Below are 71,225 nucleotides of genomic sequence, written 5' to 3'. Positions count from 1 at the left end.
CCCCAATCAGAAATGTGGCAAGCTCCATCTCAGAATCAATCCCCCCGCCCCCTTGATGGCCAGAAGCCATCTCATTTCCAGCCTCAGTTTACTCCTAGGCTGTTGTCCATGTGCCAACACTGTCCTTAGGTTGCAATAGCTCTTCTTCCTCCCCGGTGTTCATCCCCCCACCCTCGCTGTATTTAGAGAGAGCATTGAGACCCCTCTCAGGCTGCCTTTGGCCAGGCTAACTATGCCAAGCTTCAGAGCCAGGGGAATGGGGAAGATGCTGGCCAGTGGAGCTCAGAGCTGAGCCATGCAAGGCCACGCCCATCAAGAAGGAATCATGGAGCCCCTTACAGGGTTCTAAATTGGCTGCATTATCTCAGGCCAGGGACTCGGGGGTCACTGCGGGCAGCTCAATGGATGCCTCTGCAGCTGAGATCTAGAAAGCAAAGGAAATGTTAGGAGGCATCAGGACAGGGGTGGAGAATAATGGCAAAAGGAGGATAAGCCTATGAATCAGTGTCGTGGTATCATGGCCTCTTGTGGACACTGTGTGCAGCCCTGGTCACCCAGTCTCCAAAAGGAGCTTGCAGAGCTAGAAGGGTGGTTAGAGGAGGGTGATGAGAATGATCAAAGGCCTCGCAAATCTCTCACGTGACAGGAGATTGACAAGCATGGGCCTGTAACCTTAGCAAGGATATGAGTAAGAGGGGCCAGGACAACTGTCTGTAAAACTATAGGGCGTTCATGAGAAGAGAGATCAGGAGTTTGTGTTTTTCCCATCTCAGATTTAAAGGAGACATTCAGTGAAACTGAAAAGTGGCAACTTCAAAAAGCGATCTAAGGAAAATTGTATTTTCACACCAGACGGAGTTAGTCTGTGGAACTCACAGCCACTTGATGTTGCTGAGGTCAAGAGCTGAGCTGGGCGTCAAAAGGGCACTGGCTGTTTCTGTGGCTAACAAGAATATCCCGAATTGGAATTGTTAATGTTACAAAGAGCCTTGGAAGGGAGGTGCTTGGGGGCATACACCAAATTCTAACTGCTAGAGCTCTAGATGGGGCCTCATAAAGCAGATTAGCCTCCTGTGAGGCCTTTACACTTTCCTCTGACACAGCTGGTACCAGTCACTGTCCAAGACAGGCTACTGGAGCAGAGACAGAAGTGGACATTCAGAGAACTCCCTATAGTTTTGATTGGATTTTGATGGGCTCCAATCTGCTCCCTCACAGTCTCTTTGCTTCAACTTCATCCCACACCTGCCCTCCTTCCCCTTCTCTTCCCTGGCTCCTGATACTCCCTTTCCCTCCCTTCCCTTTTCATTTGGCTGAGTCCCCACCCACCCCATCTAAATAAACCATGGAGCTAACATGCCATTTGCTGCCATATTGTTCACCCTGCTGGTATGTTCTACACCTTCCCCCATTGGGTGTCTGTCAGGTCTATTTCCGTGGACCATGGACCGCCGTGCTTGTACAGCACCTAGCGCAATGGGGCCCCGATCCCCTTGGCACTAGCGTAAAAACCATGATTTAATAATAATAACAGGTGGCGCTCAGGTGTGATCCATTCTTTCTGGTGAATCTGAGCTTTAATCCAGGCCTGAGTCTCAGGGAAAATTTCCAGCTCTCCTGGAGGGGTCGGCACCTGGAGAGTTAATGAGGAATGCATGGCTAATGGGGGACCTGAGTTATGATGATGAGTGATGGACAGGAGCCAGCGAGTGAACGGTCCTGAGATGGAAATCTCCTCTGATACCCCAGCTAATAGATGCAGTTGTAGCGCAGAGTGACTTAGCAGCACTAAAGAGGGCATCCTTCAAGCTACATGGCACACTGGAGACATCACCTGCAGCGGCCCCGCCAGAGACGTGCCTGGGACTTGCTCTCCCCCATGACTCACAGCTATCAATATCATCCCCATGCTAATGCCGTGCGCTGACATCCTCCCTAGCCAAGAGCCACTGCAATGCAGCCACCTCTGGGCTGGGGGAGACACAGCAGAACAGCCCTGGGGAAGGGGAATCTAGTGGCTTTCTTTGAATCATCAGTGATCCCAATACAGAGCAGAGGGCTCCACACACGTGGCCCAGTGATGGGACAAAAGGTCCTTTGCTTTGGTTCAGTGATCGGGACATTAGCTTTGGTCTTAAGAGACCTTGGTTCTATTTCCACTTCTGCGGTGACCTTGGGCAAGTCACTAGCTCCGTGCCTCAGTTTCCCCTCCCACCTTTGACCTGCTCAGATTGCACGCTCTCATAGGGCAGGGAGTGTGTGGCTAGTTCTAGAGCTAGAAACCTCAGCCCCAAAAACTGTTCCTGCATTTCTTGCCTTTGTGTTCATCGGGGCCCATTGCTGTGACATTTGCATCAACCCCACAAGGTATTTCAGGACCATCCTGGATGCTGGGGTGGCCCCATAAAAATCCTGATAGCAGAACCCTAAGTATCTAGGCATCAGCGCCCTAGGGCATCCAGCCCTATTGTCCAGAAGTGGCAGGGGGCTGTATTCACTCCATCTTTTGCTGGCTGGAACTGCTCAGGTCATAGACTCTACACTGCCAGAACCAAAGAGAGATTCTCCTTTGGCTCAGGGACCTGGGCTTTTGTAGCAGGATGACCTGGGTTGGAGCCCACCATGAAGGTCCCAGATTCAGGAGGATCGGATGCCCCCCGCAAATGCGGGGAGCAAAGGCATAGGAAGGGGAGTGAAGGGAGGTACAGAGAATCAGCAGGGGACAGCTGACTCAAGGTGTGGAAGGAAGGTCCTGGAATTCCTTTCTGCTTCTGGACCCATTCCACCCCTCCAGGCCCACTCTCATCTCCCCACCCCCCATCATGCAGGAGTTTCCACTAGGGCAGAGCCCTGCAGGAGCACCAGACCACCCTGTGCCCCTGGTTCCATTACCCCTGCCCAGGTTTGGTTCAATGTACGAAGAGGAGACTGGGTCAGCCCTGCCATCTGACATCCCAGAACCCTGCACATCACTCCCTGCTATGCAAGGTCAACCAAGGAACACCTGCTCATCCTTTTATCTGTGACCTCAACCCAGATCTGGGCCCCTGTTGCGCCAGGTGCTGTAGAGACCAAGCAAGAGACTGCCCCTGCCCCAAGGGACTCAGTCTGAACAGACAAAAGCACGAGGGGAAACTGAGACACAGAGAGGGAACGTAACTTTCCCAAGGTCACCCAGTAAGTCAGTGGCAGACATGGGAAGAGGGACCAGGTGTCCTGATTCCCAAGTCCACTGGTCTATCTGCTAGACCTGCCTGGAACCAGTTTTGCCACAGACTCCACGGTAGCCAAGGCCTTGCCGCATACGGGTCCCACAATCCCACCTCTCTGCACCCCTGATTTCTGGATCAGTGTTTATTTAACGCTTGGGACCCTCTGCAGCCCTTGGCTCGCAGGGGGCTATGTGTCCCTAGTCAGCATGCCTGGAAGGGAGGGGGACCCTGGAGCAGACCCATCAATACCCCAGCCCGCTGCCACGGTGATTACTGTGCCATGGCAGCTCATTCCGTCGCCTGTCTACGGCTGTGATGCAGGGCCGGCCACTTGAGAGGGGATTTATGGCAGCAAAGGGAGCAGGGAGTAAATCCCCGACCCATTGAGGTAAATCATTGCGGGTGACGCGCCGGAATGAGGCAGCTGACGGGGGACGGGAGGGGCTGGTGTGTTGGGACCAGGTCACTGAAAGGTTTTACATGCTCATCCATCAATCCACAAGGGGGGGGGGCACAAATCTAGGGAGACGGGGAGCACTGGGAGTTGTGGGGAGGGGAATTGGGGGCGCATAAAGGGGTCTCCCTGTCTGGCTGTTGGGGTGGGGGGGAGATGCATAGGGGTGGGGATCTGGGCTGGTCCAAATGGGGTATGTCCATTTCACAGGAAAGTTCAACATTCCACCATGTGATTTCGGTCTGAAACAGAAAATATTTCGCAAATTTCCCATGAAACGGACACTCTGGGAAAACTCCATGGTGGGGGTGGGGGTGGAACATTTCGAAATCCTGCCAATATGATTCCCCCTCTGCTCGCTTTGAAGTTTTGTGCCCCGGCGCGAATGTGGGTCGAAACCGATAGGATTTCGTGAGAAATTGTGGTTTTGTCAAAACGACCTTTGCTGGCGCAAAGTCGTTCCCCTGAAAATTTCCAACCAGCTCCGGTGGGGGGAACTTTGGGCCCGATCCTGCAGTCCAGCCCTGCCTGCACCCAATGCTGCTCTGCAGAGATCGACCTGCGGCATTGGGCCATCCTGGGGACTAAAGATTGCACAGTCCCCTCCAACTCTGCTGAAGATTGGGCCTGGCGGGGAGAGCTATTATTATGAATTATTAATATATCCTAATAAAGGAATAATCAAGCAATTAAAGGCTGTGGAGTCCTAAATAACAGTGATGGTGAACAAAGCTATACAATAATATCACCAAACATGCCTGAAATAATCTAATCTAATTGCCTTCCTCCACAAAATGATTCTTGTTATTATATTACAGTAGGACTTTGAGGATGCAATGGAGATCAGGGGCCCCATTCTGCCAGGCACTGCACAGATACAGAGCAAGAGGCAGTCCCTACTCTGCAGAGCTCAGAGTCTGAAGAGACACAGGGGGGGAAACTGAGGCACTGAGTGGCAAAGCGATTTGACCAAGGCCACACAGTGGCAGTGCCGGACAAAGAATCCAGGTGTCCTAGCCCGCAGGCCAGGCATTCTTCCTCGCTAATCTGCTTGCACTGCAATAAAAATATCCCCTGAATGCTCCTCGGAAAAAAGAAAAACTTCAATTTAGTCTCTGACCAGCTGTAAATGTTGCTCCTGACCTGTCAGCACTCCTCGCCCCCACAGCCCACTCCCCTAACTGGCTGGGGACTAGCACTTGTTCCCAGGTTACCCTGCTGAGCCAGTCCCATGTGGGCCTCAGTGAAGGAAAACAGAGCCCCGTGCTGAACAGCTTGAGTGCCGGTGCTCTGTGCTGTGGCCAAAGTGAAACTGATCTGGCTGCACAGAGAAAGAGACAGGCCTCTTGCAAAGGAAAAACTAATCTAGTCCCGGGGCTTCTCTGTCCCAAAGGGTGATGGGCATCAGGGGGTAAAAAACAGCCCAGGGGAAACCAAGATCTTGCCCTGTGCCCCCACCCCCCTCAGCCAGTGCCTTTGGAGTAGAACATGCTCCCTGCCCCAGCTCTACTGGCTGCATGGATGCTGTGCTAACAGAGCATTAATATCCAGTGGTGTAAATCTGCCAACTGGGGTGTAAAATAACACAGCCCTGCAAGATGAGAGGCGACTGTTGGCGCTGCGGGGGGCTGAGCCATCCTCTCCCCCAATGTCTGGCAGTGTTAGTGGGGGTCTGAGTGGGACATTCCCCCCCACCTCCTCCACAATCTGCTCCCCAGCTCAAATCTTCCAATAATGACCCTCCTCTTCCTGGATTTCCCAGTGGCTTGTTCTGTAAGGAACTGAGTAGTTTGGGTGCACCGCTGCCCTCTGCTGGATGGAACCGGCTCTGTTCAGCTATGCACCCTAGGCCCTGCAGTGCAATGCGCTGATGAGGATTCACCCTTAGCTCAGGTGTTGGGAGGCCTGGGCTTTGGGAGAAGGAGGATCTAGCTTCTCTCCTTGCTGCTGAGAAGTTCTGAGTGGCTGCAAATTTGTTATAGTGTCACTAGGTCTCAGGGGCAATCACTGGTCTAGTGTACTCCACGGGGTGGAGTGGGGGGTGGAGAATGGGGTACAGAGAAGCCAGGTCCTTTCTGAATCAGAGATAGGCTGGGAGATTATGACAAAGCTGGTGCCATCCCCACTCACACACACAGTCAAGAGCCACCCCTGCTGGGCTTAAGCTCATTGGGAAACTGTATCTTTGCGTTAAGCACAGTTCAGCTCCTGCCCATCACCCAGCCTTGTGCCTTTAGCCAGAGATCGTTTTTCAAAGCCCGGGCTCCCTGAGCCAAGGGAGAACGGGTCGTGGAAGGTCATGCCTAATGTTAGAGTCCAAATGCCAGAGCCCAAGGTCAAGTCAGAGTCTGGGCCAGGGATCAGAGTCAAATGTAAGAGCCAAAGACAGAGTGTGAATGCCAGAGCCAAAGGTTGAGACAGAGTCAGAATCAGGAACCAGGGCTGAGGGTCAGAACCAGATTCTGTGGAGTCAGGGAAGGCGCCAGCAAGGCTGGTTCCAAGGCAGCCACTAGCACATGGCTGGATGCAGGGCAGGGTCAAGACTGGGGCAAGGTAGGAGCAGGGCTTGGATCAGGGTGAGCACAGAGAGAGAGAGAATCCCCAGGCATGTCCATTGAGCAGCCACTGATCCCCTGCAGCTGCTGGGCGGCAGAGCAATCCCCCTGGTCTGAGCCTGTCAGGCGGTTGTGCTGTGGCCCAGCTGCGCTCACTGGCTGCCTGACGACTGGGCAGGCGCAGCTGCAGGCCTTCATTCCTGACAGACCTCCCATCAGCACGTGGGCACTACAGGGCCTATGGCACACAGCTGAGCAGCGCCAGTTCCAAGCAGCAGAGGGCAACAGCCTACCCACCTTGGTGGATGTCTACACTGCAGCTGGGAGCAACAGCCCAGATAGGTAGACTTGTGCTAGTGCCACTCACACGAGTGCACTAAAAATAGCAGTGTGGCTAATGCAGCATGGGGCGGCGGCTCGGGCTGGCCACCGGAGCTTGGACCCGGGAGCTAGGCGGGCTTGGACTCAGGTGGCCAGCCCCAGCCGCAGCGTCCACACGGATACACCTGCCAGTGGCTGTGCAGAGGGGCCCTAACACCAGGGGGGAGTCGAATGAGCCCCAGCTCAACAACTCAGAGCATGTCTCCCTGGTATAAATGGAAGGGGCTGCTACCCTGGGGCAGAAAGGTGCACGCTTTCAGTATAAAAGCGGCTCATTTCAGGTTCGTTAACCTTGTTCCTAATTGACTTCGGCCTTGTCTCTAGGGGAACATTGCATATGAACCGAAACTGATCTCCATTAAACGGGAGCCACGTTTCCATGATGCAGACAAGACCTTGGCTGAAACCAGCCTGCTTTAAACCAAATTAAGAATGTCTATACTGCAGTCAGCATCAGTTTTAATTCACACCATAGGTCCTACGGGTGCAGCTTTGCCATGTAGACCAACCCTGGCCCACTGCTTCCAACACCAGCTCCCAGAATGGACCCGCTAAGAAACGCTGCCCCCCTTACGTTTACCCTAATGTGTATCTGTCCCTTTTCCTCCCTGTTTGCAGCTAAACCCATCCAGCTTCCTAACGAGACAGGTCTTTCTCTGCGCCAGGCAGGGCTTAAATTCAGCTGGCGTTGTCCGAAGAGGAGCACTGGTAAATATTTCCCCTTGACTCCAGCTTGATGCTGTTGGTTCTCAACTGGAGGTGTACGGCCCTCTGGGGGGCCATGAGCTGGCTTTAGGGGGTCCATGGGGTCCTGCAGCTGAAGCCCAGAGCCCTGAGCCCCAGTGCAACCCATGGGGCCGAAGCTTCGAATCCCAGTGCACCCTGCAGGGCTGAAGCCCCAAGACTCCCCACCCCACAGCTGAAGACTGGTGTCTCGAATGGGGAGGGACGTGGGAGGCCCCAAGAAATACTCTATGAGAATTTAAGCCCCAGCACCAGACTGTTAATTAGCACAACGATCCTTGCAGACATTTGTCTGCAGCTTATAAACGGGTGCTTTCGCCCTGCCCCCATCTCAGGGAGTCACTGAGAATCTCTGCCAACTTTGTCCCCAGTAAGACTTGACATAGCAGACCCTGGCTGGGCAGATGGACAGCTGCAGGGCACATAGACCTCGCATGTACCATGCTGCCAGATATCATGGTAACAATAATGATGCTCTGCCCATCTCTAGGGTCTGGCACTCAAGGATCTCAAAGCACCATCCAACCTAGGGACCCTGGATCCTGGTCTCACTGAAGGCAGGAGAGGCTTTGCCATGGCTTTCAGCTCTTGTAGGCTGGAATTGTGGACAAACAGTTTATTTGCCAAGAAATGCAGTTTGCAACGATTCATGAATCTGTGTCTAGTTCCCTGAACTGCTTCGACCAGACTGAAAAAGTCCAAGTGTTTCAATAATGTCGAAATGAAACGTTTCAGTTTGCAGGTGTTTTGACAAAAGCAAAAGAAAGGAGGAGATTGTGAAAGGTTCAGTCACAGAGACCTCCTTGGGACTGTCACCTGATGTGCTGAGACTACTTCTGAGCCCATTTTCTCTGCCAGTTTGGGCCTCCAGAACCCTGCCTTGTTGAACCAGACACACAAGCCTGCTGCAACACAGACCCAGGATCTGAACCACACACCTAACAGCTGCAGACTTAACTGAAAACAACGTAGCAAGTTCTCCTGTCTCCAGCACCCAGACATCCAGTTCCCAATGGGGTCCAAACCCCAAAAATATCTGTTTTACTTAGTATAAAGCGTATACAGGGCAAACTCATAAATTGTCCACCCTCTGTAACTCTGATAGAGAGATATGCACAGCTGTTTGCTCCCCCAGGGTATTAATCACTTACTCTGGATTAATTAATAAACAAAAGTGATTTTATTAAGTGTAAAAAGTAGGATTTAAGTGGTTCCAAGGAATAACAAACAGAACAAAGTAATTCACCAAGCAAAAGCATGCAAGTCTAAGCTTATTACATTTAAGAAACTGAATACAGGTAAATCTCACCCTCAGAGATGGTCCAATAAGCTTCTTTCACAGACTAGACTCCTTCTTAGTCTGGGCCCAATCCTTTCTCCTGGTACAGGCCTTGTTAGTTCCAGCTCAGGTGGTAACTCGGGGATGTCTCATGATTGCCACAGCCTTTGTTCTATTCCATCCCCTTTTATAGCTTTGGCACAAGGCGGGAATCCTTTGTCTCTCTCTGGGTTCCCACCCTTCCTTCTAAATGGAAAAGCACCAGGTTTCAAATAGATTCCAGTACCGGGTGACATGATCACATGTCACTGTAAGACCTCGTTCTCCATTTTTTCAGAGTTGGCCTGCAGGTACCCAGGAAGGTTTGCGAGTAAACAGAGCCATTTCCAACCAATTGCCCTGGTTAATGGGAGCCATCAAGATTCCAAGCCATTATTAACGGCCCACACTTTGCACAGTTACAATAGGACTTTAGAGTGATACTTCATATTTCTAGCTTCAGATACAAGAATGATACATTCATGCAAATAGGAGGAATCCCCTCAGTAGATTATAAACTTTGCAATGATACCTTACAAGAGACCTTTTGCATAAGGCATATTCCAGTTACATTATATTTATGCTCCTAAGCACGTTTCCAAAACCATATGGAGTGCAACATCACAGCAGCGATCCACCCCAGGGCCAGAGCTTGAGCTGCCTCCTTTATACGCTTCAGCTAGTGGTGAGGGCACTCAGCTGGGACCTAGGAAATCCCAGTTCAATTCCCCTCTCTGCCTGCTGCATAGGAGGGATTTGCATGTGGGACTCCCATCTTGCAGGAAACTGCCTGAACTATGGGATACGCCACAGTAGAAATCTCTCTTCTTGCAGCTGTTCTGCTTTTTATAGCTAATTGAAGAGTCAAGGAACCACAGACTTGAACTTGGGTCTCCCATAGCCCTAGCGGGTACCCAGATTACCAAGCTATAGAGGCTTTAATGACAAACCATTGTCATCATGAACGACTAGGAGTTTCCGCTATGAATGACAATGGACCAGCCCATATAACCCCAGTAGCTAGGGTCTGCCCCTGAGGAGTGGGCTGGGAGTGAAGTGGGTGTGGAAGGGGGTGAACGGTGGGGGTAAGTGGGTGTGTTTTGAAGCCACAATGGGACGCTTAGAGTTTGCAATACAAGATTCAGCGTATCAGATCTGGGTCCAATTTATCCAAACCCCACAATGTGGGATGGGATCTTCGCTGGTCATCTTTCAAGCCTGGTGTGTGATGTGTGTGCACAGATAGATTGGTGAGTATAGGGATAGAAAGCAGAAAGAACAAATGGATGATTTTAGAAAAGAATCCAATATGCCAGCTTTTCCAAAGTAATTAGCAAAGCACCAGATGATCTTCAAAGTTATGCCCTCCCCCCACCACTACCAAAAACCCAACAACAACGGTGGACTATAAAAGCTGTCACGTTCCCTCGCTGAGAAATTGCTGCTGGAATCGCTGAGGTGCACAAAACCCAGTGCCGGCAGAGGATCACACTTTGCTAGCTCACAATTTTCATCATCGTTGGATGTTCACTGGATTGTTATGCATTTAAATGTTATTTAATTGGATTGCAGAGTAGCTGCAGGCCAGAGCGCAAGCCGTAAAGTTGATAGCCACTAACTGGTAATCGAAATTCCCAAATAGCAGCGCATCCTGTTTGATTGGGGACATTTTTCTTCCCAGCAAGTGAATTTTTCTTTTCTTTAAGTCACAAGTTCTTAAGGGTTTTTTTCCCCCTCCTTTTAATGCTGTCTCCCTTGGTCTTAAACTCCCTCCACACACAAAGATGCAACACACATTCACACAAGGAAAAATACACAACTCTCAGATAGAATACACAACACACTCTCAGAGATGCACAACAGACATTCATACAGAAAACTACACAACTCACACTCACAGAATACACAACGTATGCTCAGAGATCCACACAACATGCACAAGCACAGAAACGCACAACACTCACAGACACACACACACACGCAGGCACTCCCACCTGCAGTGTAACTCACACAGCTGCATACACAGACCCAGCAAACCATCCTTCCACTCCCCACTGTGTCTCACTGGAGAGGGAGGCTGTTTGGGCAGATAAAGCCCTGGCCTACGAGGTGCTGGGATCCAGCCCAGAGTGACCCTTTCAAGACCTCAGACAGCTGACCTCATGCTCTGTCCCCGGGCTGCTGGATGGACTCACAGACACCAGCGGGTAGGAGACCTTTATAAACCCAGAGCCAGGGCACAGCCTGTTCCCCACCTCAGGAGTTAGGGGGAGTATAAAGTGAGCCTCCAGGGGCTGGCAGGGTCACTGCAATGGGGGAGGATACAGCTGATCCCCAAAGATGCCCTGCATGCTACAGGGACTTGGTCTCCAGGGCCTGCCAGATGGGGTCACCCAGCTACCCTGTACTGAAGTCAACCCAGGGGTAGGAGTCGACTTACACTCCCATTTGCTGATCAACTCATGCCCACCAATTGCCTCTCCTTGGGCTGATCCTGGAGGGCCCCCCTCCTCTGGCTTTAGCAGAGTGTCAGCGTGTTCTCTGCTTCAGAACCCTGTTCTGGACCAAAACAGCCCATGTCTGTCCAATTTTCAAGTATGCTGCACAGAGCGTCCCTTTGCTCAGCGCGCTGCAGCACCGGCATTGATGGGATCAGACCTGCCTAGGGTGGGAAGTCTGCCTGCCACAGGGGGAGCAGGTTTGGTAGGTGTGGGGCTAGCTGCGAATGGAACTTGTCCCTCATGTCAATGTGAGACCCAAGAGGGACACACCCCGAGAGATGATCTGAAATCTGCCTGGATCTATAGGAGAAAGATGGATGGATCCTGGTAAGCTAAGTCCTGCAACTGAGCTGCTTACTGTTTTCTCTGTAATGCTTTTGTTCTGATTAAATAGTACTTTGGGTTAGGAAGGCTGGTCGCTGGTTAACCCTGTCAGTGCCCCTGAGAGAACAGGACAGCAGATGCTTAAATGAAGTCAGACCCGCTGAGAGGATCACAGTGAATTGCAGCCTAAATTCCTGGTTTAGAAAGAGAGTCAATGGACTCTGCCCTGAGAAAGGTGGTCATTAGAGACCTGACACCTAAGTGGGTGCCTTCAGCAAGAGCATGAAGGGTCAGAGGAGCAGTTACCTCAGGAACTCGTGGGCATCTAGGCCAGCAGGTTGACATTTTTCCATTGAAACAAAATTTCAATGAAAAATGGCTTTTTTGAAAGAAAGAAAGAAAGAAAGAAAGAAAGAAAGAAAGAAAAAGAAAAGGAGGGACAACAGTTTTATGGGAAATTTTCATATTTTATGAAATTTTCTAAAAAAACAGAAATTAAAAAATATTTTTTTTTACTGAAAACACTAATTTTTACCAAACCTCCAAATTTTACCAAAAATCAACCTATTTTGACTGAAAACTGAAAAGGTCTTCCTGAAAATGGTGTGCAAGAACCAAATATATTTACCAAAAGCTGATTGGGTTTGTTTTTTTTAACCTAAAACAGTTCAGAATCCAAAAAAGGTTCCAGGTTTCATTTTTTCGAAGAAAAACTGAAAAACTTCCATGGGAATTTTCAGCTCAAACAAAATGTTCTGAACCCCCCCCCCCCATGACAATTAATGCTTTTTGCAACAGCTCTAGCATCTAGGACGTCTGATCAGCAGTTTGTGATATGGTTACATACATTCAAATAATAAACCTGATGGCACCAATCATTTGACTCAGACACTGTAATGTGGCATTTCTTCTAAATGGAATCCAAAAGGTTGGATTTGACTTGACCAATAAAGCCCTACATGATTTGGGGTGGGTCACTGCTGTGATGTTGCACTCCATATGTTTACGGAAATATGCTTAGGAGTGTAAATATAATGTAACTGGAATCCCCCTCTTTCCCTAAGCCATACTGCTGCAGGTAAGATCAGCACAAATCCTTCAAGTTTCTCCTTCGATAGAGGGGAATACTGGGATGGACTTTGGAACTCTCCCCCACTTGATCCTGGATTTTTTAACCTCCCAGGCATGTGTGTAGCCCATCGTCTTCCTCTAGCTGGTGAGGAGAGGGGGTGGAGGCTCCAGGCACCAGCGCTCCAAGTGTGTGCCTGGGGTGCCAAGCCGTGAGAGGCGCCCTGCCGGTCAGTGCGAGGGCGGCAGTCAGGCTGCCTTCGTCAGCGCTCCTATGGGAGGCCTGCCAGTCCCGCGGATTCAACGGCAATTCAGCGGCGGGTACGTCGAAGCCGCAGGACCAGGGACCTCCCGCTGGCAAGCCGCCGAAGGCAGCCTGCCTGCCATGCTTGGGGTGGCAAAAAAGCTAGAGCCGCCCCTTAGGAGAGGGGGCGGAGGCAATATTTTTGGCTTTATATTTATCTATTTTAAGGAGCCCAGAGCAAAGGATAAATTTGAATCCATAAATACATACAGACTCGGTGGCTTAGTGGCTGGGAATTTCCTACCCTGAAAGGGGATTGTCATTGAATGACTCTGAATCCCTGTTTAAAAAAAGACACCTACAGCAAGAGAGGGTGGATGAATTTGAAAAGACAAGTCACCTAACCTAGACAATTTCAATGGGCACTGATGCTGAGCCGTCCCAATTAGTTTGTGCTGAGAACTCCCATCAAAGGGGTCCTTGGTTGGCGTTAATAGGGTCAGCCCAACTTCCCCCAACCTGGCCTCCCTGCCTGAGCAGGGACGGGAGTGTAGAGCTTCACAGACAATCCCAGTTGTGAGCATTAATCACTTTACAACTCGCAGTGCATGGGGCAAAATTACCTTCTGCAAGAAAACAATTTCCCCTGACAAGCTGCAGCTTGCAATGAGCAGGCCCTGCTGTTACATTTCAGTGACCTGACACGGGGATCTAATTATTCTCCAAAATTGGGAGGTGATGCTTAAAAACAATAACTTGTCTAGTCCATACATTTGGAGGCTAAAATATCTCCACTCAGAGACCGGGAATGAGCACCCACTTCTCCATTCCAATAACAAGCCCGGCAGAGGTGTGAACTAGTTGTAGGAGTGGCGGAACGGTGGCAAAAGGGGACTGGCTGGTTTGCAGGGAGATTGGGCTAGGGAGCTGTTCACCCCAGGAGCATCAGAGCGGATCCACTGGAGGTTATTGGTGGTATCGTATGGCTCTTGAGTGGCCTGTGGGAAATAAGTTGGGTGGTTCTCAGCCCAGTTCCTAGGGGCATCGGGGTCCAGCCGCACAATCCACCCACCCCCCGCTGATCTCCCAGCAGTGGGGTGAGGAGTGGTGCTCTTCAAGGGCAATATGCTGTGGGCGATTTGTACATGCGGCAGATATTAGTCGTGTTACAGAAGCACCAAGCTCAGAGCCCACTGTGCTAGGGGCTGTACAAACTTAGTGAAGCCCAGTGCCTGCCCCAAATGACGGTTTAAACAGACACAGGGTGGGAAAGAGACCCAGAGAGGGTAAGGAATTTGCCCTAGGTCACTCAACAGCCCAGGGGCAGGAATATCACCCCCATTTCCCGAACGCCAGTCTAGGGCACCAGTCGTTGGACTGCACTCCAGAGGGAGAGGGAGCGAGAGGTGGGCTAAGAAACTTGGACTCCTCTCATAGAATGATAGACTATCAGGGTTGGAAGGGACCTCAGGAGGTATCTAGTCCAACCCCCTGCTCAAAGCAGGACCAACCCCAACTAAATCATCTCCTTAAAGCAGGGCTACCCAGAGGATTAAGAGGGCCTGGAGCAAAGCAGGAGAGCTGCAGCGTTTGTACTCACCCAGCAGCGGTCTGGGTCTTCGGCAGCACTGAAGTGCCCCCCGCCACCGACGTGCCACCAAAGACCCGGACTGCCGCCGGGCCAGGGATCACGGGGCCGCTGCGGGACCTGGTGCAAATTGCCCCACTTGCCCCCCCCCTTCTTTAAGGCAGGGCCTTAAAGAGAGCCCCTGAGTCCAGATCAGGGTCCCAGCAGGGGATGCTCTGTATGCATATGGGAGGGAAGCAAGCGTGCACCATCACTGCCTGGGCTGGTTTCACTGTGTGGCTAAAGGGATGGTGTCCCCTGGGCTGGCCCTCCCACGGGCCTCCCCCACTGCATTCTGATCACAGGAGAACTGCCGCCAGCTGACGCCGGCCAGAAAGCTAGTGCTTCTCAGCGCTGCAGCAGCTCCCAGGTTCGGAAGAGCCTCAGAGGCAGAGAAACAGGGTGGTGAGCGAGTTTCCCTCCAGGACCCGAAGCGAGGGCACTGCTCAGTAAGCGCCGTGCCAGCTCGAATCGGCAGACAGAAGCGCCGGCGCTAACGATCCAATCCAAGCTGCTCCCATTAATGAGTATGTAAATTTCATGTGGCGGAAAGAGACGTTTTGTTCCTCCGGCTCTGGGGAAAGCATCCTGCCTTGGTGGCATAACCATTAATGTGAAATCTGTCGCCTCGAGATGAACAGAAGGACGCGGAAGCGGGAAACAGTGCAGGCAGTTTGTGGTGGCGCGAGCGAGAGAAGTGGCAGCCAAGCCCCGAAGAAACTGGCCTCCAGCCGCGATCTCTGCAAACAGTCTTAGCATCCGGACAGGAGCGATCCCACCTGAAATGATCCACGGAGCAGAGGCTGCAAAACTGATGTAGCACGGGTGCTGTAGGTCAAATCTTAGCGTGCTGGGCTTACCCCATATTATTCACATGACAGCAGCCAACCAAGCAGGGTTGGTGAAAGGATGTTTCATGCTCTAGGCGAAACTTCCACCTTGCGCCCTCCCCCCCCGCGTCGCCATCCTGAGGCACCCCCCACCCAGAGGCACCTCCCGCCCTCCGCCCTGAGGCACCCCTCACCCTGCCCCAGCTCACCCCTGCTCCGTGCACGAGCACCCCGAGCACGCTGTGGCCGCTTCACTTCTCCCACCTCCCAGGCTTGCAGCGCCTAAGCTGACTGGCACCGCAAGTCTGGGAGGTGGGAGAAGTGAAGCGGCCACTGTGTGCTCGAGGAGGAGGCGGGGCAGGGGTGAGCTGGGGTGGGGAGTTCCCCTGCCTGCCGCCCTCCCTCTTACTTGCTGCAGGCGGCCCTCCCTGCACTCCCCTGCCCCAGCTCCCTCCGCCTAAATGCTGAAGATCCGGCCGCCGCGGTCGCCGCTGAAGAAAATGGCGCCCCCCAAACGCCGGCACCCTAGGCGACCGCCTAGGTTGCCTAAATGGTTGCACCGGCCCTGCAACCAAGCCTGCTCTCAGGCCCATTGTGCCACGTGCTGCAGTCAGAGCATCAGACAAGGCCTGTTCTGAAGAGCTTACAGTCTCCACAGACAAGGCAGAAAGCAACTTGCCCAAGGTCAACCCCCCAGGTTTGCAACAGAACCAAGATATGCTGATTCCCTTGTCCCAGGCTGGGTGCAGCTGGAATGGGAGGAAATTATTTTATCCTTTAGCAGATTAGGCCCAGAGCCTCAAAGGTCCTTAGGCACCTAACTACCGTTGATTTCAGGGGGAATTAGGCCCTTTAATATCTTTGATGATCTAGGCCAGTGGTCCCCAACGCAGTGCCCGTGGGCGCCATGGCATCCGCCGGGGCATCTATGTGCGCCCGCCTACCGACAAGGGAGCGCCCCACCACCGAGGAGCATGGCCGCTGAGGAGCATGGCCGCCAGACAAGCGGCCGCTGAAATGCTGCCGAGAAGCAGCCACGTCAAGAAGCGTCGCCGCCGAAATGCTGCTGCTTCTCAGCGGTGACGCTTCTTGGCATTGGCGCTTCTTAGCGGCATTTCGGTGGCTGCTTGTCCGGCGCCCGTGCTCCTCGGCGGCATTTCGGCGGCTGGTCGTCCGGCACCCACCACACTGCAAGGCTGGGAACCACTCATCTAGGCCTTAAAGCACTTACTAAACAATGCGTTGTTTTAGCTGCAAAAAAGAAATTGCCCTTTGGGCCACATTCCTTAATCTGGGACTCGGAACCTGCCTCCGTCAGGCTGTTATGCTCCTTGAACAGGCTTCTGCTGGATTTTCATTTCCAAGGCCCAAACCAAAACCTTACCTCAGACCGAGCCCAACCTTTGAGCAGCTGGTTCAAAATTCTGAATTTTGCAAAAGTTTGCCTGGCATTTACCATTGGCTCAGGCAACCCCCTGGAGCCGGGCGTCACCTCTGGAGTGAGAGATGCCTGAAACGAATTTGTGTGTTTCCGCTGCAGGGTGCTAACGGCTGCCATCAAGCAGGTCTTTGTTCTCTAGACTGTCCCAGACCTGATTAATGCCCATGGGTGTGCTAAACACCCTTCATTCTGGCTAATTAGCAGAAGGGGCCATTTTGGCTGTTGCTTTGCTGACCAGGAGGCCTTTTCAGGACATTCGGGTGCTAATTTGATGACATTCGTTGTGCTTATGCATGTACCAAGGGAGACCATGAGCAGGAAGGAAAGTGCCGAATTGCGATAGTGGCATGGTGCAAACTGGTGGACATATCACAAACGATTGTCCAATCTATGCTCATCCTGGAGGTGTCGCAGCCATTCACATGGCTACCCCCTTTGCTCTGAACTGGGTAAGAGACCTAAAGATCCGCCTGTAGTTGCACCATTGCTTTTACTGTTTTACTAATGCCATAGGAAAGAAGAAGATTGGCAGAAGCAGTTAAGCTCCATGTATATAGTGATAACTGGAAACAATAGAAGCCACTGCCCAAAGCATAGGGCTGCCTGGCAAGGCCTGATCAGAAGCTAAATGGTGTGGGCTGAGAGAGGTTCCCTGGATGCAAATGCAGTGGCTGAGGGGCTGTGTGGCCAGCTGTGTGGGAGAGAGGCAGGAAGCCGAGAAAGCCAACAGAAATGGAGAGAAGCTATCGTGAGCCTGGCCCTGACAGACAGCAGAAGGACAGAGCTCCTTGGAGCACTGGACTGCCTGGAGAGGCAGGCTTGGGGATTTCTGAGGAAGCCAACTGCCTGCTGCTGTTTGTTCCTGCTGCGTTTCAGACCCAAGACTCTGTGCACATTCTTTGTACATAAACAGAATTGCATCAAGAACAGACCTAACTCTTTCGTATCATCCATTTCTTCCCTTAATGTAAACAACCGTCCAGGCCCCGAATATTGGCTAAACCACTCAGGCCCAAGAGGCAATGTGCACCTCCAGATGCAGAAAGCAAGAGACACTCTTGCTGTACCTGATCTTTGATCTAGGGGTCTGCGTGTGTGTGTGTGTGTGTGTGTGTGGATCGTGTGTGCACATCTGCAGGACGTAGTGTAACACGTGAAAGTCCCACAAGAATAATCCTCCGCATTCCCTCTCACCTTATAGACTAACAGACGTTTTGGAGCATGAGCTTTCGTGGGTGAATACCCACTTCCTCAGATGCATGAGGAAGTGGGTATTCACCCACGAAAGCTCATGCTCCAAAACGTCTGTTAGTCTATAAGGTGCCACAGGATTCTTTGCTGCTTTTACAGATCCAGACTAACACGGCTACCCCTCTGATACTTGATTCCCTCTCAGTAATTCTCTGCATCCACCTCCAAGGGCTTTAAGCCACTCACCCTCGAGGCCAGAGCTAGGAACTGGAGGAGTAACCCCATTCTGCAGATGAGGCAGCTGTGGCAGAGACAGGGAAAGGCTCGGAGCTAGAGTTTCAAATAGTTGAGGCAGCTGACTGGCCTAGAGGGCAGGATGGTCTAATGGTTGGGGCCCCAAGTAGAGGAAAGCCCTGGGTTCGAGTCTCCTAGGATGCAAAGTTGCCCTGGAACTTTGAGTACAACTACACAGCCCCCCACCCCCAAAAAATGTGCAGTATTGAGTCTAAAAACAGCAGTTGTAGACACTTGGGCTGTGAGACCAGAGCTGCATTCCAGCCCAAGCAAGAATGTCTCCATGGCTATTTTTAGCCCTGCAGCACAGAGGTGGGCAAACTACGACCCACGGGACCATCCTGCCCAGCCCTTGAGCTCCTGGCCAGAGAGGCTAGTCCTCAGCTCGCCGTGCCACCAGAGCTCTGGGCGGCAGGGCTGCAAGCTCCTGCCAGGCAGCGTGGCTGTGGGAGCCGCCGGCCTGCCCCGGTGCTCTAGACTGCGCGGCGGTGTGGCTGGCTTCAGTCGGGCAGCGTGGCTGCCAGTCCTGATGCTCTGAGCAGCATGGTAAGGGGGCAGGTGGGGCAGGTGGGGGTGGGGGGTTGGATAAGGGGCAGGAGGTCCTGGGAGAGCAGTCAGGGGACAGGGAGCAGGGGGCGGTTGGATCAGTGAGGGAGTCCTGGGAGGCCTGTCAAGGGGTAGGAGTGTGGATAGGGGTCAAGGCAGTCAGGGGACAGGGAGCAGGGGGGATTGGATGGGTCGGGGGTTCTGTGGGGGTAGGAAATGGAAGGGGGCAGATAGGGGGCAGGGGCCAGGCTGTTTGGGGAGGCACAACCTTCCCTACCCAGCCCTCCATACAGTTTTGAAACCCCGATGGGGCCTCAAGCCAAAAAGTTTGCCCACCCCTGCTGTACTATGAGCCTGAGTCAGCTGACCCAGGCGCTGAGTCGCACTGCTGAAGGGGCTACTTTGTGGTGTAGACGTAACCTTTGGGTATCCCTACACTGCACGCTAAACCTGGCCTCTGACTCTGCCTGGAGCCCAAGTCCCCTGCCCATCCACCCCCAAATCACTCTGATTCAGCTCAGCAAGCACCCAGGAGTTAGGATCCTGCTGGGGTGGGGGGGGGGGAGGAGTCAGAGTCACAAACCGGATCCCACATGTCCGGCTTTACAGTGTAGACACACCCTTAGGCCCAGAGCCTGATGGGCATTTAGCCATCTAATTCCTACTGATATGATTGAATCAGCGGGCATTAGGCAGTTCACTATCTTTGAGTTTCTGGGCCTCAGATCCCGTCTGTAACTGGGACAAGCGTGTGGCCCTGCAGTACAGCAGTGCTATGAGCGGCAGCGGCTCCAGGCACCAGCGCTCCAAGGTCATGCCTGGGCAGCAAGCCGTGGGGGGCGGCCGGCCGGTCGCCGTGAGGGCGGCAGACAGGGAGCCTTTGGTGGCACGCCTGCAGGAGGTCAGCCGGTCCCGTGGATTCGGCGGCAATTTGGCAGCAGGTACACCGAATCCGCGGGACCGGTGGACCTCTCACAGGCGTGCCACCAAAGGCAGCCTGCCTGCCGTGCTTGGGGCAGCAAAAAAGCTAGAGCCACCCCTGGCTATGAGGCTGGAAGATTGAGTTGCCCAAATGCTATGGTGATGGGGGACCATATAAGCACCAGAGTTTCAATGGGATCAGGGCTCCTAAGGCCCACAGACTTCTTTGGGAAATCTCACCCCATGTGGCCTATTATTTGGGGGACCTCTGATTTCAGACACCCCAGAGTAACTGAGCCCCTCTTTGCAGGTCCCAGTGACTTTGTTTGGGACTGTGGGGGTCTCAACATCTCTGGAAATCAGGGGCCTTTGTGCAGCAGGCAGGATGCCCCCAAAGTCAAAGAGATGAAGCCACATGTGGCTTTCAGAGATTTTTAAGGCTACCTGGGCCCGTTCTGCTCATGTAGGCCAAGGGTTCTCAGCCTGGGGGTCCAAGTCCCTGTCCTTATGGCTCGGCGGCTAGTGGTCCCAGAACTACTTTATGCTGGAAGATGGGAAAAGGCTGAGAAGCTCTGATGTAGCCTGAACTTTCACCTAACAGGCCAGAGACTGGATAGCTTTGTAGCATGTGAAGCCAGAAGGGACCGTTAGCTCATTCAGCCTGACCTGTATAACACAGGCCATTAAACCATCCCCTTACTCAAGAGCTTGTGTCTGGCTAAAGCAGCTTTTCCAATCTAGTTCTGAAGCCATCAAGAGACAGAGAATCCACCTTTGTGCCCATGGTTGCTCCGCCTCACTGATAAACTAATTTGACTTGGTCTGGCTTCAATTTCCAGCCATTGGTGCTTGTTCAGCTGTTCTCCACTAGCTCAAAGAGCCCATCAGTATCTGGTGGCTTCTCCCCATGAAGGTCCTTCATGTCGTCATCAAGTGACTTTGCGATCTTCTTTTGGCAAACTAACCAGATCACGCTCCTGAAATCTCACCCAGCTGCAGGCCATCCGGCAAGTCAGTGGCTGAGCCTGGAACAGACCCCAGCCCTGCACTCTGACCACTAGCCAATATTCCCCCGTGACTGTCTGCTTATTTGTACCTGGGTATATGGGGCTTCTGTGCGCATGCTACCTGTGTGTCAGGGTGTACGGACCTGTACCACGTGTGATTAGACCACGCATCTGGTTACACGGTTGTCATGAACTTGCAAGAATACTATGTGTACCCCTCCACACACCTCAGCACCCCCATCCTTACCCACATCCCCACCCCCAATCCCTGCCCCCTGCCACTTCCTGCACGTGCCCCTCTGCTCACTATACTGTGCTACCCCATATGCACCGAGGGAGAGGGAAGCTCTGTGCCTCTGCACAGGCGCAGAGTGAAGGAGCGGGAGAAGGGAGCCATCTTCTGCCATGGTCCAGACGGGGAACTGTTCGGCTCAGAGAGAGCAGTCGGGCCGGGGGATCCGTCATTGGGCCAATGGCTCCGTGGTGCCAACCACCTAACCCTGGGAGCAATGGAGACGGCAGGCAAACAAGATCGGCCTGCAGGATGGACCAGCTGCAATTGGTACCGGTGGCAGAGGGGACTGGCTGGGTCATAAATGAGGAGGGATCAGGGAAAAGAGCACAGGACCTTTCTGTTCTAGGAAGCACTGGTTCTGATCCAGCCCCAGGGGGGACAGGCTGGCTCATAGGGTGTTGGGGAAAGAAACTTGGGGAATTTTCCCTCTAGGGACCACTGGTTTTGATCCAGCTGTAGGGGGAACTGGCTGGCTCAGGGGCCACAGAGTGAGGTATGACTGAGGCCTTTCCCCTCTAGGGGCGCTTGCTCCAATCCAAGGGGTGACTGGCTGGCTGGTTAGGCGAATGGGATATGGGGCTTTTGCTCTACAGGAGGCACCAGTTCCAATCCAGGTCGAAGTCAGGGAATGGGATACAGGGCTTCTGTCTCGAGGGCGCCGACTCTGAGCTGGGCTCAGGTCACTGGGCTTAGATGGCTAGAAGGAGCTGGGTATAAGATATGGAGCCTTTTCCTTCTAGAGCACTGGTTAAAAGCGAGCCCTACGCCGGGGGGACCGCTGGCTCGGGGGCATTAGGGAATAGGATACAAGGCCTTTCACCTCCAGGGCAGCAATACATGCTTGGCTTCAATTGGTGGTTCTCATGCAATGAGTTTGCTGGGTCTCAGTCCTCACACAGACAGATGACCATGTCCCACAACCCCCCAGCACAATGGGCTCATGGGGGAGGCTAGGATGGACTGACCCCAGAGGTTCACCCTTACACCTAGAGGAGTCTGTGACTCAGTGATGGATGAAGTGGGCGGGTGGTAACACGATGCTGCCCATGCTGTGCCTGCTGTGTGGGCGGCAGATGCACCTTCCAGCATCACTATGCCCCAGCACCCTCAGGTGTGCAGAATATGCTCTGAAAGAGCCGTGCACGTGGCCCCACTGCTGACCCACAAAAAACATGGGGCTTGGCAAACATGGGGTTAAATGAGCTTCTTTGCGGTTTTATTCCCTTCAAACTATCCAAACTATGCCCACAAACGCAAGGCACTGGCAGGGCCAGCTTGTATCAGGCAGAGCCCTGGGTATCACTGCATGGGCTTCCCTGGCATGGCCAATACAATGCCTCTGCCAGACAATTGTGCCCTATTACATGTTACATTGGGAACAAACATCTGCAGCATGGACAGACTGAGAGCCCAGCGCAGAGCGGGGCGGCTACCCTGGCTCTCACTGCCCCTTCAGAGGCTGGCACTGGCTTCCGGGAGAGCCACACCTCTGCCCTTCAAGGATAGCTTTGGACTCTTACTCCCCTAGTTGCCAAGCGATGAACTAGACTCGTCCATGAAACCCTGCTTCCCAGCCTGGACAATCGTACCCAACATACCATGATCTTCCAGGGACGAGCTGCTGGCTCACTGGTTGATCTGGAAGCTGTTAATGCCCACAAACTACCCTCAACCTCTTCCACTTCTGGGCGAGCTTCCAGACTGCCAGAGCCCGCCCAGCTCATCACACTGGTAGCCTGCCTTGGGCGAGCGGGGAAGATTTGCACCAAAGGTGACTCATGCTCTTGCTGTCAGGGAGGTTCATTTGTTTCCAGCCGTCTCAATTCCGGCTGTATTTGTTTAGCTGATGAATAGGGTTGTTAGCGTTAAACAGACTCCCAGCTCCGCACTTAAGTGGGTGGCATTGTAATAAAATATTGAGAACATTTGCTCTCGGCAGCTGCGTTCCTGCCTGGATCCCATTTCAGACAAGGCAACCCTCGACAGCAGGTTATGTGCAAATTGCAAATGTGTGCATGCGCCTTTGATCCCAGCACCTGAGCTGCCCAGGCGCTAGCTGCCCTGTCCAGGGAGAGGAGACGGAGGTGAAGCAGCACAAAGAAAGGGGGCATTGGGTCATCCTGCACAAATGCCTCCGCATGGAACGCTCAGTGGAGTAAATTCCATGCTTTCCGGTGCAAAGCTGTCGAAGGGCAGGGCTCTACACAAACTGGCACCCATGCAGTTAAACCAGGGCAAATGCAGACAGTCCCATTGTGGCTTAAGAGAAATCGAATTAAGGCTGGCATTGTCCCTGAGCCGGGTGGTACAGCAGATGGGGGGAGCCTGCTGGTCAGTTTTCTGTTGGGGAAGAAATCAGTGACACGGACAGTGGGTTTTTTCTCGGTGTAATTTGTTTACTTACACAATATGCACCAGTCTGGGAACAGAGGTGGCTCCGAGCTGCGGGCAGCCAATCCCCTCTGCTCAGCAGCTCCACCCAAACGCCAATGCCCAGTTCCCAGGAAGCAGCTCCACCCCAGCAATTGCATCTAGTTAGGGTGGGTCAGCCGATGCACCAGCAGCTGCCTGCAACTTGCAACAGCAGCCCCTAAAAGAACTGTGCATCGCAGAACAACAAGGCGGCATGTCTTCCAAGACTGAACATTGCTCCCATGTGAAGGAAAAAGAACTTGCAAGACTGCACAACAGTGCCACCTGGTGACTCCTGTCATACCCGTGGGTTAAACCAAAATAAGAATGTGTACACCACCTTCGGGGCGAGTTTAACATCACACCTTAAGTTAAACACATGTAACTCTGTCTGTAGAGAAACGCCTGCCCCGAGGCTCTAACTCAACCCACTTAGCAGATGCTCCAGTACAATTTGTCTTGTCTTGACCTGAGTTTTAGGTCTTAATTAGATGGCGTTAGCTCACAGGCTTGCCGCTCCCCCATCCCAACTTCACATCCTAGGCAAGGCAAGGCCGCAGCATATGCGAGTGCAGCATAGGTGGGTGCTTGCGTGAGTTTAACCTTCTAATGCCGGCACGGTCCAAAGCTCGGGCATCAACAGCCTCGCAGCACCAGTACTACGCACACATCCCGCTGCAGGGGGAGAGGAGGCCTGTGTGCAACCTCAGTTTACCCCCCTCGTGTATTTCTATTATGATACAGTCTCTAACTACATGATCCCATAGCTATTTTTGCCACAGGACCCCAGCCTCACTTCGTGCACAGGTTGGATCACCCAAGGGGCCTGTGATCCACTTTCTGTCTGATCCCACGTGCATAATCAGCCTGTGTTTGCAACATCACAGCCTGCTGGCAAGGGGCAGGGACAGGGACGGAGTGAGTGGGTGAGATTCACCCCATTTTAGCAGGAGTGGTGGGTTCGTTTTAAGAGGCTCACATAGTTCCACGTGCTGCTCATCTCTGGGTCATCGGGTCACCCCTCCAACAGCGCTTTCTCCCCAGATTACAGTATAAGGATATTAAGCCAGCACAAGGCGAGCAGCCTCATTAGATGTGGGAAAGCAGCTGGCCAGCTTGGGGTCAGTTCCCAGCAGCGCAGGTATCCTTATCACAAACCCCCAGGCACTAAAAGGCCACACACTGAACTGAGCTATTCTTTATTAGCATGAAAGTACCACCTACCAGTCCCATCACACCAGGCGCTGCACAGACATAGAGCGAGAGATGGTCCTTGCCCCGAAGAGCTCACAATCTGAACAGACAAATGGCTGGAAGGGAAACTGAGGCACCAAACAGGGGAGGAACTTACCCAAGGTCACACTCAGGAATAGAACCAATGTGCCCTGAGGTCCAATCTGGTGCCCTACCCACAGGCCACAGAGGGAGGTAGCTTAACAGGGAAGCTTCCTCTACCACTGCAAGTGGCTAGCGAGGGGGTGTGAGACTCCCAGAATGGGACGTGGCTCTGTTCAGCAAGACATGTCCGTCCTAAATCCCCCACTCCCCTCTGAGCAAAATCCCCATGTTTGATTTGACACCATAGGCAGTGCAGAGAAGCATCCGACATCCCACAAGTTATGTGAATCCTTAAGCGGCTGCGCCAGCAGATCCCAGGCTGCGAATTAAGTTAGCAGAAGAGTGCAGATTGCTTTTGTCCACTCCGCCTCGGGCCATCCATCACCGGGCCTTGACAGCACTTAAAGGTCCAGAGACAGAGGCGCAGCGGCACTTAGCACTGAGTTATTTGCAACATTACAGCTTGGAAAATGTTATTAAGTGGAGAGATGTTTATACTCCTGGATTGGAATAAACCTCCGATCTTCGCCGCAGCTGGCTCACGTGCAGCTCACAGCTAATCCTTCAACGGCAATGGGTGGGGTGAGGTGTGGAGGGCACCTTTCTCCAGAAAATTATACTTTCCCTCTTCCCCGGTATACACACAGGTCAAGGAAGTAGAGGATACAAATTTCCCCAGTGGAGATCTTCCATGTATTGCACACTGACTTGGGAGAAATGAGGGAGGGGAACTTGAGGGCAAGGAACTGTCTCTGCTTCTTTTAAAAGGAGACTTGGAATGGGAAATAAAACTGGACTTTGTCCCTATAAAGGACTGAATGTGTTTCCCCCATATACACAGACACTCACCTCTGCTGCCTATCTCCAGAGGTCCAGTGTGATCATTTCTGGAGGACTTGGAGGGTTGAATTGGGAGCTTTCTGAATGACATCTTTAACAGAGACCTCTTTTCTCCCAAACACCCCTTGGGTGTTTGAGCTAAATAAGTCTGGACAAAACCAAACAAAAAAAATTTAACTTGCATTCAAAAAAGCAAAATTGCTTCCCCTCCCAATCACTTAAGGTTTCACATGCACGGCATGTCTGCAGTCACACAGCTCCCCAGCCCGCCACAGAGACTTCCGGCAGGAACAGGAGTACATGCAAGAACTGACTTGTTAATGCAATAATAAGCAGGGAATAAGACATTTTAAAATAAAGGCCTGTGCCATCTGCCAAAATGAGGGGGGGGCACCACCCTATTTTTCCCTCCTTTCAGATCACTTTTAAGGGCATCAAATCCACCCTTCCTGCTCAGCACCCCAGCAAAGTCTACAAAACCAGCCTCAGGACTGACCCCAAGCAGAGTGCCCCAGGGGTCAATCCTGGGGCCGGTTTTGTTCAACATCTTCATTAATGATCTGGATGACGGAATGGATTGCACCCTCAGCAAGTTCACAGATGACACTAAGCTGCGGGGAGAGGTAGAAGCGCTAGAGGGTAGAGATAGACTCAGAGTGACCTAGACAAATTGGAGGATTGGGTCTTCGGCAGCCATTCAGCGGCGGGAGGTCCTTCCGCCCCGGGACCCGCCGGCGAAGTGCCCGGTCTTCGGCAGCAATTCAGACCTCAGGACCCCTGAATCCTCTGGGTGGCCCTGCTAGTCTCGCTCTCAGCCAGCCTGCAAACCTAGCTACACAGGGCTGCATCTGTGAATGCTAAAATGATAGCCACCCTCTTGGCCAATGCATCAGGGATTGAATTAGGGACCCCTCCAAGCCAACAGTGTAAGCCATTACAGCTTGAGCCCAGCCTCTACAGGGGACGGGGCTGTAACAACTCACATCCGCTGTGCATCAGCACAGAGAAGACGTCGTAACACACGCTCACCAGTGGGTTACGACGACACCCAAGACCTAGGGTTGGCAGACAGATGCCAAACTGGATTCGGCATCCAGTCAATGATCAGCATGTGTCTGGCGCTGGACGTCAGGCCATGACCACATTCTGGGCTCAGCTGGTGAGGTCAAAATAGGGTGCTGGATAGGTGGGACACTCTGTAGCAGTCTGGCACACCCATATTCACCACTGTGATATGATTACATGTTTGGTACAAAGTCTGTCTTGTGAGGTATCATTTAAAGAGGCTTGAGCCACTGAACATTACTACCCTGTTGAATTGTATGTACTATCATTGTTTGGGAAGTTATGAAGTATTGCTCTATATTTGATACTGATGTGATGGGTTGGATCACAGAAAACCCCTTGGGAACTGCCAACTGATGTGCTGAGACTACCTCTGAGCCAGTTTTCCCTGGCAGCTTGGGACTCCAGTGCCCTGCCTAGTTCGAGCCAGACACGCTAGCCTGCTACAAACACAGACCCAGGTCTGAACGTCCCCCAAAAGCTGTAGGCTTAACTGAAAATAGCTTAAGAAGTGTTCCTGTCTCTAACACTCAGATACCCAGCTCCCAATGGGGTCCAAACCCCAAATAAATCCGTTTTACCCTGTATAAAGCTTATACAGGGTAAACTCATAAACTGTTCGCCCTCTGTAACACTGATAGATATGCACAGCTGTTTCCCCCAACCCCCCAGCCCCAGGTATTAATACATTCTCAGGATTAATTAATAAGTAAACAGTGATTTTATTACATGTAAAAAGTAAGATTTAAGTCAGTGGTCCCCAACCTTTTTCGTCTGGCAGGCGCCAGATGAAGGACCGTGGCGGCGGTCGAGCATCCGCCGAAATGCCTCTGAAATTTGGCGGCATTTCAGCGGATACTCGACCGCCAGCCAGTATGCAAGTGAATCTAGATGCCCCCACAGGCGACCCGTTGGGGACCCCTGATTTAAGTGGTTCCCAGTAATAACAGATAGAACAAAGTGAATTACCAAGCAAAATAAAATAAAACATGCAAGTCTAAGCCTAATACCATAGGAAAGTGATTACAGATGAAATCTCACCCTCAGAGATGTTCCAGTAAGATTCTTTTACAGACTAGCCTCCTTCTAGTTCGGGTCCAGCAATCACTCACACCGCTGTAGTTACTGTCCTCTGTTCCAGTTTCTTTCAGGTGTTCTTGGGGGTGGAGAGGCTATCTCTTGAGCCAGCTGGAGGCAAAATGGAGGGATCTCCCAGGGGCTTAAATAGACTCTCTCTTGTGGGTGGAGACCCCCTCCTCTCTCCTATGAAGAATCCAGCTGCAAGCTGGAGTTTTGGAGTCACATGGGCAATTCATATGTCCATGCATGACTCAGAACTTTACAGGTGGCATGTTCACATGCTACCTTGAACGTCCCCAGATAGACTTCTTATGTGGATTAGAGTCTTCCAAGGTCCATTGTCCGTTAAGTGTTTCCTGATTTGGCACTTAACTTGCAAATTCCTTTCTTAAGAAGCTGACCAAATGCCTTACTAAGGCTACTTAAAATCAGTCAAGTACACAGCCAATATTCATAACTTCGAACACAAAAATGATACATGCATACAAATAGGATGAATATATTCAGTAGGTTATAACCTTTGCAGAGATATGTTACATGACATATGTAGCATAAAACATATTCCAGTTATGTCACATATACATTTATAAACATATTTCCACAAAGCATTATGGGGTGCGACGTCACAACTGAGATACGTGGTAAATGGGAAACGCCCACCGCCGGCCTTTCAGTGGCAATAACGAAACAGCTGACAAGACAGATTTACATCAGGACCAGCCAGACGTGTTGATGGCCCATCAAGAAGAATTCACTCTCTAAGGCTCCTCAGAGAGGCCACATATGCAATGGAAGCTGCCTAACCCCCATGTCACAGCAAGGATCTTTCTGGCACCTGGAAGAAAGTATTTAAAAAAAGGGACAGTGACATCATCACTTGTCCTCTCTCCTCCCCTGAAGGCAACAAGAATGCTTGGAAGACAAAGGCTTTGAACTGAGGAGACTGGTCCCAGGCTGAGAGAGCGATCCAGCCTATGTATTAAGAACTGTAACCTATCAGCAACATCCAGCGGGGTGAGAAAAGCTGTTTGATGTAAATCTTTGTCTGTTCAAGTTAGAATTTAGATTGCAAGTCTGTTCTTATTTCTTATGTAACCAACTTTGACCTCTGTGCCTAACACTGACAATCACTTAAGTTTATTAAGTGCAGGAAGATAGATTTTACTTTAATGTTTTATCTTTAGCAATGAGTTTTTCTAAAGTGCTTGGGGAATCTACTCAGATTACAAAGGCTGGTGCATGTCCCCTATCCTTTGACGAAGGGGCAAACTAATTAATGAGCTTGCACAGTTCAAGAATAGGTCTTGAGGAGTGCAAGACGGTATATTTCTGGGGTGCAAGGCTGGGGGCTTGGGAGATGTGCTGGTGTTTCCCTCTGCATAGTTCAGGAGTGGCTTGGAGACCATTCAGGCAACTTAGCTGGGTGTGTCTCTGCATGCTGGTGCTGAATGATAACAACCCCTGGGCTGGGGTTGGCAAGGCTTAAGGAGGCACAGCGGTCTCACAGTTCCAGGTCGTACCCCAGGGATCCCATCACAACAGGACACCAAGGGAGTGGATCTGGGCTAGTGTAAATTGGTCAGCACTCCAAGCTGCCTCCTGATGTCAAACACCAGCTCATCTCAGTGTTAAGGGGGCCGAGCAGCATGGGAACCAAACTGGTTTCTAACAAGCCGGGGGTGGAAGGATCTGACTTGCCCTTCCAACCAGGACTGGGCCCAGCCACAGAGAGGTGGCAGAACTGAAGACAGGCCTGAACCAAACCCCCAGCTCGTGAGGATCTGAAGGCTGCAGTCCCTGTCTCCATCAGACACCAGTTGAGAGCAGGATCCGAGGCCGCTCCCCTGCAGCCCCCTATGGGGGATGTAGATGGTGGGTGACAAGACTCCAGGTGAGGGTATGGGGAGGTAGTGTTGGTGCAGGAAGCCCCAGCCTTCAGGACGGGGCTCCTGTTATCCGCTAGTCAGTGGCAATGGCAACAGAAATGTATGTCCTAGGTGGCCAGGAGCATCGGCCATGAATGAGACCCAGTGAGTGTCTTCAGCAGGGGGTGCCCTCCCTGCCCCAGGCTCAGCCCGTCAACAGGGGCAAGACACACAGCTCCTCCAGCCTGGCCTTGGCAATGGCCTCCCAGCCCCTGTTGGCCTGGGGGTTGCGAGGCGAGGGGTGCATCAAGCCTTCCACCCGGACCTGGAGGCCAGCCGAGGCCAGGGCCTTGCGGGCCCGCTGCTCGGCGAAGCGGCCCACGCCGATCACCATGGCAACACTGAGCAGGCGCACGGCCTGGGCCAGCCCGTCGTCGCAGACCTGCAGCAGGCGCTCGCGCTGGGCGGCCGGCAGGTCGGCCGGCGTCAGGTTCTTGCCGCTCTGGCTCATGAAGAGCAGCGGGCAGTGGTTGTGGACGAAGCAGCGGCGGAAGAAGGCCTCAGGGCCAGTGCACAGCGAGCGGAAGAGGCCCCAGAAGCGGGCACCGCTCACCTCCGTCTGGGGACACTCCAGCCCCAGGACAGGTCTCTTGGGGTGCTCCTGGGCCGGCTTAGACACCTGCCCACGGATCTGCAGCCACTCCCGGACGTGACGCACCTCCCCAAAGGGCACCTGTGGGGGAACAAGAGCAGGGTCAGAGAGGAGCCTGACCAGCAAGACCCCACCTCCTCCATCAGGGGAAGCCATGGAGCCGGAGCCACAGCCATTGATAGGCTAAAGCCAAGAGCATCAGGAAAGCCAAAGGAGGTAGACACCATGGGAGGCAGTGTGGCCTAGTGGATAAAGCATCACATTAGGCGAGTTGGGTGCTGGCCCTGGCTCTGCCATTGGCCTGCTGGATGACCTAGGGCAAAACGCTCTGTGCCTCAGTTTCCCCTCCCACCCTTTGTCTACTCAGAGTGCAAGCTCTTTGGGGCAGGGCTATCTCTCAGTCTGTGCAATGGCCAGCATGCTGAGATGGTTGGGTTCCTATTCTGGATCCGGGCCTCTGGCCACTGCTGCTATACAAACATTGTATAAAAACAACCCTTATTTTATTCTAGTCCTGGGAACTGAATGCAGGAGTCCTGGCTCCCATCCCCCACCCTTGCTCTACCCACTGGACCCCAGTCCCCTCTGAGAGCTGGAAACTGAACACAGGAGGCCCCCCTCTTTACCCACCTGGACAGAAAAAGCAGAGACAACCAAGCCTCCTCCTGCAACCCTCTGTCCCAGCAAAACAGCCGTGTTTGAAGATCTGCATGGCCCCATCCCAGGAGCCATCCCTGCCAGGCCTAAGCGAGTAGCCAGGGCTCTTCTCAAGCTCTTCTCTGCCGCTCCCCGCCCATTCTGCAGCCAGGCAGAGGAAGCACTCCCTGGTAGGAAGTGGCCTCATCTCTAACAGGCTGGGATTAGGATCCCGCTGTACCACGGCCACAGAGAATTGATGCCTCTGCAGAAGGGGCAGGGGGGAGACGTTGCTTCACCCTTCCCCATCCTAACACAGACACAGGCCAATGCCTGGGACTGACTGGGTGCCCCACTTGCCGGAGAGCCTCCCCAGAGCAGGACTGGGGAAGGGACACCTGGTACAATGACCCCACTCCCAATAAGGAGGTAACAGGAGTCCATCCCACACAGCAGGATTTCTCTCTCCCCACTGAACCCCAATCTCCTCGTAGCCTACTGCCATCCTCCACCCCCCCACACACACACTGGGGGCACCCTCCCCCAGGGCCACCCCCCAAAATAATAATGCAGGCTGTTTACTGACAGGCCAGATGGGGCCACTCATGTAGGAGACAGAAAAGGAGAGAGTGAGACTCGCACACAGCTCTACCAATGCCCCTCAATCCCGACCCACAGCCCCCTGCTACCCCAGCTCTGGGCTCACACACACCTCTCTGCCAGTGCCCCTCAATCCCAACCTGCAGCCCCCTGCTACCCCAGCTCTGGGCTCCCTCCCCACACACTCTGCTGGTGCCCCTCAAACCCAACCCGCAGCCTCATGCTATTCCAGCCTTGGGCTTCACCCCCCCCCAAGTTCTGCCAACGCCCCTCAATCCTCACCTGCAGCCCCCTGCCTCCTTCTGTGCTAGTCCTCAGGAAGACGCTCCTAAGGTCAGACTCCCAGGCAGCTGCAAGCAAACACGTCACCTGGGGCCAGAAACAACCTGGACCCTTTGCAGCTGGAAGGCTAATGATGTGGGGCATGGAGGGGCTGTGCCGGCCCCTGGGGAGTGCCATCGGGAAACAGAGCATTCCACCACTGTGACCTGGCCAGGTGCGGCTTCAGTCCAGGTTCCAAGGAGGAGTCAGCTCCGCCGCCCAAGTGACACAGACCCAGGAGCCGCACTCCAGATCCTGGCGGGTTCCTTTGCAGCTGCTCAGGCCGATGGGAGTTGTGAGGAGGGGCAGTGGATCTGTAGCCACTGGTCCTCTAAAAATCCACCACCAGGGGCATCCATCCTAGCTGGTCCCCCTTACCAGCAGCCTCGGCAGAGATGCTCCCAACCCCCATCTGCATCATATCCCCCACAGCAATACACTCGCCCAAAAGGAACCCACATACTCTCTGCTGGATGGGACCTGGCGGGGACAAGCTGCCTTGGGACCGTTGGGACTGAGCACCCAGCTCCCTGCAGGGAGCATCAGCACCAGACCAACAGGGCAGGAAACAGCCTAAAGAGGCTGCGGCTGGCTGGAGAGGAGTGCTGGGAGGAGAGAGACTTGCAGGCAGAGATCAGAGGGGAAATGGGGAATTGTTACCATATTGGAGCCATGGCGCTTCCCCCGCCCGAATTGAAGGGTGACATGCCAGGCCGTGAGGGACAGGGGTCTGTGCAGACCCAGCTGCAGAGAAGAGAGACGGCTTTGTTAACAGAGCAGTGTGGGGTGGAGAATGTAAGAGGAGACACAAGAGGCTGTGATTTTGCCATACAAGGCACTCGCTGGTCTCTGCCGGTGCAGGTCTCCGTAGAGGGTCCTGGTTATTTTCTCCCTAATGAGAATTTCGTGGCCGCCAGACAGCCAGTTCTGGGGGCTGGAGTGCACAGATCAGAGAGCAGCGGAGAAAGCTATGCACACAGACTCAGCATTCGTGGGCTGCAGCTTCCGTCCACCTGTGGCCGAAAGGCAGTTAAAGCCCAGTTCAATCTTTGCCTCCGCTGAGATGGGCAAGGAGGCGGCCAGTCAGCGCCCACTAGCATGGTGCATTAGGTGGTGCATCCACCTCGGTCCTCAGTTCATTTCACACTGGCCGCCAGACTGGACCTGCACCCTGGAGGTCAGAGGCTGCACTCAGCCCACTGCCATCTGGTCACCCGCGAGGGGCACGGTGGCTCTACTCCCTGACACACACACACACCCCATGGGATGGAGGTTATTTGGAAAGGGGGCAGAGTAGGAGCACGAAGGCTGGAAGCATCTACGTTAGGTGTGGGAAGGGGAAGGAGGAGGGTGGGGCGGAGAGTATGGGATCTGAGCTCTGACTCAGCCCCCAGGGGAGGTCCAGTGCTACCAACTGCCAGATCTTCAAGCACGTGGCATGTCAGGAGCTGAACTCTTTGGAGGATCTGGGTAGGAGCATCACACTGGGAGTGCAGATCTGGTCCTGGCATGGTAGGAAAAACAAAACCTTCCTGACCCCTACAACCAGCCTGCTCCCTGGAGCATGAGAGTTGCTATCTATCTGAGGCACTTTTACAGCCCCCATCACCACAGCCTCTGAGCACCTCACAATTTCAGATGTATTTATCCACACAGCCCCTCGCAGGGCTATTATCCGCATCTGGGGAACTGAGGCAGTAAGTCTAAGGGACTTGCCCAAGCTCATATAGGGAAGTCTGTAGCAAAAGAAGGATTTGACCCCACGTCTCCTGCATCCTAGGCTGGTGCCCTAACCACTATGCCATGCTTCCTGACCCCCAAAGTGCACACAGACGCCTTGTTAAAAGGAGGCTTTCCCTGAGAGCCGGACAGGGGAAGGCACACCGGGGAGGGGTTCGCATGGCAGGGGGATTGGAAGGGAAGAAGAGGGAGTCACAGGAAGATGCCCAGATGTGGTTTCTTGAGGCAGAAGGGGGTTGGGAAAGCTGGGAATGAGGGCTGAGAGCGGCTGAGATGGAGGCGTCACGAGGGGGTGGAAGGATCCTAACCCAAAGCCCCCAACACTCACCCCAATGGCTGCAGACTCCCAACCCTGCTGGCCCCGGAAAGGAACCCTGGGCTAGGACACCATGGGGGCCGAACGAAGCCGGCTCCTGTGTTATTAGCTCCCTGCACAGAAGGTGAATTGATACAAAATACCAGGGGGGTCCCACCCCTCCCCCAGTGCCAGGGTCCTGCCGCGGCAGCCCTCACGGTCCTGGCCCTGCGCTGCCCTGATCTGTAATCATATTTCAGGAGAAGCCAATCTCGCCCTCTGCAGCCCCCGGTCCCCACAAAACAGCCCCCACCTCCCACGTCTATCGATCGCCCCTGGGTCTAATGTCAAGATAAAGCCTCCCCTCACCCCTGCTCGCCAGATCTGCCAATTAGCAGCTGGACAAATGCAGCTTGGCGGGAGACACCCCCCACCCTCCAACCCCCCAATATAAATTAAAGCGCATTATTGAATGATTTGTTTAGCTGATCCTTTGACCTCTGACCCCAGGACCAGAGGCTGTCAGAGGGGATCGGTGATGGAGCAGCTGTCAGGCACCGGGAGTGGAGAAGGGGCTTGGGGGAAGGGGTCTCCGTCTTGCTCTCCCATCCCCTCACATCATCTGGGGAGCGAGACGTGCTGCTCTCCCACTTTCTGGCCCTCTGCAAATGAATTCAACTACAGGTGAGTGGGGAAGAAGCCGTCACAGGGCAGCCTCCCACCTCTGCCAGTCACTTGGATAAACTGGCCAGCCCTCTATTCCAATGCCCACTGAGATCCTGAGAGTGGTACAGGCAGGATCAGGTCCTCGAGCTGGGACTGGGAAGGAGCTGGCTGGACAGACACCTGCGCGACAGCCGGGCTAAGGAGTTACCCATGATCCTCCTGTGATGTGGTTTTCCTGGTCAAACTCCATTATTTTTGTTACTTTAAAATCCCTCCCTGCAGCTTCGTATGGACAGAGAGTCCTTCTTCACTTCCTTTCCTAAAGTGCTGCCATTAAACAGCTGCTGCATTCCACCCCAGAGGTGGACCAGAGACAGACTTGTTGTTCTGTTTGTACAGCACCTAGCACAATGGGGTGCTGATCCATGACCGGGGCTCCTAGATCAGAAGTTTTCAAACTGGGGAGCGCACCCCCTTAGGAGGGTGTTGAGGAACGTTTGGGGGCGTGGGAGAACAAGTGGCCGTGCAGGGGAGGGTGCCTCAGGGAGGAAGCGATACCTCCAACCCCTGACTCATCTCAGCGGGCCACCCAGCCTATGGCTCAGTGTCAACGCCTCCGTGCCCAGTGGCCTCCGTGCCCAGTGCTGGCTCTGTCCCCAGAGACCATTGCAGGCACCTTCCCCCACCCTGAAAGCCCCGGGGGGAGGGGTCGCAACCAAAAATTTTAATTCAAAGGTGGGGCCCCACTCAAAAAGTTTGAAAATTGGTGTCCTAAGTGCTACCACAATACTCATAAATAATAAAATAATAGTAATAATAGTAATTTCAGTGCTGGGTGAAGTGTAAACAGCTGCTGTGTCCCACCCCAGAGGTGGCTGCATTCACAAACTAAACAAACTGCAAGACTAAAGCACGGTAACAAATCACAGCAAGGCAGGAAACTCAGTCTATCCAGAGTACTTACATAGTACCATTACCACTGTATTTGAGTGCCCCAAAACCCACTTGTGAGGCAGGGCTATCATCCCCACGGTAAAGACGGGGGAAACTGAGGCACTGAGCAGCTAGGAGACTCCCCCAAAGTCTCACACGAAGGCTGTGGCCAAGCAGGAGCTTGAATCACAGTCTCCCAAGTGCGAGGATAGGGTCTGAACCACCGGACCCTCCGTCTTCTCACTGAGTAAAAGGAGACTCTCCATTGGTAGTACAGAGCCTATGACACACAATAGAGCAGTTCTGGTTCCATACAGTAGAGGGCAGCAATCACACACACGTGTGCGCATGCGCTGGCGCTTTGCAATATCTTCGCAAGCCCTGGACTCTGACACCAGCTTTCCGCTCTGCTTCCTGGCATGGCATCAAAGGAGGAGTGGATCTACATGGCCCCCGTCCAGTCAAACGTTAGAGGAGGCAGCAGGGAACACTGGTCCCACCTGCGCACAGGGAACCAGGATGTCAGAGCCAGCTACACGAGCAGCACTTAAGGCAGCTGCAGCTCCTTGGGCAGATGAGCGTTAACGGCAGGAGATCCTGCTGCAGCGCAGGCGCCTAATTACTCCCCGAATTAATGCCATTAATATTAACCAGCTGCATTGTATCAACCAACCAGCTCATGGCTCCCAGCTGCAGCCACTGAACAAAGCACACTCCCAGGGGGCACATCATCAAAATGTGTCATGGTCCAAAGGGTAGGGTACTGGGCCAGAACACCTGGGTTCTATTCCCAGCTCTGCCATGCGCCCGTGGGCAACTTTCCCCTCCTGCTCTTTATGTATGTAGATTGTAAGTTCCATGGAGCAGGGACGGCCTCCCATTATGTGTACGTGCAGCTCCGGGCGCACAACCAGATCTTGGGTGGGGCTTCTATGCTCTGCTATAATATCCATACTAACGTTATTTGACTTCACGGGGCTAAGGCCAATTCACACTCGCTGGGGTCTGGCCGCACTGATTTCCATGGAGCTATGGCTGATTGACGCTCACTGGGAATCTGGCCCATTGGTGTAAACGTGCAAGGTCTCACCACCACCACCCCCACTCCCCTACCTCCGGCAATCACCACACACTGGCTGTGGTCAGTAGGTACAGGAATGTCTCACGGGCACTTCCAATGCACCCACCGTGCAACTCAAGACATGTCCCAATTCTGCCCCAGCCCCCAAGATTCCAGTTCAAATGTGGGGAGACTGGTCTCATCTAAAGCCTCAAAGGGCTCCAGGGCCCATAACAACCCGGGGCGAGACCCTAGGCCCACTGAAATCAACGGCCAAATGCCCAATGGGGCCAAGACATTGCCCACAGTCGCTGCTCCAATCCCCACCTCCCATTTGCCCCCCTTGTCCAAGTGCCCCCGTGGGACGGGCTGCCTTACCCCAGTCTGTGCCATCCCGAATGGGCCGGGGTTCATGCCGAGGAAAAGCACCTCTTTAGGGGAACGGCAATATCTCTTCACATAGTCCTCGTGAGGCTCCCAGGCGTACTCCAGAGGGTTGTAGACGTAACAGACGGGGTCGAGGAAGGAGAGCTCCCTGAGACGCACATTCTGCTCCAGCTCGGCCTGCAGGAACTGGGTGGCCAGGACGTCCCCCTGAGAGAAGGGCGGACCCACAGGGGTGGCACCGAGGGGAGCATCCGGCTGCTCCATCATGCTGCCATCTCCTGCCAAACAGACACTAGCCAGTAAGAACCATCCAGCAGGAGAGGTGGGGAGACATGTGATGTTTGAGGGCCATTTTCAAGATCCCTTGTGAGGGAACAGATTCCCTCCCACACCCCCTGCTTATCCACAGGGCACGTGCAGCTCCAAGCACCTGCTGCCAGGGTGGAGAAGGGGGCTAGGTCTCTGCGGTGCCACTGCTGGGGTTGCCAACAGAAGACCAGCTGTCGTGGCAGCTCTGGGCACACAACTTGGTTCCACTCCGAGGCAGCACGAGACTGAGCAAACTCGCCTGACAGAGGCCGCCGTCGATGGGTTACCCTCACTGGCCCAGGTAGAAGGGAGCTGGCGCCCTTACAGTCAATGACTCCAGCCCAAGCCACCGAGTCCTCCTGGCCGGGAACCGGATTCAAACCTACAGCCGTTCCCTTGAGCCAGCCGGGCCCTGACCTGGGGCCAGATTTTAACCTGTGCACTAGACGTGGAAGGCTCCATACCCTGTACCCAGCACCCTTGAGCATCTGATGCCAATGACCTGGACTGGAACTGGGGCCCCCTTAGAGGTGAAAGGCCCCATATCCCATTCCCTGATCTCTTCTAAACCAACCAGTCCCTTGACCCTGAGGCAGATAGGAGCCAGTATTCCCAACAGGAAAGGCCCCATATCCCATTACCCACCCCCTTGAGCTAGCCAATACCTCCGCCCTGCATCTGGATCACAGCCAGCCCCCCACTCCTCCTGAGGAAAAAAGCCCCATATTCCATCTCCCCTAAGCCATCCCCCACCGCCAGCAGCCTGGGGCCAGATTGGAACTGGTACCCCCTAGAGGAACTGGGGTAATGGGATATGGAGCCTATCTCCTCTGAACCAGCCAGTCTCCCCACTCCTGGGCCAGATTGGAGCCAGCGCCCCTAGAGGAGAAAGGCCTCATCTCCCAATCCCACATTTCCAAAACCCCTATTTTGTACCAGAATTCTTTCTGTGCTGTAACTCAGATGAGTGATTTCATCGTAGCCCTGGTTACAAGTGAACCAAGAAAGACCTTCACATAGATCCCTCCACGGGGAATGTGCTTTTTATAGCCCTTTTTATGACTGTAATTAGTAAAGCATTTGCTCAGATACAAACCATTACTGTAAATAATCTATAAATGCTTTGTGCTGTGATTAAACACACACACACACCCTACAAAACCCAGATTCGCACTTCCGCCCGTGAGGGAGGAGAAAATTAACCTTCCAAGAGCCCAACCATAAGGCGCTTGCAACGAGCATTATCATTCAATTATGGTAGCACACAACCAAGATCAGGACCCCATTATTATTATTATTAATTATGTGTATTACAGCAGCGCCTGGGAGCCACAGTCACGGACCAGGACCCCTGTGCTCTAGGCACTGTACAGTATTTATTAAGTGTATTACAGTAGCATCTCGGAGCCACAGTTATGAGCCAGGACACCATTATGTTAGGTACTGTGCAATACATTTAGGTGCATTATGGTAGCATCTAAGCCAGGACTACACTGTGCTAGGTGCTGTACATTAGGTGTATTACAGTAGCACCTAGGAGCCCGTCATGGATGAATGTGCTAGGAGCTGTCCGAACAGAGAACAAAAAGTCCCCAGCCAGAGAGCTTTCAGTTTAAACAGACAAGGGACAGCAGGAGAAACTGAGGCACAAACCGGGGAAGTGAATTGTCCACAATCACCCAGCAGGCCAAGCTTAGGGCTGCCAACTTTCTGATTGCAGAAAATCAAACACCCGTGCCCTGCCCTTTCTCTGAGGCCCCACCCCCAACCTCCATCGCTTGCTCTCCTCTACCCTTGCTCATTCACTCATTTTCACCTGGCTGTGTGCGGCATGTCCCTCTGGCTCAGGGGTTCTCAAACTGGGGGTCAGGACTCCTCAGGGGGTCACGAGGTTATTTCGGGGCAGGGGGTCTGCAAGCTGTCAGCCTCCAACCCAAACCCCATTTTGCATCCAGCATTTATAATGGTGTTAAATATATAAAAATGTGTTTTTAATTTATAAGGGGAGGTCACACTCAGAGGTTTCCTATGTGAAAGCGGTCACCAGTACAAAAGTTTGAGAACTACTGCGCTAGCTCTTAGATGCAGAGGTGGCCATGGGGCCCCATGCGCTCCCTCATCCACAGGTGCCTATCCTGCAGCTCCCATTGGCCGTGGTTCCCAGCCTAGGAGCTGGAGGGACATGCCGGCCACTTCTGGGAACTGCACAGAGTCGGCTGCTGCAGCCAACCACTTTTAGCAGCCCAGCCAGCTGTGCTGACTAGAGCCACCAGGGTCCCTTTTCGAAAACCAGATGCCTGGCAACCCTACTTCACTGCCCCAGCCACTAGGCCAGCGCTTCTCAACCTTTGCAGTGCGGCAACCCCTTAGCTGAATCAAAACTGGGCACGTTTACTTTCAGAGTAAAAAATGGATCAATGCTAACAATGCTAGGCCTGTGTAAGTGATGCTTTGTGTGCGTTTCGAGCCAGGGACAGACAATACCTGATCTTGAACGGTCAGGAAATGGGGCGAAGAGATTTTCTTTGCTTAGACTGTAACAATATCTTCAACACGTGATTGCCTTTCGTCACCCCACCTCCACCCCCGGAGATGTGACCCACCACTACAAAAACACCACCCTCTACTGCACCACCTCTCTGCATCCTACCTTGCTGCCCAGCACCAGGAAGCACGGGGGTATCAGCACAGCAGGTGGAAAAATGGCGTATCAGACCTCCCCGATCACAAGAACGAATGGGGATAAACTGGTGATTGAGGCTGGGAATGAGGTGGCTTTGTTCCCAGATTCAGAGATTCTAAGGTCAGAAGGGACCACTGTGACCACGTCCTGTATGGTACAGGCCAGAGAACTAACCATCAAAGGCAGGCAGTTCAGGAGCCGTCTCCTTAGGACAGCGGGGGGCAAAGGAAACTAACCAGTGTGAAGCAGGAGCTTGCTAAATTTCTAAATGGGCATATCTGATGGGGTTGCTGAGACAGCAGGGACTGGATGCTGTGTCCCAGGAGATCCCATCTGGTCCTCCATCCTACCAACAGGTGATGCTTCCAAAGAGACTGACGCAACACCCCCACAATAGCAGGTTGTTTTCCACCCACTTCCGCTTGAGGATTTCTAAGCACTCTGCAAACAAGAGCTAGTCAGGGTTAAAGCTCTGATTCAGGGATATTTTCCATAGATTCCAAGGCCAGAAGGGCCACTCTGATCCTCTAGTCTGACCCCTGCGTAATAGAGGCCACTGAACCTCCCCACAATCACTCCTGTCAGAAGTAGAGCAGATCTTTTAGAACGTCTGACCTTGATTTAGAAATTGACAAGGGATGGAGAACCCACCATGCTCCTTGGTAAATCATTTCGATGGTTTTTACCTCACTGGTAAAAATATGCACCTTAGCTCCAGTCTGAATGCATCCAGCTTCAACTTCCATCGCTGGATCTTGTTAGACCTTGGCCTGCTAGACTGGGATCCCCTATAGACTGGGATCAAGTCACCCCTGAACAAGGCCAAATTCAGTTGACTAGGGGCAGGAGGGCGAAGGCACTAGGCCTGATGCAGCTGACTCCCAATCAGGTGTGAGCTCTCCGAGCACAAACTGCACTGTTCCCTACTTGCACTGGTGCAGCTATGCCGGTTGCCGGAGTGGGAGCCAAACCCAGCCGAGACAGTGCCTAGGACTGTGGAATATATTTTCCTCACCAGCATCTGGCCACGCAGCAGGCACGTGGCAAGAGAGCCAGGAAGGCCAAGAGTGTGCCTGATTTTAGCCCCAGGCGATGGTGTTTGCGAATGGGACATTTGCGACTCTCCTGTTCAAAACGTTCGTGTTGTCCACTGGGAAGTGAAACAATTCTCTGGAAAAGGGAGACATGTGTGATCCAGCAGTGCCAGCAGAACTCCTGGGTTCTATCCCCGGCTCTGTGAGGGCAGTGGTGTCTAGTGGCTAAAGCGGGGGGCTGAGTATCAGAACTTCTAGGTTCTATGCCCAGCACACAGAGGGGAGGTGGTGTCTAGCGGTAAGAGCAGGAGACTGAGCACTATTCTCACCCCAACGCTGATTCTCTGTGTGATTGTGGGTAAGTCACTTCCTCAGTCTGCGCCTCAGTTTCTCCACCAGTAAAATGGGGATAACGACCATGGACCTTCCTTTGAAACACACTTTGAGGTCAAGGGATGAAAAAGTGCTGTCCTAGAAGTGCACAGAATTCGTTGCTATTATTAATAAGTGATCAAGCGGCAATGTGATGCAGTGGCTGCACTGGCCTGGGTCTTAGGACAGCTAGGTTCTGTTCCCGGCTTTGCTACTGACCTGCCGTGTGACTGTGGTAAAGTCACCTCCTCGAGCTGTGCCTCAGTTTCTCCTCACACTTCTGGTCTATTTAGACTGTGAGGTCTTTGGGGCAGGAAATGTCTCGCTCTGTGTCTGCCCAGCACCCAGCACTGCAGGGCCCGCATCTCAGTCTGGGTAATATTAATAATCATGAGCTCAAAAAACAGAGCAAAGAATTGCTTCTGCCCTTATGGGGGTATCCTGCCACCCAACCTCCTCCTAATCCGGGGAACCTCAAACCCTCAATGCAGGGGGGAAGGGGCTGTCCCGTCATCAAACACTCTGTTTGCACCGAAGTGTAACCCCCTTGCCAACTGTGCAGGGTACAAAGCCATCTGCCCCAGATAGAAGCCGCCTAGGAATGCCATGCTCCCAGATGATGCATTAGCACCATTCCACCTGCGGAAAAAGGGGATGCCTTCAACTTTTAACACAGGAAGGGGACGGGACACAAGGTTAGCTGAACAGGTTCCCCACACAGCATCAGTCACAAACCATTTACCCAGCAGGGGTCGGAGATGGTCTAGATTCCAGGTAGCTGCACGGAAGGGCTTTGGAGACTCGAGAAAGCCAGTCCAAAGGACTAGATTTTCCTTAGTCCCTCCCAGTTTCCTGTAAGCCACTCTCCCATAATATTCCAGATGGGCTGGCTCTGTTACCATTGGTCAGCTAAGTCACATGGTTTGGGTACGGGACATTATTTCTGCTGTCCAGTGACGAAGGACGCTCCCATCCATTTGGGTCATAGATTTGAAGGCCAGAAGCAGGGGCGGCTCTAGGGATTTTGCCGCCCCAAGCACAGCAGGCAGGCTGCCTTTGGCAGCTTGCCTGCGGAGGGTCCGCTGATCCCGTGGCTTCGGCGGACCTCCCGCAGGAGGTCCACCGAAGCCGTGGGACCAGTGGACCCTCCGCAGGCAAGCTGCCGAAGGCAGCCTGCCTGCTGTCCTCGCGGTGACCGGCAGAGCGCCCCCCGCGGCATGCTGCCCCAAGCATATGCTTGGCGTGCTGGGGCCTGGAGCCGCCCTTGGCCAGAAGGGACCATTATTGATGGGGTGTCAGGAAGGAATTCCCATCTGGCCACAACCCCCCAGTCACATTGGTTGGGACCTTGGGGGGTTCCACCTTGCTTTGCAGCATGGGGCATGGATCGCCTGTTGGGATCATGTCGGCATATCCCACCTAATCAGCTCCCTACCACTCCAGGGGCCTCAGGCATCGGTGGCATTTCTGTCTCGCCTGTTCTCTGCCTGTGGCGCACAAGGGTCTGTCTACATGACGAGTTACCGCATGGCAAGTCAGGGCAAGCCACAAGGCAGCAAAAGTCGCAGCTTTGCCAAGTGCCCTGCGCTTTCATGGCCATACATCTCAGGACAAAAATAGTTTTTTCTACCTAATGCCATTGGGCTCAATACAGAGGTAACTGGTGAAATTGAATGGCCTGTGATATAGAGGCTCTAATGGACCCTTCTGGCTCAAAACTCTACCCTCCTCTGCAGGGCCGGCTTTAGGCTGATTCCCCCGAATTGGGCCCCGCGCCTTAAATAACAGCACCGAACTTAGGCGCCTTTTTAATTTTTACTCGCCCGGCGGCGGTCCGTCACTCACTCTGGGTCTTCGGCAGCATTTCGGCGGCAGGTCTTTCAGTGCTGTGGAAGACCCGGAGCAAAGACCCGGAGCGCCGCTGGGTGAGTCATCCCTGCCAGGGCCCCGTCGAAACTATTCGAAACCTGGCCCCGCACTTCCTAAAGCTGGCCCTGCTCCTCTGTAGCACCGGTCAATCTCACCCATTGAGTCCTGCATGCAGGATGAGCAGCACATGAGAGTCTCCATTTCCTTCTGTGGGATCCCCCATCATCTGCACCTGGTGTCTCTTGCCTACTACTCAGATGGGAAACTCCCTGGAGCAGAGAACATCTTATTGTTCTGTTAGTGTAGGGGGTCCTGGCCTGTGACTGGGGCTCCTAGGTGTCACGGCAATAAATAAATCAGAAGAGTAGCCATACTGCAGAAAGCTCAGGCTACCTCTCCTAAATCAGTGATTCCCAGGAGCTGGCTCACATTTGAGCTACATCATGGTGGAAGATCCACTAACTGGATCTTTACCTGACTCCCAGCCTACCCGCCCACCTGCCAGACCTCACTTCCCTGCCACAGCCAGGGACAGAACCCAGGAGTCCTGACTCCCAGTCCCCTGTTTTCAGCACTAGACTGCACGCTCACTTCCCCAGCTTAGTGAATTTAGGGGCCCGATGGACACAGCAGGAGAATGACGTTGTCCAGATATTCACAAATCAGGTACAGCTGGGCCAGCCCCCCCTTTTCCCCCACCCCATCCTCAAATTGCAGCTGAGTAAATAGGTTGCAGTGAATAACTCCACCTCATTCCCTGCAGCTGCCAGCCGATCAACACTTCCTCCAAATAACTGGATCTCCCTTAGTGCTGCCTGGTTCCCTGCAAGCCCATCCCTCGATATTCTAGCTGGACTGGTTTGACTACAACTGATCAGCCAAATTACATGGTGTGGTTTGGCTTCCCCAATCGGTTGAGCTGGCAAAGCACTCCTAGTTTGGATGCTCATGTTACAGAGCGCAAAATTGGGTGTCAGCAAATAACCCCTGGAATCTGCTTCCCCCAAACACCGGGGCCAAAGCAACAAGTGCAGAATCCCCTCCCACATCCCAGCCAAGGCCACTCTGCTGGAACTGCCCAACTGGGAGCAAGTTTCATGGTGGGTTTTATGCCCTGTACCTCTGGCAGCATGGCCCAAAGCAGGGCACTGTCCTGGGATCCAGGACACCTGGGTTCTATTCCCAGCTGTGCCATCAACTTAGGTCCAGTCCCTTCCCCTCTCTGTGCCCATAGGCTGGGAGCTGTTTGGGCCAGTGACATCTCACCATGGATCCATGCAGCCTCCAGCACAATGGGGAACATAGTTGGGTGGTCTACATGCTACTGTAATACAAAGAATGTTGAGACCTACCAAACTCACCGTCATTCAGCGCTAACAGCTCTTCGTCTCTACAGGACTGACCTGAACTGTTGACCTAGCTGCCAAAGGCCCCAACCCCAGAGGCAGCTGGCCTCTGCCCTGCTTAGTCTTTGCAAAACTAGTTTGTCCAAAGCCTAAGGGCTGTTGACATCGGCTGCAATGCAGCTCCTCTGACCTGGCCTAAGTTGCAAAACAGGCCCAGAGGGGTCGCTACCAGCAGATCAGATTACTTGCTGGGCCAGCCTTAACCATCTGACAGGGGCACCACTCAAACCAACAGAGTGCACTGGGAATGGGTCCCTGAACCTTTCATCTCCAGGTCACCAGTTCAAACCCAGGCAGGGTCCACAGTGACACAACCATGGGAGTGCTACTCAGTGGGGAGCGACATGGCAGGTGCTGGTTCAGTTCCTTGGGGGACAGGAAGCCACATCGCAAAACCCATCAGCACAAGGAGCACTAACAGGCTCCTTCCTTGGGTCCTTGACCCCCTGCTAATGGGCTATGGAGATGAAGCTCCCCTCTATCAGGGGGCTGGAGAGCAGAGATGAAAAAGAGATTCCCTAGGCATAGGGGCAAGCGGGGAGGAGTCCTTGGCATTGTCCTACAGCCCCCTAGGTAGGTGGAATGGGATACTCTGCTCACTACGCCAGGTCTTCACCAACAAAATGGGGCCAGGGAAGGGGCCAGGGGTATGCGCAGAGCCCCCAAGGCCTACATTCTCTGTGTCCCCATCCTGGAGCAAGGCCAACACCAAAGCTCAGAACGTTTGAGGGCCTGTCATGGGGACCCTGTAATGGCAGCTGGATCGGCAGGCCTAAGTCTGAGAGGAAACTTGGTTTGGGATGTGTCTGCACTCTCACTGCTGGGATGGAGAGGAGTGGGAGCTGCCTGGATGTGCAGCAGGTCTCCCTTGGATCCCTTTCCAGCCCTGGGTTCAAATCCACCCTTAATTCTCTGATAGTCCCTACAGCAACACACTAGAGATTCTAATTCAATACTCAGCCACAACCTCTTACTTCCTGTCCCAAGCACTGCAGGGGGAGCACCCCGAGTTGCTCTACAGCGTCACCTCCGGCCAATCTAGACACTGCACCGATGAATCCCAGCCAGCCACATTTGGACAGAGCGCGGCTGGTGTGATACAAAGGGAGCAGAGATGGAGAGATCTTTCAAACGCCGTCTGTAGCAGAGCTAAAACTGGGGAAACATTTGGGATTCATGAACACTTTCATCCATGCAAATCATGTCCCATCACAGAGAACCAAATGCGGCACTTTCTATCTGTGAAAATACTCACCGGTCAAACTCTTCAACTGTTGGGCCAGCTCTGGTGCAGTCTGATGTTTCCACTTCACAGATGGCCAACATTTCAAACAGAGGCCCTTGATTTCAGGTGCCCAATTTTACACCATGAGGGGCTAAGCAGACAAAGGCTCAGCTGAAATCCACAGGAGTTGTGGGCTCTCCACTCTTCTCAAAAAGCAAGTCCAAGGTTTCACAATCTGGGCACTCAAAATCAGGGGCCAATTTCAAAAACATTGGCTTAACTGTCTTGCCGAAAGGTCACACAGCTAGCCAGAGGCACAACCAGTGAAAGCCAGGCTGTCTGGCGCTGAATCCCTCACTCTAACCTGTGCACAATCTTGACTTTTTGCTGCCTGGAAATAGCCCAGGGCCCTGTCAACTTAGCAATGTGTCCCCAGGGATGATCTGAGAGATGGTACCACTGGCTGGGCCCCACTGGCTTGGGCTTAAGCAGAGAAGGGGGGCTAACAGGGCAGATCTCATATGTTTCCATGCTGGGGATCTCTCCCCAAGTCTCTTGGAGAGGCTTCCTGGTTCTGATCCCGGGCTGTCCGTGTGGCAATTGAGACTTGGTTACGTATATAAAACTACTAGGACAGGGCCAAGCAGTCAAAAGGAAGAGAAACTCATCTTGAGGGAGCAGTGTGGCTGTCGGGAGCTCATGAAACCCCCATTCCTTTGTATCTGAGGTGCGTCTGCCCTCTCCACAGGGGCAGGGCTCAAGGCTGAATTTGCCCCCTATTATCAGCAACTTGAATCTCTCCGGGTCACTTTGTGCATTGGTCTCTTGCCCATTTGCTGCCCCCAGATTTCTGTGCTGGTGATAGAGCCGAGCATGGCTGGGTTCATGTCACAACAAACAGAATGATGCAGACAGGGATGCCTTGCGGGAGGGGAGCAGGGTGAGTCAAATCAGGGAGCCTGGACCAAGCCGCAAACTAACCCAGGGCATCACACTGAGGGAGGGGCAGCTCCTAGGGTGCCAAACAGGGTGCTCCACCCCCAACTGAAGGTGGGAGGAGAGAGAACAAACTCCCTCCCATCTCTTCCTTCTTCATTCCCCCGCCCAGCTCCAGCCTCCCTCCCTCCTTCCTCACTCCCCCTCCCAGCACCCCCTTCTCTCCTCTTCTTCACTCCCCCTCCCAGCTCCCCCCGCTTCCTCCTCCTTCTCTTCCTCATCTTCACTCCCCCCCTCCTCCACTTCCTCCTCCTTCTCTCCCCCCCAGCTCCCCCCTCCCTCCTCCTTCTCTTCCCCACCTTCCCTTCCCCTCCCAGCTCCCCCCCTGCTTCCTCCTCCTTCTCTTCCCCACCTTCTCTCCCCCCAGCTCCCCCTCCCTCCTCCTTCTCTTCCCCACCTTCACTCCCCCTCCCTCCTCCACTTCCTCCTCCTTCTCTCCCCCCCAGCTCCCCCTCCCTCCTCCTTCTCTTCCCCACCTTCACTCCCCCTCCCTCCTCCACTTCCTCCTCCTTCTCTCCCCCCCAGCTCCCCCTCCCTCCTCCTTCTCTTCCCCACCTTCCCTCCCCCTCCCAGCTCCCCCCCTGCTTCCTCCTCCTTCTCTTCCCCACCTTCACTCCCCCTCCCAGCACCCCCCTCCGCTTCCTCCTCCTTCTCTTCCCCACCTTCACTCCCCCTCCCTCCTCCGCTTCCTCCTCCATCTCTCCCCCCCAGCTCCCCCTCCCTCCTCCTTCTCTTCCCCACCTTCACTCCCCCAGTTCCCCCCCGCTTCCCCCTCCTTCTCTTCCCCACCTTCCCTCCACCTTCCTTCCCCCTCCCAGCTCCCTCCTCCCTCCTCTTCCCCCTCCCAGCTCCCCCCTTCTTCCCTCCCCCTCCTAGCACCCCTCCCATCTCCACTCCCCCACCCCCCCATGGGAGAGGGGGAGGAGGCAGACAAAGGGAGGGCTGCATTCTCTTTCCCCCACCTCCCTTTCTCCACTTCCCCCCTTGGGGCAGCATCCAGCTCTTCCCTCCTGCCTCACCCTACGGGCCCCGGGTCCCAGCACCGCCACCGGACTCGCCCACCCCTTACCTGCCTCTTCCAAACTCAGGGTTCTCCCCCGGGGCGGCCAGCTTCCCTTGTGCCCTCGCAATGGCCGCTGGGAGCTGTAGTCTTTCCGCCTTCCACGTCCCTTTGGCACTCAGCTGCAGCCCTTCCACCCTCGCACTACAGCTCCCAGCAGGCTCCTGGGAGCCACGGGGGAGGCTGGGAGATGTAGTTCCGAGGGGCAGAAGCATGTGGGTGCCTTGCTCCCTGCTACAGCTGCATCAATGGACACGTGTATGTGTTTGTGTATGTTAAAAGGACACTAGTAGGGGGTGTTATAAGGACACAGGTGTTGTGTGTGTGTTGTAGGGACATGGGTGTGGGTGTTATAGGGACACACAGGCATGTGTGTTTTATAAGGATACAGGGGTTATATGGACATACATGGGGTGTGTGTGTGTGTGTGTTTGTGTTTGTTTTAAGAACACAGAATTGTATGTGTGTGTGTTATAGGGACAGACAGGGTGATGGGTGGCTGGGTGGGTTATTGTTACAGAGACATAGGCACTTAGTTGAAAAATAGAACCAGATAATTTTTCTTAAAGAAACCCCACTTTTGCCAGTTCTGACAATTTTATCACAAGTCTCACACTATTTGATGCTTTTTTAAAAGACCAAACTCCTGAAGTCATAGAATTACATGACAAAGAAGAGTAAGTTTCTAGCTCTCATAATGCCGAGAAAAGCTTCAAAACACGACCCACAGTGTGACCGGCTCAGCAACCGGAAGGTAAAGAAAAAGAACCTCAAATCAATCGTTTTTGATAAAAATCTCATGTTTTTTTAAGCTAGTCTCCTGATTTTGCAAGGCCTGATCCATTCATGGTAAAGTTTTACAGTTGGGGTCAGTCATACTGCAAATGTCCTTCCATTTGTTACTCTGTAATCTCATAAAGACTAAAAGGGGGGAAATCTTAAACATCCTGGGTGAGATTTTTCCAAGCCACCTACAGGATATATTATTCCTTTCATTTGTATTGCAGCAGCACAGGACTCCATTGTGCCAGGCACTGTGCAACCCTCCCCACCACAGACACACAGACACAGAAAAGATGTGTACTATATACAGTTAGATGTGTATGCTAGGATTTATAGAGAGGGCTCAGGATATGGTTCCCACAACTAAGAAGAGCTGTTGGTGTCTGAGTTCCTGTTGAAATGATAACTTTAATGCTGCTGGTGTTTTATTGTATGATCAAGGATGTGTTAGGGTGGCTAAAGCATTGGTTTTTAATTATTGTAAATCTAGATAAACAATCATACAGCATGGCCGGCCCCAAATGTTAAAATATGATAAGTCAGGACCCAGGAAATCATGAGACTGATTTAAAAATCATGAGATGTTACAATATGATAATTCGTTGGGGGAAGGAGTTGTTTTGTTTCTTTTTATTTTTTCCTCTATTTGCCTTCTGGGTTATGAGTCTTTATGGGTCATGGTTTCAAGTTTGTAATCACCTGGAGCTGAGGCTTGAAGAAAAACAGCAAATGTTTTGAGATTCATGCTAAAATCACAAGAGTTATCTGTGCTGGATTGTGGCTGATTGTGGGGTGTGTGTTTATGTGGCACAAAGGGGCCTGGTCCATGACTGAGGCTCCTAGGCGCTACCACAGTACAGAAATAAATAATAGTAAGAGATGCTGAAGGCTTGGAAATTTGGCCTGGAGATTTTTTGAAAATCTGGCCCTAATTCCCCAGTATGAAGTTTCTTGCTCCTTTTTCTGAAGCCTCAGATACTGGCCATTGTCATAGGATACTGGGCCCGATGGACCACTGATCTGATCTGCTTTAGCAATTCCTAAGTAGTTGTATATATTTGAATCGAAGCCTCATGTCCCTGAATCACACTTGGCCCTCATCCAGTAGAATCCAGAGTCCCTATACATGATCTATGCTTCCCTTTCGGTCAATGAGACCGGGAAAAGCAGGCAGCCTTACCAGAGACTGGGAGATTCGCTGTGGTTCAAAGAACCGAGTCCAGGCAGAGTGATCCTTATTCAATTATCCCATGAAAATGACCCAGTCTAATTATTCCTTAGGTGAAAACCAATTTAAAACAGGAGTTAAAGATTCACAGATCGCCCTAATGGAAGAATGATCCCAACCGCTACGTCTGCTTTAAACCTGCCTGATCTGAGCAAATACTGCACTTCCATGCACTTTGAGAAAAGAGAGGGCAGGGAGATTGGGAAGGGGGGAGCTATTTGAGGACCCCAAGATCTTGTTGTGCAGAAGACAGATGGCACCAGATTTACATCTCACATTTAGACCAGCAACCAGGTGAATGGGGATAAAATGCACCCCTGCCACTTTGTAGATTCAGAATTTCCAAGGCCAGAAGAGACCGTGGTGACCATCTAGTCCATTGATTCTCAAACTTTTGTACTGGTGACCCCTTTCACACAGCAAGCCTCTGAGTGCAATCCCGCCCCCCATAAATTAAAAACGCTTTTTTATATATTTAACACCATTATAAATTCTGGAGGCAAAGCAGGGTTTGGGGTGGAGACTGACAGCTCGTGACCCCCCACATAACAACCTCACAACCCCCCGAGGGGTCCTGACCCCCAGTTTGAGAACCCCTGATCTAGTCTGACCTTGGATATAACACAGGCCAGAGAACAGCCCCAAATTAATTTCTTTTGAACTAGAGCAGATCTTTTGAAAATTAAAAAAAAATCCAGCCTTGATTTTAAAATGTTTTATTTCACTTGAAACAAAAAAAATCGACTTTTTCATTTCACTGGAAAATTTGAAATGTTTTTGTTTCCAGGCAGCCTGAAGCGAATGAATCCCCCCACAACTTTTGTGTTTTTTTTGTTTTTGTTTTTGTTTGGTAACCAAAACATCAGTTCATAGCTCAGCTCTAATCTCCGTGTAGATTGTAAACTCTTCTGGGCAGCGACCATCTTTTTGTTCTGTGTTTGTACAGCACCTACACAATGGAGTCCTGCTCCAGGACTGGGGCTTCTAGGTGCTACCATAATACCCCTAATAAATAATGTACAGCACTTAGCACAGTGGGGCCCTGCTCCATGACTTGGGGTCCTAGGTGCTACGGTAATACACCTAATAAATAATATACAGTGCCTAACTCCATGGGGCTGTGATCCATGACTGGGGCTACTAGGCGCTACCACAATACCCCTAATAAATAATGTACAGTGCCTAGCACAATGAGGTCCTGCTCCATGACTGCAATGGGTGGGGGTCCTAAGGAACTACCATAATGCACTTAATAAATAATAATAATAAGTCAGAACCCTATACGCAGAGGCACCGCAAATAGCTAGCCACTTTTGAAAATTCCATCCAGATTAAAAAAAAAAACAGAACAAAGCCTACCTCCCGCTAACCCCATAACTCCAAAATGCCTGATGGGATTTTGCTCCAACATTCACCGATGAGGAAAGACTAAGTGTGAGGAAGTTGCCCCCAAAAGCTGAATGTGTGGGAAAGTTAGGAGCATGTTGAAAAACAGAAAAGTGTTTTGCAGCTCCGCTTTGCCTTGGCTTATTGGCTTTGATACATAACTGGATTCCCACAAGTTGGTGTGGGTAGAGCTCTGGGCTGCCGTTTGATCATCTTTCTAATGGAAGATCAGAATCCAGGGACTTTCACTCACTGCTGGCTCTTTCCACTCCATGTTCTGCTCTGATCACGAAAAAAAAAAAAGAAGAAAAAAATATATTCCGGCTAAATACACCAGACCTGATGATGAGCAGAAATGACTGGATCTAATTATTGCTTCTGTCAACACTCAGGACTTATCAGCTGGGTTGGAGCAGTGGCCTTGTCCCCTTCCCCACACCCGCCCCTCTGTGCGTGCGTGTGTGTTGTTAGCAGTGAGATAATGTTTAAAGGCCCAGACCTAGGGCTCACCAAAGATCCAAACATTTCAAAGGGTCAGACACCCGCAGCTTGCTCTGGACTTTCTCCAGACAGGGGCTGTGCAAAGCAGTGGAATGCAAGACTCAAGTCTGGAAGGAGGCATCTTCACTTGGAGTAGCTCACAGCTAATGGCCCACGTTGAGAGCACATTCAGCAGTGAGGGGGTGGCAGTGTGACCTTGTGGCTAGAGCCCTGGACTGGGACTCAGAATACCTGTGTTCTATTTCCAACTCTACAGCTGTGTCTGTTTCCCCATCTGTCAAATGGGGGTAATGATAGTAAACTCCAGGCATTCAGATACTATGGTGTTGAGCACCATAGAGAATCTTAGGCCAGAAGGGAACATTATGGTAATCTCTGACCTCCTGTATATCACGGGCTGTGACGATGCTGTTCTGGTGGGACCCAGCTGAGAGTGCCAATTCAGTACTAATTGCTTAAACAGGGCAGTTACAGCCCAAGGCTGGGGATTTTCTACCTCTAAGGCAAACCAAACCAGCCAAACAAAGAGGACTTTGGTTTTACCCCACTGGCTAACCACAAGTCACACAAGCAATTTCCTTAGACACTTCAGTTTCCCAGTATCACCACCAGTGCCACTCGTCCTGGGGATGAATGGTTATGAAAACCAACACCCCAATAAAAGAAGACGGTTCTCTCGATCCCAAAGGACCAAGCCCCAGTCCCAGATCAATATACAAATCAGATCTTACCCACAAATCACACTATTGCCAATCCTTTAGAATCTAAAATCTAAATGTTTATTCATAAAGGAAAAAAGATAGAGATGAGAGCTAGAATTGGTTAAATGGAATCAATTACATACAGTAATGGCAAAGTTCTTAGTTCAGGCTTGTATCAGTAATGGAGTAAACTGCAGGTTCAAATCAAGTCTCGAGTACATCCACAGCTGGGATGGGTCATCAGTCCTTTGTTCAGAGCTTCAGTTTGTAGCAAAGTCCCTCCAGAGGTAAGAAGCAGGATTGAAGACAAGATGGAGATGAGGCATCAGCCTTTTATAGGCTTTTTTCCAGGTGTAAGAACACTTCTTTGTTCTTACTGTGGAAAATTACAGCAAAATGGAGTTTGGAGTCACATGGGCAAGTCCCTGCATACTTTGCTGATGAGTTACAAGGCGTATCTGCCTTCTCTCAATGGGTCAATTGTGTAGCTGACGGTCCTTAGTGGGCCATCAAACAGGCTAGGCAGAGCTAACACCAACTTGTCTGGGATGTTTCCCAGAAGCACAGCACAACTTTGAAATACAGACAGTATAGAGCCAATACTCATAACTTCAACTACAAAATGACACATGCACACAGACAGCATAATCATAACCAGCATCCCATAACCTGGTCTTAGACACCTTATATGACCCCCTTTACTTAAGATTTGGTGCCGCTACAGGACCTTGGTTGCAATCATGTTCCATACGGTCCCAGATTATATCAATAATGTCACATGGGCCATGGAACTTCCTCAAAAGAATTCCTAGAACAGATCTTTTAGAAAAACATCCCATCTTGAGTTAAACATTGTCAGTGATGGAGAGTCCACCATGACCCTTGGCAAATTGTTCCAATGGCTAATTACTCTCATTGTTAAAAATGTGCATCTTAGTTCCAGAATTAATGTGTCCAGTTTCAACTTCCAGCCACTGGATTGTGTTAGACCTTCCTCTACTAATCTGAAGAGCCCATTATAAAATATTTGTTCCCCATGTAGGTACTTACAGAACATGATCATGTCACCCCTTAACCATCTCTTTCTTAAACTAAATAGATTGATCTCATTGAATCTATCACTATAAGGCAGGTATCAGAGAGGTGGCCATGTTAGTCCATACCCACAAAAACAACGAGGAGTCCGGTGGCACCTTAAAGACTAACAGATTTATTTGGGCATAAGCTTTCGTGGGTAAAAAAAAACCACTTCTTCAGATGCATGCATTTCTTAAGGCAGGTTTTCTAATCCTTTAGTCATTCTCGTGGCTCTTCTCTGAACCCTTTCCAGCTCCTCAACCTCCTTCTTGAATTGAGGCACTAGAACTGACCATTGGATTCTAGCAGTGGTCGCACCAGTGCCAATTAAAGAAGTAAAATAACACCTGTACTTCTCCTCGATTCCCCTTTATTCATCAAGGATCACGTTAGCTCTTTTGGCCACAGCATTACACTGGGAGTTCATGTTCAGCTCATTGTCCACCACGACCCCCAAATCTTTTTCAGTGTCACTGCTTCCCAGGATAGAGACTTCCAACCTATAGGTATGGCTAACATTCTTTCTTCCTAGATATATACTTTTACCTTTAGCCATATTAAAATGCATATTGTTTGCTAGTGTCCCATTTACCAAGCAATCCAGATTAATCTGAATCAGTGACCTGTCCTCTTCAATATTCACCTACCCTCTATTTTTGTGTCATGTGGAAACTTTATCAGTGATGATTTTATATTGTCTTCCAGGTGATTGATAAAGAGGTTAAGTAAAGTAGGGCCATGAACTGAGCTCTGCAAGGTCCCGCTGGAAATAGACTCACCCAATTACGATTTCACGTTTCAGTTACATTTTGAGACCTATCAGTTAGCCAGTTTTTAATCCGTTTAACGTGTGCCCTGTTCATTTTATATTATTCTAGTTTTTTAATCAAAGCATTGTGCGGTACCAAGTCAAACGCCTTACTGAATTTTAAGTATATTACGTCAGCACGATCACCTTTATCAAACAAGCCTGTAATCTCATCAAAAAAAAGATACCAAGTAAGTTTGACAGGATCTATTCTCCACAAACCCATGTTGATTTGCATTAATCACATCACCCTCCTGTAGTTCTTTTCTAATAGAGTCTCATACCAGCCACTCCATTATCTTGCGTGGGATCAGTGTCATCCTGATAGGCATATAATTACCACAGTCATCCCATTTACACTTTTTAAAATTAGCACAATATTTTTTTGAGTGATCGGGAATTTTCCCAGTGCTCCAAGAGCTGTTGAAAATCAACATTAATTGTCCAGTGAGCTCCTTGGCCAGCTTTTTAAAAACCGTTGAATGCAAGTTATCTGGACCTGCTGATTTTAAAATGTCTAACTTTAGTAGCTTGTATTTAGTATTCTTCAGAGATACTAGTGGAATGTAAAGAGTGTTATCACCATATAAGACTATATCATCTGCTTTTTCCCCAAATATAGAACAGAAATATTTATTGAACCCTTCTGCCTTTTCTGCATTATTATGTATAATTCTACCATTTCTATCTAGTAATGTATCAGTGTTGTTGTCAGGATTCATTTTGTTCCTAATATATTTTTAAAAAAAACCCTCCTCCTTATTGTCCTTAACACTGCTGGCCAATTAGTTCTCCTTGTGTCCCTTGGCTTCCCTTATCAACTTTCTACAATTCTTAACTTTTAATTTATATTCATTACTATCAACTTCCCCTTCCTTCCATTTGTTACATATTATTTTTATTATTATTTTTTACATCTGCCTTCACTTTCTCTTTTCACCACATCAATTTTTTAAGCAGCATAGCCTTATTCCTTGATTGTGGGATTGTGGTTTTTTTGGATATCTAATAAGATGATCTTAAATGAATCGCAAGACATAGATAGACTATACAGTCTTAGAACACCCAACAGGGTCATGCAGACATGCAGAATGGCTCAGGCAGAAAAAAGAAAATTGCTGTGCTCTAGATTTAACAGAGGTATATTTAGTGGTGCTACTCTGGTAGATCATTCATGGCCACTAGTGGTGAGGGCTGTGCACTGGAGCAGGAAAAAACCCTTGTGATCAAGGGCAAAGTTCCCATGTGCCTTGCTGGGTCTCATTACAAAGTACAGCCATGTTTGTCAATAGCCCTGGTGGCCAAGTTAAGGAGGAAGGATAGTTCTGTGGTTCAGGCACTGGCCTATGTTACAGGAGATGTGGCTTCAAATCCTGTCTCTGCCACAGACTCCCTATGAGAGCTGGGGGAAATCACTTAACCTAATTGATGCCTCAGTTTCCCCATCTGTGAATGGGTAGGACACTGGGCTGAGAGTCTGGACTCCTGCATTCTGTTCCCAGGCGTGACCTTGGCAAGTCTCTTCTCCTTTCTGAGTGTCTATTTCTCTTCCCACCCTTTGACCAGTCAGACTCTGAGCCCTTTGGGGCAGGGACTGTGTCTGTGCGGGGTCCCGATCTCAGCTGGTGCCACATGTTATTATAATAATAATAATTAGCTGCCGTTTCACTTGAAATGCAGATGGCCCAAAAGGATTTTGCACTTTGGTCAGTGGGGTCTGAGGTCCTGGTTTGTAATGAAACCTGAAATTCCCAGCAAAGGTTTGGCAAGAAATCAGCCCCCATTCAGCAGAGCCATCCATGCTGCCCGGCACTTCCACACCAGTCACCAACAGCAAGGGCCACCTGCCACCTTGGCTGATCTCCCAGCCTTGGGTTGTAGTTTCTATGAATGAGGCCACGTCCTTTCCTCCCGTAAGCACCTTTTAAATAATACCCAAAGCCCTCACGCCGGCAATTCCCAGAGACATCAGGAGGAAATGCCGGGGTGAAAGTTCAACTACCCACTGGTTATAAATGAACTGCTGCGAGAAATCAATACAACATCGGGAGAACAGCTGACGCCAACACAGCTCCCTGGGGCTGGCAGAGAGATGCTGGCTGATATCAAAACTTCCTGGCTTTTGGGCAACGTTGAGGAGGGGATGGGCTCTGTCAAAGCAATGCCACCTTCTTCTTCTTCTGATTACTGGTGGCTGGACAATAGCTCCTATGCCAGATGGAGTTCTAGCGGTAAGGAGTTGGGTGCAAAAAGGCCATCATCACACAATGAGGGAAGGAAACTCTGTTTCACATGCACTGATATCGCCCCCCCCCCATCCTCCTTTTTAATTGGTATCTGATTACCAGCCTGGGAGCCTTAGGGGCTATGTTTACCCCAGGCCCCAAACAGTGGTCCAGCAAGTTCCTTCCCTATTTCCACCCAGCCCAATGTGTGTCGGACACCCCTCCACACACTAAGGCAGGGAGGAGGGTTCATTTGCACCCCATGACCTAAGCAGTGTCTCTGGCTTCTCTGCTGAGGCCGACAAGCGAGGGATGGGAAGGGCTCAAGATGGCCAACTAGAGTCACAGGCCCCTCGGAAGCCGTGATGGTCAGGCCTTGTGTGCTGGAGCCATTCAGTCGCGCCCCAGAGAAAAACAACCCGTGTTACCTGATCCTCCTTCCCCTCTGGACCGGTGTGGAGCTAACAGTTCTCTCCCTTTCACTGGGGTTTTCCCCACTCCCTGGTGCAGAGGGGGCGCACAGAGCTGTGTCAGCATTAGAGCTGCTTGTGTTATGTTTGTAGCCAGTTTGCTTAATAGAAGCAGGGGCTGGATTATGCTAATATCCCTTTTCTTGTTCAAGGCAGTGTGGTGCAGTGGCTAGGCACTAGGCTTCCCAGGGTCAATTCCTGGCACATAGCGAAATGTCAATCAAGTCACACTGTCTGTGCCTCGGTTTCCTTGTCTGTAAAATGGGGCTAATGACACTGATCCTTCTGGGATGAGATGAGGCAACTAAGTGCTGAGTTGCTGGCGAGCTAGACTGTCACTCAGGAGTCATGGGTTCTAGGCCTGGTTCTGCCACCACCGTGATGGGTGACCTTAGGTAAATCACTTTGTTGCTCTGTGCCTCAGTTTCCCCACCTGTATAATGGGGCTAATGAATCATGATACTGATCTCTTTTGTGAAGTGCTTTGAGCTCTACAGATGTGCTATGTAAGAGTTAGGTGGTAGTATTATTGTAATGTTAATTTTATTTGCATACATAGTGCCACCGAAATTCCGTTCCCAGGAATATTTCCCAAGAGCCAATCCTGAGGCCCTCAGACCCAGAGACAGAAATTTCTTGGGGAAGTCACTTTTAAAGATGAGATCATTTAACTGGGGACTGGAAACAAAGTCATGTGACTGAGGCGGTCACTCACAAAGGTCGGAAAAGGTGAGTTTCCAACATGGAGCTGTGGATTGACTAGATTGCTAAGAATCCTGTAAAGCGAGTGGGGGAGGGAGACAGGGAGGATGTGGTGGGCACTTGTTTGAGGGCAGAAGGAAAGATTTTTTTCTTTGCAAAAATGCAGAGGAGTCACAGGGGTGTGGTATTTGAGTTTATTGATGTCTATGAAAGTTTATTGTAACTTCATTTTGAACGAACCCACAAACAGTTTTGGTTTCAATGAACCTCCTGCCATGAAAAATTATTGGGGAGCGGGAGGGAGTTTGGGAATTTTCAAGTTGAAAAGAGTTTTCATTTTGAAATTTAGACTTAAAAAGGTTGAAAAAAGAGAGAAAGATCAAAATTGAAACAAACCATTTGTAAATCTCAAAACAAAATGTTTCAACTGACCGAAGCTGGAAAAAAAATTCAGATTTTCAGTTTGCAAAATTTGACTTTTCATCTAATTCAGGACAGGAAAATTTGTTTCTTATCATAAGAACAGCCATACTGTCAGACCAATGGTTCATTTAGCCCAGTACTCTGTCTTCCAACAGTATCCAGTTTCAGATGCTTTAGAAGGAATGAGCAGAATGGGGCAATTTACCAAGTGATCCATCCTCTCTCATCCAGTCCCAACTTCTGGCAGTCAGAATTTTAGGGACACGCGGAGCATGGGGTTGCATCCCTGACTATCTTGGCTAATAGCCATTGATGGATCTATCCTCTGTTGACTTATCTCATTCTTTTTTCAACCCAGTTTTACTTTTGGCCTCCACAACATCCCCTGGCAATGAGTTCCACAGGTTAACAGGGATGCAGTAGTTCTTCATTTTGTTTGTTTTAAACCTGCTGGCTTTGAATTTCATTGGGTGACCCCTGGTTCTTCTGTTACTGTTATTGTCATCTCTTTTCTAAGCTAAACAGTCCCAGTCTTTTTAATCTCTCCTCATACGGAAGCTGTTTCCTACCCCTAATCATTTCCGCTGCCCTTCTCTGTCCTTTTTCCAATTCTAATATATCTTGAAGATTTTCACAGCTCGGGAAAGCCATTTCCTGTCCCGCTTCAACTGTAACATTTGTAATAGGCCAGTTTATAACGTGAGTTCTTCGGACAGGAGCTGTCTCTCAGTCTGGCCCTGAGCAGCGCCCAACATGAGGGGCCCCCGGGCTCGACTGGGACCTCTGAACACATCATCATCTGGCCAGTGACTGGAAGTTGAAGCTAGACAAATTCAGACTGGAAACAAAAGCCATTTTTTGAACCATGAGGGTAATTAACCATTGGAACAATTTCCCAAAATCTGCGGCAGGATCTCCATCGCTGGCAATTTTGAAGTCAAGAGGGGCTGATTTTCTAAAAAGCTCGGCTCTAGTTCAAACAGGGATTAATTCAGAGCAGTCCTAAGATCTGTGCTATACAGGAGGTCACAGCAGGTGATCACAGGGGGCCTGTCTGGCCTATGAATGCCCCCACAGGTTGTTGTAGATGCCATGAATGCATCTAAAGAAATAAATGTTTGCAAAAAGTGTCAGAGCCGAAGGGTAAAAACCAGGATCCGATCACCGGCAGCAAGGGTCTAATTCTGGAGTTTTCAATGAGGGCCTAAGTGTCTAGGAGTCAATGGGATTCAGGCACCAAACTCCCATTGGCTCCTTAGTAAACGCCAGCAGAAATACGCCAAATAAATCTCTGCCCTCGAACAGCTCCGCTGGCCGGGTCGGCACCGAAACAGGCAGAGGTTTGCCATTGACAAAGATCCAAGAGGTTGCTAAATCCGGTGCAAGCTGTCAGGGAGGCCGGAGCTCAGCCCCTTACCCCTCCCCCCTGCAGCCCTGTCCCAGCCAGCCAGGAAGGGGTTAATGTTTTCAGCTTCAGCACCAGAGGACGTGTCCCCTGCCAGAGCTGGGGAAAGTGTGTTGTGCAAAGGGCACCATCTATCGCTTGAGGGAGGGAAATGGGGCTGGAATGCCCGGCATGCAGAGGCTCATTCCAAGGGGAGGGCCGCATCTCAGGGAGGAAGCCTGTGTGTGTGTGTGCGTGTGCACGTGCGCACATATTAGTGCTTGGTGTTGCATGTGTGTGTGTGTGTGCATGCATGTTAATGTGGGTTCATGCATATGTGCACTAGTGTCCATGCGCACGTGTTTGTGGATGTTTGTGTAGGCAGGTGCATATGTGCATGCATGTATTACTGTGTGGTTTTGCACATGTGCGTGTGTGCCCATGCATGTGAGTGTGTGTGTTCACATATGTTTGTGCATGCAGGTGTATGTGTTTGCTTGAGTGTGTGCATATATGTGTATTAGTATGTGCTTTTACATGTGTGCACACGGGCCCATGCGTTTACTGTGTTTGTGCTTGTATGTGCATGCATGTATTATCATATGCTTGGGCATGCACATTCATGTGTGTGCTCATGCATGTATGTTTATACATGTGTGTTTATGCATGTGTACATGTGTGTGCACATGTTTGTGCCTGTGTGCATGTGCAGCATTGCTCACTCCAGACATTCAAAAATCCCAAGTCACTCCCAAAGCTCAAGAAATTAGCCCACCACTCAGGAGCTTTTTAGAAAATATGAAATCCTGTTTGAGGCCTGTCTTCTGACCTTGACCTCCTCACCCTCATGTGTGTGTGATAATCCCAATGTTGCCAGCTCTCACAAATAATGTGTTTGTAGACCCTACTGCCAGAGCTCTTACTAGAGGCTCCAAGCGAGAATGGGGCCCCATCAGGCCAAGCGCTGCCCAGAGACAATCCTTGCACCAGAGAGCTCACAGTGCAGTGCAGAGCCTAGTGATGAGTTAGTCATGTGAGAGCTGAGACCGGAACCTGCCAAACTCCTCTCATATCAGTGCCACCAAACGGCCATTAGACAGGAACAACTTTCAATCCCTGCCATGCCAGGGAGGATAAAAACTGGTGACCTACAGGTGAAAGGGTCCATGGCTCATTATTTAGCTACTGCCTGTGGTAGCCAGTCCCCATTAGCACTGATGTCCCACCTTGAAGAATGACTCTGCTTTCTGGAAAGATCAGGTTATTAAATCAAGTTCTGGCCTGTCTCAAGGTCCCTTCCAGTCCTACAGTTCTATGATTCTGCACGCTACAAATATCTACCCCTGTTGTTAAAGGGAACGTGCCCATTCACCAAAACAAAAACATTACAGAGCACTGGACTGGGACTCAGGAGACCTCGTTCTTCCACTGGCATGCTGGGTGACCTCAGGCAAGTCACATCACCTTTCCGTGCCTCAGTTTCCTCATCTCTAAAATGGGGAAGATACTGAACTTTGTAAAGTGCTTCGAGATCTACTGATGAAAGGTGCTAGAGAGGAGCTCAGGCATTATTATAATAAATGCAACAAACAAATATTAGCACAACATCCACATTCATTCCTAAAGATAACATCTTGCAATGTAAAATCAGCCCACCCATTATTCCAGGGGTCTAAGACTGGCTTTTATAAATGCATCTATCCTCCCACGCTGCCCAGTGGGCAAACAGCAAAGTCTGAACGCAGAACCTTCAAATCCAGAGGACAGATGTCTGCTACTTTAGCTACAGCAGTAATTGGCAGGGGACTGAATGCCATTATCTTTTTGTGGATCAGACCATATGAGGAGATGCAATATACAAATTGCGGTGGGTTACACGAGTGTTTGTGAGACAGCAGCGGTGGGGCATTGGACATCGGGATTGTTGGTCTCTGTGCCTGTTCAAGTGGGCACAGAGCAGTGTTGTCTAGTAGTTTCCAGCAGCACAGCCAAATGTAACAACCACTCTGTGTGGGTTGTCTGCTGGGAGTGACTCTGGGATGCATGTAAGCAAGAAGCACTTGACGTAAAGAACGTAGCAGCGCAGTCACAAACCTCAATATCCGCTCTAGCTACTAGAGAGTGGCATGGAGGTTACAGGAGGGGGTTACAGAAGCACCCAGGTGTGGCATGCGCCTTCTGAAAGGCAGCCTGACTGAGACTCTGCTGTTACATTAGCAACCTGCGTTCTACTACTAGCTCTGCTTGATATGATCTGGTGCAAGCCCTTGGTCATCTTATCTGTAAAAACAGGTGACTGCAATAGGACGATTTCATTATTACAGCTTGGCATGGGAAGAGTTGGAGTTGGAGCTAGACCTCATGGCCTCTGGGCATGTAGTTAACCCTAGCCTACAGCACACCACATAGGCAGTCACATGCTCCCAGCCCTCTATGCTTTGCTTTTTGGGCATAGTATTCAGCGTCTTCCACATCCTTACAAAGGATGAGGTTGAAAAAAGCAGTTAATGTTGTCATCCCATTAATGTTATTTGATGAATTCATTATTTCTTCTCTGCTGAGTGCCAAACCCACCATGTCTGTCAGAGGCAGCGTGGCTCAGTAAGTAGACTCAGGACACTTGGGTTCTATTCCTCGCTCTGCTGGATGACCTTGAATAAATCATTTCACCACCTCATTCTGTGCCTCAGTTTCCCTTCCCATCCTTTGTCTGTTTAGACTGCGGGGCAGGGAGGGTCTCTCACTCTGTGACTGCAGTGCCTGGGTTGAGGCCTTCTGGGACCTACCATAAAGCTATGGCAACCTAAACAAGGAATATTTGTCCCCCCAATGTTTGCTTTAAAGCCGCTGGGAGATTTGTGGAGCGCAGTAGACCAGGCAAAGCAAACTCGGGTTTTCTTTACAGGAGTGGAAATCCTGGCTGCTCCTGCACAGTTGTGCTCTCAGCTACAGGGGTGGGTGCAGAGAGGAAAATTCCCTCCTCCAAGGAAGCCAGCTTTGCTCAGCTGATTCTCTTCTTTGGTCCCTCCTGTGATGCCCCTTGTGCCAGCGGCGATCCCCTGTTGAAATCCACAAAGCGATCTCTGCCGTCTCCTTCAAGTCCTGCATACAGGAAAGCATGGCCCAATGGTTAGGCCCGAGTCTGGAACCCAGAGGACCAGTGTGGCTGGCTGCATGACCTCACACAGGTCTCTTAAGGGCCTGCACTGCAGCCGGGAGGTGTAACTCCCAGCTCAGGTCGATCCACTCGAGCCAGGGTGCTAAAAATAGCAGTGTGGACATGGCAGCTCCAGGTTCGTCCCCTGAGCCCAATCCCATCTGAGGTAGGTACATGCTCAGGCATCTCCCTTGTGCTGCTGCCGACACGCTGCTCTTTGTAGTGCGCCAGCTCGATCCACGCTCGCATGTGCCCATCTCTTCGAGCTAGGAATCACACCTCCAGCTAGACCTGTAGCCTCTCTGTACTGTGGGGAGGGCAGCCCTGCCCTGCCTCACAGGGGACTTGTGAGGATAAGTACCGTGAAGACTGCAAGGGGCTCAGATGCTGTGGTAGTGGGGACCATATCGGTACCTTGGTAAGACAGGACATTGCCATTCTCTAGCAGCTAGAGTGGGGTGAGCTCTTGTGGGTCCTGGCTGGTTAAAGGTGGTGTGCAGAGTGAGTCTGTGCTTCACCACGCAGGACTATTTTGGTTCTGACCACTTGTTTGTATTACCCACCAGTTAAGTCTTGTCTATTTAGCCTGGAAGCTCTTTGGAGCAGGGATCATCTCTGTGGTCTGTGTTTGTGCAGCCCCTAGCACCACGGGGTCTTGACCATGGCTGGGGCTCCTAGGAGCTACTGTAATGCATCTAATAAATAATGTGCAGCACCTAGCACAATGGGATATTGGTCCATGACTGAGACTCCTAGGAGCTACCGTAATACATTTAATAAATAATGTACAGTTTCTAGCTCCATGACCAGGGCTCCTGGGCATTACTGTACACACCTGTGATGGGGTGTACCAGGCCCTTCCAAGTTCCCTGCTGGAGGCCCCATGGTCCTATCCCCTCGCCCCAGGAAGGAGCAGTGAAGGTGGGGCCTCCAGGTGTGCCTAGAGAGGCCTTGTGGAAGCAGCCAATCAGAACTCAGCAGGCACAGATAAAAGGAGCTGCAGGGCTTGACCAGGTTTGTAGCTGGTCACAAGAGCTCAAGAAGAGACCCAGAGGATGAGTTCTGGTGTTACTTGCATTCAGCAAGGAGGAAGAGGGTTACTTACTAACAATGTCACACAATCCCAGGAGGTGATCCTCATGCTCTCGGTAACATCACAAACTGTAGCAAAGGAACTGGTCTGGCTTTCCTCTTGGGTGGGCTTGCCCACGGAGATCCTCACAGACCAAGGGACAAACTTTATGTCCTGGTTGTTAAGGGAGGTCTGGGCACTCCTCAAGGTTAAATCCCTCAGGAACTCCATGTACCACCCCGAAACGGAGAGGTTTAACTAAACTCTGAAAAGGGTCTTGAAAAAGTTTGCAAATATGGACATCCACAATCGGGACCAACTCCTGCCGTATCTTATGTTGGCAGGACAAAAGGTGCCACAGGCATCAACAGGTTTTCCCCTTTTGAATGTCTTTATGGCTGGCAACCCTGGACGACCTGGAGCTGCTCAAGGAGACATGGGAAGAGCAGCCTTCCCGAGCCCCAAATTATTCCAAATACATGGTACAGGTGCATGAATGACTAAATTGCATGTAAAGGTTTAACGGAGAGAATCTGGGGTTGGGTCAGCAAGCCCAAGATCCCCATTAGAATAAAGGAGCCTGGGAAAGAGTCTACCAGGTGACCGGGTCTTCTTGTTGTTGACTCGCACTGAGACCACACTGTTGGCCATGTGGCAGGGACCCTACAAGGTCCTACGATGAACAGGGAATGTGGATTATTTATGAGACCCATTTCCCAGATAAGAAGAAGGAAAGAGAAATGTTCTATGTGAATTCGTTAAAGGCTTGGAAAGCACAGAAGTGTCTATTTATACATCCTCGAGACCAGAGACGACCCATGCCTGCCGATAGTGGGGGGACAGAGTGAGGGCAGCCGGCTTCCGCAACGTTACCGAGCATGCTCAGTCCATGTGAGCATGTTCACTACAAGCCAAGCAGTAAATCGAGGGGACACATGAGCTTGCATGCCCCGCCCCCATGCGTTGCCTTTGCTCGAGACCTGCCATGCCACTTAGGCCCCGCAGACGTATCCTATCAGGGAGCTTCCCTCCACGCCTGCGATGGCAGGCTGGGAACCTGTTTGGGTACTTTGGGATCTCTTCTTCTCTCAGCCAGGTCAAACCCAGCTCCTGGTCCATCACATACAGACGAACCCATCTGCAAAGCCCAACCATAGGACTTACCATGTTCCAAAGGAACTCCAAGGAGCACTATAATAGGACGTTTGAGCAATGCTAGAATCGGGCAATCCAGTGGTACTGGTGTCCAGATGGCACAACCCGGTTCTGGGTGGATTTTGGGGCCTTGAATGCAGCCTCACAATGTGACACCTACACCATGCACTGACTTGACGAACTCTTGGATAGGCTTGGGAAAGCGAAGGATAGTACAACACTGGATTGGTCCAAGGGGTATTGGCAAATACTCCTCACAGCTGACTGCTGGGAAAAACCAGCATTTGCGACCTCATTTGGGCTGTTCCATTTTATAACCATGCCCTTTGGATTGTATGAGGCACCGGCCACCTTTCAACGATTATGTACTTCATCACCCCAGGCAATCTACAGCTGCCTACCTGAACGATGTAGTGGTTTTCAGTGAAGATTGGCAATCACGTTTATGGCACGTAACAGCAGTTCTGCAATCACTGGAGAAGGCTGGGCTCATGGCCAACCCGGAGAAATGTGTCAGTTTGGCCTCCAGGAGACCACAGAGCTAGGGCATCTTATAGGGAATGGGAGAATACAGCCCCTGAAAAATAAAACAGAGGCGCTGGAAAAAGTAGACACTTCTGTGCTTTCCAAGCCTTTAACGAATTCACATAGAACATTTCTCTTTCCTTCTTCTTATCTGGGAAATGGGTCTCATAAATAATCCACATTCCCTGTTCATCGTAGGACCTTGTAGGGTCCCTGCCACTTGGCCAACAGTGTGGTCTCAGTGCGAGTCAACAACAAGCAAGTCTTGCTCTTTTTAGCCCTGGCCAGTGGGTATCTTGGGTTTACTCCCCATTTTGGGACATCAGCCGCGCCAATGACAGATCTCACTAGGGTGTCTGCACTAACTATTGTTCTATGGACACTGGAGTGTCAAGGGGCATTTCAGAAAATAAATGACATTTTGGGGTAGCAACTGGTGCCAAGGCTTTTCACTACCTTCTATTTTACACAGTGACGCTTCCTCCATAGAGGTGGGGGCTAACTGTCTCAGGACTTTCAAGGGGCAGAGCACCCAGTCCTCTGCTTATGCAGGAAGCTCCAGCAAGGCGAGAGCAGGGACTTCCCCACAGAAAGGGAACGCCTGGCTAGTTGCTGAGCCGTGGTAGCATTGCAATATTATCTCCTAGGAGTCCCACTTGAACTATTAATGAACCACGCTCCCTTGAAACGGATGCAAGCAATGAAAGATACCAGTTCATGGATTACATGATGGTATCCGGCATTACAACCTTTCGGCTTTACAATAGGGCCCCGCCCAGGGTCCCAACATGCGAATGCAGACATCCTTTCCCAAACAGGGGGGACCCTGTACTTGGGAAGAAGGCCTACCCCTAATTCTTTCTGCGTAGGGAGGGGGAGTATGTGAAAGGGTGTACTAGGGCCTTTGAGGCCCCCTGCTGGAGGCCCCATAGTCCTACCCTACCCTGCCCTAGGAAGGAGCAGTGAAGGTGGGTCCTCCAGGCCTGCCTAGAGAGGCCTCGTGGAAGCAACCAATCAGAACCCAGCAGGCTCAGATAAAAGGAGATGCGTGGCCTCACCCAGGTCAGTTCCTGGCTGCAGCCAGAGGAGCAAGGCTGGGGGCTTACTGCTGGTCACAGGAGCTCAATAAGAGACCCAGAAGGTGGGTTCTGGTGGTAGTTGTGTTCAGCGAAGAAGAAGAGGAGTTGAGAACTTCAGCCCAGAGGACAGAGTGAAGAGTAAGAGGCTACGTGGGAAACGGCCCAAAGAAGAGCAGCAGCTAACTGAAGGAAGCGGCACATGGCTGCTGTATGTTGGGTCCCTGGGTTGGGACCCAGAGTAGTGGGCAGGCCTGGGTTGTACACACACACACCCCCCACCCCACCGGCTGACTAGTGCAGTGGTCTAAGCCCCAGGAAGGAGACAAGGCTCTGGTGGGAAGCTGAAGTGAAGGGCAGCCCTTAAAGGAGTGCAGAGATAGGGCTGAAGACCCTGGTGAAGACAGACAGCATGTCAAACTCTTTGCTGCCCATCCATTTTAGACTGTGTGACCTGAGCCACTGAAGAGCCACTTAGTGAGATCAACAACTTACAGGGGGCACCTGGGCAGGAGAGTTTGCAGCATCTCACCCAGCCAACAGAGGCACCCACGAGAAGTGAATGTCCCTGTCCCAGCACCTAATAAATAATGTACAGTGCCTAACATGATGGGGTCCAGGACTGGGGCTCCCGGGTGCTGCTGCAGTACAAATAATAACAAAGGTGAAAAATCTGCTTGGGTTGTGGACAAACTGCCGATCAGAAAATAACAGTGACAGGCATTTTTGCAGCCCTTTATAGCTTCAAAGCACCATCCAGGTGTTGAGACCAGGCCTCTGGGAGGCAGGTGGTTCACTGCTATTTTCACAATGGATGGAAGCCTGATGAGTAAACCAGCGTGTCTAGGGCCACTGAGTGGGTTTACAGCAGGGCGGGGAATTCAGGCCTCCTAGTTCTCCGTGCTTATTCCACCAGCCTCCACCCCCACCCCCAGGGCTGCTGTCCGACACTTGGCGTCGCGATGGACAGTTGGCCAGCTCGATGATTCTCCTGGCAAATGTCAGGAACTCCTCCTCGGGCTGGGCTGTGATATGTTCTGTGTCCCGCCCCAAGCTGCCTGTTTTCTATCACCCCTGCCAGACTTTTCCAGGCTTTTCTCTAGGCCCCTTCCAGGCACTTGAGTGTGCGGGGGTGGGGAGGGGAAGGGGATGCATCTTCTTGGAGAGTAGAATGATTTTCTGATGAGACTTAATACTGCCAAAGACCTCCCTGCCCAATTCAGGAGGCCCTGGGAAGCAAGACAAATGGCCCTTCCCAGAGACAGTGTCTCGTGCATGCCAGGATCATGCATCCTATGGATTTCCAAACCTCAGAGCACTAAACATAGAGTCATGGAGGGAATTGGCTTCGATTCCAATGACAGAGCCATAGGGGACTCTTTCTTCGCGCCTCTAATACTGTTCTTAGGTGCAATGCAGGTTTGTAAAGCTAAGCAGCATTGGCTCTGGTCAGTTAGTGGATGGGCACCCTTCTAGAGAAGAGCTCAGCAGGCTGGGCTGGGAGGCAGTTGTTCAATTGGTGGTGTGGATATTCTAGGTGGTGCCGTCCGACTACAGTTATATGAACTCAAGACTCTAAGCTGTTCCTAGGAGGGAAGGGCAGAGTAACAGCTGCTAGTTCTGGCATCTGAATTCCAGCCCTGGAGAGCTTCATGGGTGCGTGGAAGAGGGGCAGGTGCTGATTGGGAAGGGGAAAAAGGGGGCCCAGAAATCTCCAGGTACAGTGAATTGCAGGACATAGTCAAAGCCAAGCAGAATTTACCATCTACTGAAGCTGCGCCACTCTGGCAAAGTCATGTGCTGTAACATGGCCATGGCCATCGAAAATGTCACAGCTGTCCCCATGGCACACACTGCAGGAACAGAACTCAGATCCTGCAGCTCTAAAAGCCCAACCCTGCCATTGCTTGAGCTAGAGAAGAATCTCCCTTTGCTGTTAACAGTACAGAGTCTATGACACACGATGCAGCAGTTCTGCTTCCATCCACTGGAGGGTAGTGAAGTACAAGCATACTAGCCTGTTCAATACACCGTGTCCTCGCCTTTGATACATTCCCTTCATTGGGCATGTTTTAAAACATGGGACCTGTGTTTTACCAAACTTAAAAAAAAATTATCCAGGGTGGGAGGCATGAATACTTGGACCGGGAGTAAGGAGATCTACTTTCTAATCCCAGTTTTACCACTGACCCCTGCTGAATGATCTTGAGCAAGTTACTTGAGCTACCCTGTGTCTCAGTTTCCCCATCTGTAAAATGAGGATAACCCTTCTCTGCCTCACCCAGAGGAGTTGAGGCTAAAATCCATTGTGAGGCACTCAGACTCTATGGCGATTGGGGCCAGCCCGGTACCTCGATAGATAGATCCCATCCGCTTACTCTACACACATTCTCTCCGCCCTGCAAGAGCTAATCTGGCTAAGGGAGCGCGAGCTGGGTTCTATCCTGCGTCTCACATCACCAGTCTCTTCTGCTTGCAGCATGTTCAAGAAGGTCAGAGATGTTAAGAAATCAGCTTGACAGCTCCAGTCCCAGCAGGATCTTGTGACTCTTCCCAGCTGGAAATCCCGTCTCTTGGCCTCACACGGGGCTCCATTGGGAAGGGGAGTACACGGGGGCCGTAGCACTGGCTCCCCTGACCAGAGACTAGCTTTAGAGCTATTTGCTCAAGCTACTTTCCTAAGCCAAGCATTAGGGGTAACAACTGATAGGGACAACCAACCCCTTCCAAGTTACCCACACTGTCACAATATGGGCCAGGCACTGGGAGGTGGCAGGGTCCATTGGCTCAGAGGATCCATTTGGCAGTTACAAGGTGGTTTATGTAAAAGCAGCAAAGAATCCTGTGGCACCTTATAGACTAACAGACGTTTTGGTTTATGGTGATTTGATCAGAATGCTATCCAATTACTGCTCAGCGTCACCGTCGAGCCAGCCCTGCACACCATTTCAGAGCGTCCTCCTGATCCCCGGGGCGCTCCGGTGTCCCAAAGCTCTTACAACGTCAGTGAAAAGCAAATGTCCGTGTCACATGGGGATAAGTCCTTGCACACTCATGGGATTCACTGAGACAGGGACATCATAAACTTCTTCAGAGAGCTGGCTCAAAGCTACCTGGAAACCCTGCACCTACTGCCAGCTAAGGTTAAGGGCCAGATTCCCCATTGTGCTGCACCTTGCGTGTCATGCACACCTGTGTAGAATGCTACTAGATCACAATGGTTGTGTTTCACACTCATTTTGCACTGGTGCAAATGATTGCACATGGGGAACTGGCCCAAACAGACCACACATCCTCATTTAACTGAGCCCATCCCAGTATTTCATTTGATGTGCTGGGAACATCTTTGAGGGCACACAAAATGTTCTGTTTTTTCAGTCCATTGGACAGAATATTTGGGTCTTTCCAAGACAGAATTTTTGTCCAGGCTGTATCATTGCACCAAGCCCAATTTGCTCTGGGCTTGCCAGGATCCAAGCATACAATGGAAGGAGGGCTCTGTGTGATGAACAGTGTCTGGAATGAAGAAGAAAAAAATATATGAGCTCAGATGCTATCAAAGCTGTTCATTGGCCCTTGGCGAATAATAATAACAATGCCTATCTTTTGTCTAGGGTTTGCCATCCATAGATCTCAAAACACTTTACAAAGGAGGCTCAGGGCCGGTGCAACCATTTAGGGGACCTAGGAGGTCGCCTAGGGTGCTGGTATTTGGGGGATGGCATTTTCTTCGGCAGCGACCGCGACGGCTGGATCTTCGGCCACCCCGGTCACTGCCGGCATTTAGGCGCAGGGAGCTGGGGCAGGGTGGCGCGGGGAGGGCCAGCTGCAGCAAGTAAGGGAGGGGGGCGGCACGCAGGGAAACTCCCCGCCCCAGCTCACCCCTGCCCCGCCTCCTCCCCGAGCACGCCGTGGCTGCTTCACTTCTCCCACCTCCTAGGCTTGCGGCGCCAATCAGCTTAGGCTCTGCAAGCCTGGGAGGTGGGAGAAGTGAAGCGGCGACGGCGTGCTCAGGGTGGAGGCGGAGCTGTAGTGCGGGGGGATGCCTCAGGGCAGGGGGAGAGCTGCCACGGGGGGGGAACCTCGGGGCGGGGGGGAGCTGCCACGAGAGGGGTTTGCCTCAGGGCGGGGGCTCGGCGACGGGGGAGGGCACAAGATGGAAGTTTCACCCAGGGTGCGAAACATCCTTTCACCGGCCCTGAGGAAGCTAGTATCATTTTATAATTGGGGGAAACTGAGGCACAGAGCAGACAAATGACTTACCCATGGACACCCAGCAGATCAATGGCAGAGAACGCTGGTCTTCTGAGTGCCAATGCAGTGCTCTAGCCACTAGGTTACACTGCTTCATGTATTCATAAGTGTTGCCTCTTTTGGCCTGAGCGGTTCACCATTATTTGGGGCTTTGCTGGGTTATTTCCATGAGGAGGAGAAATTGACTATGTGAGTCAGGGCTATTCTTTAGTGTGATCTTGTTTATTTACAAAATATTGTGCACAAAAGTCCAGTTTTCCTGAGCACCACAGAAAAAAACAGCAGCAACTTCCTTGCTCAGAACTCACCTTATAGAATCATAGAAGATTAGGACTGGAAGAGACCTCAGGAGGTATCTAGTCCAACCCCCTGCTCAAAGCAGGACCAACCCCAACTAAATCATCCCAGCCAGGGCTTTGTCAAGCTGGGCCTTAAAAACCTCTAAGGATGCAATTGCCAAGAAGGCTAATGGTATTTTGGGCTGTATAAGTAGGGGCATTG

General features: G+C 51.5%; 1 protein-coding gene across 6 annotated transcripts; it reads right to left on the bottom strand.

The window, feature by feature from the left end:
* Window positions 1-27,306: 27,306 nt before the first annotated feature.
* SMUG1 (single-strand-selective monofunctional uracil-DNA glycosylase 1) lies at window positions 27,307-47,885 on the bottom strand. Of its 6 annotated transcripts, none has more exons than XM_050925981.1 (3): window positions 47,807-47,885; window positions 36,835-37,121; window positions 27,307-30,286 (listed from the first exon to the last, which is right to left on the bottom strand). In XM_050925981.1, exons 2-3 carry the CDS (start codon window positions 37,108-37,110, stop codon window positions 29,759-29,761), a joined length of 804 nt encoding a protein of 267 aa, XP_050781938.1. In that variant the 5' UTR covers window positions 37,111-37,121; window positions 47,807-47,885; the 3' UTR covers window positions 27,307-29,758. The 6 variants fall into 6 exon arrangements, with proteins under 6 accessions (XP_050781938.1, XP_050781943.1, XP_050781937.1 ...); XM_050925986.1 differs by having other exon boundaries at window positions 47,811-47,867; XM_050925980.1 differs by lacking the exon at window positions 47,807-47,885 and adding an exon at window positions 45,772-46,858.
* Between the last annotated feature and the right edge of the window lie 23,340 nt (window positions 47,886-71,225).

This window comes from Gopherus flavomarginatus, chromosome 16 (assembly GCF_025201925.1).
Source record: "Gopherus flavomarginatus isolate rGopFla2 chromosome 16, rGopFla2.mat.asm, whole genome shotgun sequence".
NCBI classification, from domain to species: domain Eukaryota; kingdom Metazoa; phylum Chordata; order Testudines; family Testudinidae; genus Gopherus; species Gopherus flavomarginatus.
The sequence above is the reverse complement of the archived record's forward strand: the minus strand, read 5'-3'. Positions and strand labels throughout refer to the sequence as shown.

What these genes read in the sequence shown, in the direction of transcription:
- SMUG1 (XM_050925981.1), bottom strand. Translation starts at nt 37,110, where the DNA reads ATGATGGAGCAGCCGGATGCTCCCCTCGGTGCCACCCCTGTGGGTCCG. An exon ending in TCGGGATGGCACAGACTGGG is followed by an intron (nt 30,287 to 36,834) that starts GTAAGGCAGCCC and finishes GTTCCCCCACAG; the next exon opens with GTGCCCTTTGGGGAGGTGCG.